Source organism: Lepisosteus oculatus, chromosome 4 (genome assembly GCF_040954835.1).
Source record: "Lepisosteus oculatus isolate fLepOcu1 chromosome 4, fLepOcu1.hap2, whole genome shotgun sequence".
Classification (NCBI taxonomy): Eukaryota; Metazoa; Chordata; class Actinopteri; order Semionotiformes; family Lepisosteidae; genus Lepisosteus; species Lepisosteus oculatus.
The window spans coordinates 12,274,902-12,335,849 of NC_090699.1; the positions used below are offsets into that span (position 1 = coordinate 12,274,902).

General features: G+C 53.4%; 3 protein-coding genes and 1 non-coding gene across 5 annotated transcripts; 2 read left to right on the top strand and 2 right to left on the bottom strand.

Moving 5' to 3' along the window:
• Positions 1 to 5,829: 5,829 nt before the first annotated feature.
• Positions 5,830 to 22,813, top strand: LOC138238342 (leukotriene B4 receptor 1-like). The gene is made up of 4 exons (XM_069188656.1): positions 5,830 to 5,996; positions 18,269 to 18,945; positions 20,856 to 21,132; positions 21,885 to 22,813. The coding sequence occupies exons 2-4, from the start codon at positions 18,362 to 18,364 to the stop codon at positions 22,302 to 22,304; spliced, it is 1,281 nt and encodes a 426-aa protein (XP_069044757.1). The 5' UTR covers positions 5,830 to 5,996; positions 18,269 to 18,361; the 3' UTR covers positions 22,305 to 22,813.
• Positions 22,814 to 24,978: 2,165 nt separating this feature from the next.
• Positions 24,979 to 35,012, bottom strand: LOC138238343 (E3 ubiquitin-protein ligase TRIM47-like). 2 transcript variants are annotated; one of them, XM_069188657.1, is made up of 4 exons: positions 34,013 to 35,012; positions 30,442 to 30,464; positions 28,421 to 28,482; positions 24,979 to 26,775 (listed from the first exon to the last, which is right to left on the bottom strand). In XM_069188657.1, the coding sequence occupies exons 1-4, from the start codon at positions 34,583 to 34,585 to the stop codon at positions 25,874 to 25,876; spliced, it is 1,560 nt and encodes a 519-aa protein (XP_069044758.1). In that variant the 5' UTR covers positions 34,586 to 35,012; the 3' UTR covers positions 24,979 to 25,873. The 2 variants fall into 2 exon arrangements, with proteins under 2 accessions (XP_069044758.1, XP_069044759.1); XM_069188658.1 differs by having other exon boundaries at positions 24,979 to 26,772; positions 34,013 to 35,010.
• A 9,238-nt stretch (positions 35,013 to 44,250) lies between these two features.
• On the top strand, positions 44,251 to 54,160 carry LOC138238344 (cerebellin-1-like). The gene is made up of 4 exons (XM_069188659.1): positions 44,251 to 46,308; positions 46,422 to 47,029; positions 51,507 to 51,626; positions 51,748 to 54,160. Exons 2-4 carry the CDS (start codon positions 46,763 to 46,765, stop codon positions 51,943 to 51,945), a joined length of 585 nt encoding a protein of 194 aa, XP_069044760.1. The 5' UTR covers positions 44,251 to 46,308; positions 46,422 to 46,762; the 3' UTR covers positions 51,946 to 54,160.
• Positions 54,161 to 59,719: 5,559 nt separating this feature from the next.
• trnag-ucc (transfer RNA glycine (anticodon UCC)) lies at positions 59,720 to 59,791 on the bottom strand. The gene has a single exon. It is a non-coding gene; the product is annotated as a tRNA-Gly (tRNA).
• Positions 59,792 to 60,948: the final 1,157 nt, after the last annotated feature.

The following is a 60,948-nucleotide window of genomic DNA, read 5'->3' on the forward strand; positions in this document are numbered from 1 at the left end:
GGAGCTCAGTCCTCTAAAACGGGGAACTGCCGTTGTCGTTCATCTGCCTTCCTCATCATCTTTATCATTATCATCCTCATCACTAATCCACCAGAGGTGACACTACTCTCACACTCACCCTGAACACACCAGCACACACACAGTCACACCTGACTGTACTGTAGACACTACTAGTGTCACTGCTGTCCCTCTCCTCTCACACTCACCCTGAACTCACACACACACTGTCACACCTGACTGTACTGTAGACACTACTAGTGTCACTGCTGTCCCTCTCCTCTCACACTGACCCTGAACTCACCAGCACACACACACACTGTCACACCTGAGTGTACTGTAGACACTGCTAGTGTCACTGCTGTCCCTCTCCTCTCACACTCACCCTGGACTCACCAGCACACACACACTGTCACACCTGACTGTACTGTAGACACTACTAGTGTCACTGCTGTCCCTCTCCTCTCACACTCACCCTGAACTCCCCAACACACACACACTGTCACACCTGACTGTACTGTAGACACTACTAGTGTCACTGCTGTCCCTCTTCTCTCACACGCACCCTGGACTCACTAGCACACGCACACACTGTCACACCTGACTGTACTGTAGACACTACTAGTGTCACTGCTGTCCCTCTCCTCTCACACTCACCCTGAACACACCAGCACACACACTGTCACACCTGGCTGTACTGTAGACACTACTAGTGTCACTGCTGTCCCTCTCCTCTCACACTCACCCTGAACTCCCCAACACACACACACTGTCACACCTGAGTGTACTGTAGACACTGCTAGTGTCACTGCTGTCCCTCTCCTCTCACACTCACCCTGGACTCACCAGCACACACACACTGTCACACCTGACTGTACTGTAGACACTACTAGTGTCACTGCTGTCCCTCTTCTCTCACACGCACCCTGGACTCACTAGCACACGCACACACTGTCACACCTGACTGTACTGTAGACACTACTAGTGTCACTGCTGTCCCTCTCCTCTCACACTCACCCTGAACTCACCAGCACACACATACTGTCACACCTGACTGTACAGTAGACACTACGAGTGTCACTGCTGTCCCTCTCCTCTCACGCTCACCCTGGACTCACCAGCACACACACTTTAACACCTGAGTGTGCTGTAGACACTACTAGTGTCACTGCTGTCCCTCTCCTCTCACACTCACCCTGAACTCACCAGCACACACATACTGTCACACCTGACTGTACAGTAGACACTACGAGTGTCACTGCTGTCCCTCTCCTCTCACACTCACCCTGAGCTCACCAGCACACACACACTGTCACACCTGACTGTACAGTAGACACTACGAGTGTCACTGCTGTCCCTCTCCTCTCACGCTCACCCTGGACTCACTAGCACAACGTTCAGAGAATCACAATTACCGTTTCTCTCTGTTGCTCGAGCACAATGGTGGAAACAGTATTTGCATAATCAGAATGGTCACACAGCTCCCAGAACTGAAACGTGTTGGCCAAATGACAAAAAAAAAATCACAAAAAAATCACACAAAACTTTAGATAAGTTGCACAAAAGCAAACAACGCAATCGAACCAGTGATGAATACAGTAGCTCTTTGCAGCAGTCTCTTCAGACACCATCTTCAGAAAGACGTACAGCCGGGGCAGCATGTTATGTTACTGCGATAATCCCGTCACTGATAGTGTAACCATATGAAAGTGGGAATATTTCAGTCGCGCTCAGCAGGCGTAAACGGATGTATTCACATTCTCAGAACTGAGACTGGAGAGGAAGAATCGGAGGTGGAAGGGTTTGATGTCCCGGTGATAACGTGTGGAAAAAAGTGACTGTAATTCTACTGTACAGTATGCACCGCACAGCCTGTAGTGAGCAGACACGCGACGTTGCTGTAAAAAGAAAACCCCACGGCCAGCGCTGCTGGACGTCAGGCCTTGTGCGCTCACCGGTACCACACGGGACGGCGCCCCCAGCAGTGCGTCATGGGAAATCCCCCCCGGCAGGCCCAAGCCGCCCCTGGCGATCCGTGTCTTCCCAGCATGCAGGAGCCTTTGGTCACGGGGAGGTTTATCGCCGACCTGCGCTCGCCGGGACAAGGAGACGTCCTCGACAGGGCGAAGGGACGGAGAGCGAGGGAGGACGGAACACCGCAGACGTGCGTGGGCGGACTTCAGTCCACTCTCCCACTTCCCAGGAGGGGACATTGTCCCCTGTAGCCCCCACGTTCGGACTGTGGGCCCCCCAGCCTCCTGACGCTCTGCAGGCGAGACACGTTTTTCAATAGAGAAAAGAGGAGGGGTGTGACCCCAGTGTCCTGGACAGACTCCCCCTGGTCTTTACCAGTCATGGCCTCCTGATCACCCCCCTCTCTGAACTGGCCTCATCACTCTGCTCTCCTCCCCACTGAGAGCTGGAGTGTGTGAGCGGACTGGAGCATCATCACACTGGGGGGGTGGAGGGGATCCCCAGTACTGGACAGCGCTGGGAGAGGAGGGTCCAGGACAGAGCTGTAGAAGTGTGAGGAACTATCATGAATGATATAGTGACGTTACTAGAACAGCAGGGTGCACGATCAGGCCGTGGGGTATGGTCAGGTCCAGCTGTACTGATGTGGCCAGGAACGCCACCTCTGGAGACCAGCGCGCAGGCAGTCACAGTCGCAGCTCTTGCTTCACTGTGCCGAACAGCCACAACCGCCCACACACACACACCTGCGGCACCCCACTTCCTTCTCCTCTTCTCAGGGGGCGGCAAGCAGAGCTGGCCCTCTCTCGGGGGGTGGGGGGGGGGCGGGACAAGGCGTCCGCTGCTGGGAGGGGAGGCTGCGGTCTCTGACGAGGGGGCCCCCGACCCCCACCCGTCGCGGCGTCTGCCCTGGGATGGCGGACCAGGAGTCGAAACCTCAGCGCCTCGGGGTGACGCGGGTGAGGTGTCGCGTCACGCTGCGGCTCTGTCGTTCTGCCCCGTTCGGCGTCGCTCTGGGGGGGTTGGGGCGGGAGGGGGGAGGGCGTTATTCATTATTCGCTGGAGATGCGGCGGGAGGACAGCGGCACAGCTGTGCCTCATCATCACCGTCACCATCACCCCCGAACCAGCCGCGGAAACGGAACTCGAATGCCCCCCTAAGGGTCCCCACCTCCCCTCCTCAGCCCGTCTCCACCTGCCTGCCCCGCGGGGTCCCCTCGGGGTCCCCTCGGTCTGACTCAGGTCCGAGTCGCTCCGTCCTGCCGGGATCAGACAGACCTCCTCTCCCCGACTGCCCCCGACACTCCCAGTCTCAGCAGGTCCGGGATGTCGCTGTCCCGAGTGGAGAGGGACTGTGATCCCAGGGATGATCTGACACTGAGGGGAAGAGGGTTTGCACAGTATCCCAGACTCCGCAGGTCCTGGATGTCGCTGTCCCGAGAGGAGGGGGACTGTGATCCGGGCGATGACCTGGCCCTGGGGGGAAGAGGGTTTGGGCATGTGTTATGGAGGGTCGCCCACAGGGGAGGAACTGTTATCCAAATGACGAGATATTTCAAATGGGGTTTTTTGTGCCATCGGCAGGGCTGTGTCTTTCCCGCCGTCTCGCTCGCGGCAGAGGTATTTGACATTTGCATTTTGTGCGAAAGCAACGATAAGGGACGCACAGTCGCGCCGAAATTGTTTCTGTTTTGCACTTTCGGCTTCCAGCTATGACATGAGTCACTGTTGCAGAGTCGAATCGTCTCGGCAATCGAGAGAAAACAGCAATTAACACGGCCACCCACCACCTCACCCAGCCCCCACCGTTCCAGTGTCTTAGCGCGTGTTGAGATCCGGGGCCACAGAATCTTGCCTGGAGTTTTTTCACTTTCTTGAAGGTGTTCTTACAGTTTTAGAGATATAGATCTTCTGGAGTGCCTTGAAACAGAAGAGCTCATATCAGCGGTCGGCGGTGAGCAGAGATCATGTCCCTGATGAAGGGCCTTGTTTCTGTTTGCTTGTCTTCCCACAATTCTTGGGTGCAAGAGGTTCCCTCACGCACACACACTGACAACAGGGCTGAGGGTGTGCTCTGCCTTAACACACGTCGGTCACTGGTGGAGCAACACGGCAGACCGATCGGCCATCTGAGTGTGTGTGAGTGTGTGTGTCGGTGTAAGGTTAGCATGTAGAATTGTGTCAGTGTGTATCAGTATCAGTGTACATTGTGTGTGTGTGTATATGTAAATTTAGAAGAATTTTGTCATAGTGTGTTGTGTGTCCATTGTGTGCATTGAGTCAGTGTGTGTAAAGTTAGGGGACGTGTTTCAGGTGTCAGAGTGTGTTGTGTGTGTCAGTGTGTGTTAAGGTTAGGGGCGTGTTTCAGGTGTCAGAGTGTGTTGAGTGTGTGTAAAGTTAGGAACATGTTTGTCAGGCTGTGTGTGTGTAATGCTGCAAGCATTCAGCTCATAGTGCTCCAGTATGTGTCAGTGTGTGCGCGCTCAGCTCCACAGTGTGTCCCAGTGTGTGTCGGTGTGTCATGATGCAGGCATTCAGCTCCTCGGAGTATCAGTGTGTGTGTGAGTGTGTCTATCAGTGTCAGTGTGTGTGTGTCAGTGTCAGTGTGTGTGTGTGGCAGTGGCAGTGTCAGTGTGTGTCAGTGTGTCAGTGTGTCAGTCTCAGTGTCAGTGTGTGTGTGTCTGTGTGTCAGTGTGTGTGTTTGGCAGTGGCAGTGGCAGTGTGTGTGTCAGTGTGTCAGTGTGTGTGTGTGTCAGTGTGTGTGTGTGGCAGTGTGTCTGTGTGTCAGTGTCAGTGTGTGTGTCAGTGGCAGTGTCAGTGTGTGTGTCAGTGTGTGTCAGTGTCAGTGTATGTATGGCAGTGTCAGTGTGTGTGTCAGTGTCAGTGTGTGTGTGTCAGTGGCAGTGTGTGTGTCAGTGTGTGTGTCAGTGTGTGTGTGTCAGTGTCAGTGTGTGTGTGTCAGTGGCAGTGTCAGTGTGTGTGTCAGTGTGTGTGTATGGCAGTGTCAGTGTGTGTGTCAGTGTGTGTGTGTCAGTGTCAGTATGTGTGTCAGTATCAGTGTGTGTGTCAGTATCAGTGTGTGTGTCAGTGGCAGTGTGTGTGTCAGTGGCAGTGTGTGTGTCAGTGTGTGTGTCAGTGTGTGTGTGTCAGTGTGTGTGTGTGTGGCAGTGTGTCTGTGTGTCAGTGTGTGTGTGTGGCAGTGTGTGTGTGTGTGTCAGTGTCAGTGTGTGTGTCAGTGTGTGTGTCAGTGTGTGTGTCAGTATCAGTGTGTGTGTCAGTGGCAGTGTGTGTGTCAGTGTGTGTGTCAGTGGCAGTGTGTCAGTGTGTGTGTGTGTGGCAGTGTGTCTGTGTGTCAGTGTCAGTGTGTGTGTATGTCAGTGTCAGTGTGTGTGTCAGTGTGTGTGTCAGTGTGTGTGTATGGCAGTGTCAGTGTGTGTGTCAGTGTCAGTGTGTGTGTCAGTGGCAGTGTGTGTGTCAGTATCAGTGTGTGTGTCAGTGTGTGTGTCAGTGGCAGTGTGTGTGTCAGTGTGTGTGTGTCAGTGTGTGTGTGTGTGGCAGTGTGTCTGTGTGTCAGTGTCAGTGTGTGTGTATGTCAGTGTCAGTGTGTGTGTCAGTGTGTGTGTCAGTGTGTGTGTATGGCAGTGTCAGTGTGTGTGTCAGTGTGTGTGTCAGTGTGTGTGGCAGTGGCAGTGTGTGTGTGTCAGTGTCAGTGTGTGTGTCAGTGTGTGTGTATGGCAGTGTCAGTGTGTGTGGCAGTGTGTGTGGCAGTGGCAGTGTGTGTGTGTGTGTCAGTGTGTGTGTGTCAGTGGCAGTGTGTGTGTGTCAGTGGCAGTGTGGGCCTGTGGTCTGGAGGCGGGGCCTGACTGCCTGATTGCCTGTCTGCCTGAGACGCAGCAATCGGTTCAGTTTCCTGACCGCGGCCAGGCTGATCTCCTCTCCTGCAGCGGCTCCAGACAGACGCGCGCCCGCGCCCACCGGCGGCCTGCCAGCCCGACAGCTCCCACCTCCCTGCCCACCTGGCACAGGTAAGGAGACGAGGTCCGGCTCGGACCCCGGCCCACCTGAGCGCTCGCCCGCGGTCTCTGCCCCCGGGGCTGTAGACCCCGCTGCTTCCAGAGCGCCTCCACCTGCCGGGGCAAACGCTTACTGTGGAGGATTAGGAGGAGGAGGAGGAGGGTGGGGGGGAGGTGACGAAGAGGCTGTCCAAACCCTTCCTCTTCCTCTGCCGCGCTGGCTGGCTGGCTGAGGTCAGAGCTGGGCGCCTCCAGTCTTTGTGACTTTCGTTGCATCAGAGGTGTGTTTGCGTGTTTTTTGAGTCGTGGGGTACAGCCCTGGGGCGGGGGGGGCAGCTGGCCACACCAGGCGCTGTGAAATTCTTCGACTGTGCGTGAAGGCAGCGGAGGGCGGCTCGCTCCTGCTCCAGCTGTCCAAGGCAGTGGGGTACAGCCAGACTGAGCCCCGAGACAAGGAGAGGGGGGCGCCTCGCTGGGCGTGTGCACCGGGTGGCCTCTCACAGCTAGACTGGGGCAGTTCAGCCCCCCTGAAGGGGCTTGTGTCGGGGGTGGGGGGCTTTCGTTTGATGATCTCCGCCTCCTGGCGGCTCTGAGATCGGGCCGCGCGAGACGCGATTGGGCAGGAGGTGCAGGCGCGGGGCTCCTGGGCGCAGGGGCAGGGCGCAGGGGCAGGGCGCAGGGGCAGGGGCAGGGGCAGGTGGGGAGGTACAGCTCCCCTGAGGCTTGCCGAGCGGCGTCGGTCGCCGGAGCAGGCAGCTCAGTCTCGCGCGGCCCTGGCCGGGGCAGATACAGGCTGGGCCGACGCCGAGCTGGGAGTTGTCCGCTCTGCGTTGAGAAGATAAGGTCGCGTCTCGGAGTCGTGGCACGGGGCAAACTCCCCAGGGGCTCTGGCAGCACCTCAGTCCTCAGCAGCTCAGCAGCAGCAGTCCCAGAGGGCTCATACCCAATGCAAAGAAGCCTGCACAGAGCCTACAACCATAATCCTGCACAGAGCCGACAACCATAATCCTGCACAGAGCCGACAACCATAATCCTGCACAGAGCCGACAACCATAATCCTGCACAGAGACTCATAATCCTGCACAGAGCCGACAACCATAATCCTGCACAGAGCCTACAACCATAATCCTGCACAGAGACTCATGATCCTACACAGAGCCTACAACCTTAATCCTGCACAGAGACTCATAATCCTGCACAGAGCCTACAACCTTAATCCTGCACAGAGACTCATAATCCTGCACAGAGCCTACAACCTTAATCCTGCACAGAGACTCATAATCCTACACTGAGCCTACGACCATAATCCGGCACAGAGACTCATAATCCTATACAGAGAACTATCACTTTATACAGAGTTCCATGTACAAATAACCATAACCATATACCAAGAGCCATTACAATATACAGATGAATATATACAGGTAACCATACCATAACCATATACAGATGAGAACGATAACCGTAGACAGGTAACCACATACAGATGACCGTAGACAGGTAACCACAAACTGGTAACCGTAGACCAGTGACTGTACCTAATGACTGACAGAGGAGTGAGGTGTGCGAATGTGTGAGGGTTACATGGCTTGACTCTCCTAGCTGAGGGAAGGACAGTCTATCTGAGAGGATCAGGCCACGCAAACCCCCTCAGTGCTCACTACAGGGAGAGAGGAGGAGAATCGCTCCGGCCTTTGGATGAGACACAAGACTGAGGTCCTGCCTCTCTGTGGTCAGTCAAGACCCCAGGGTGTCTCTCAGAAAGAGGAGGGGTGTGACCCCAGTGTCCTGGACAGACTCCCCCTGGTCTTTACCAGTCATGGCCTCCTGATCACCCCCCTCTCTGAACTGGCCTCATCGCTCTGCTCTCCTCCCCACTGAGAGCTGGAGCATCATCACACTGGGGGGGTGGAGGGGGTCCCCAGTACTGGACAGCGCTGGGAGAGGAGGGTCCAGAAAGGCGCTGTAGAGGTGTGAGGGAATAGTTATTATTTATTATTATTATCGTTGTGAGGAATGAGCCAGGGAGCAGCTGCAGGGGTTTGAGAGTGATGCCCCGCAGGAAGTCCCAGGTGCGACTCTGACAGGCGTGGGCGAAAGGAAGCGTTCACGAGATTAGGATCAACCCCCCCCCCCCCATCTCCTGTTATAATCTGCATTCGGCAAAACTGCACATCCGAGAAAAAGACCGAGCAGGGCTCCGCACGTCCCCCGCGCGCTCGGCTCCCCTGCTCCCTCTTTCTCACGCCGGACACCCGTGGGCGACGGGCGCCTCAGATCCCGGGGAAGAGCCGGCCGGGCCGGGGCAGGAGGGGAGGGGAGCGGGTGCGAGGTCCGCGGGCCGCGGAGGGGTTCTCAGAAGCACTATTTTTACACCTCCTTTCTGCTGGAACGAATGTGGGTTGGTTTCGCAGGAACCACATGGTCCCTGTGTGGTTTACACCGCGCACAGACACCTCCTGCTGAGCAGAGGCTGCTCTACAGAGGGGGGTGGGGGTGGGGAACAAGCCGCCCAGCCCTGTTGTTGGAGCCGATACCCTGGCTTCTCTCCAGACACAGCTGGGTGAGATCCTCCAGTCAGGACAGGAGGCTCTTCTGTACACAGAGGGTGGTGGGGGTGGGGAACAAGCTGCCCAGCCAATACCCTGGCTTCTCTCCAGACACAGCTGGGTGAGCCCCTCCAGTCAGGACAGGAGGCTCTTCTTTACACAGAGGGTGGTGGGGGTGTGGAACAAGCAGACCAGCCATACTGTCCAAGCCGATACCCTGGTTTCTTAAAATAATAAGTTGGATGAGATCCTTAAATCAATAAACTACTAAGGACCATGCAGTGCAGATGGGCAGAACAGATCCTCCTGCCTGTGACTTTTCTTATGTTCTTAGGAACATATTTCAGCAGTGAAGGATGACCTCTGCGTTTAGGTTGTTCGAAGCTTTCGCGGTCCTGTAACGGCTCGTTGGGTCGCTGGGAGAGCTGAGGCTGTCCTGTCCCTGACCCCAGCAGGTATTACTGCATCACTGAGCATCCAGTGCTGTCAGAGAGCACAGGGTCTGAACTACCACACAGAGACTGGACTACCACACAGGGTCTGGACTACCACACAGGGTCTGAACTACCACACAGAGACTGGACTGTCACACAGGGTCTGGACTACCACACAGAGACTGGACTACCACACAGGGTCTGAACTACCACACAGAGACTGGACTACCACACAGAGACTGGACTGTCACACAGGGTCTGGACTACCACACAGAGACTGGACTACCACACTGGGTCTGAACTACCACACTGGGTCTGGACTACCACACAGAGACTGGACTACCACTCAGAGAGTGAACTATCACACAGGGTCTGGACTATCACACAGAGACTGGACTGTCACATAGGGTCTGGACTATCACACAGACTGGACTACCACACAGGGTCTGGACTACCACACAGACTGGACTACCACACAGGGTCTGGACTACCACACAGGGTCTGAACTTCCACACACAGACTGGACTACCACACAGGGTCTGGACTACCACACAGAGACTGGACTGTCACACAGACTGGACTACCACACAGACTGGACTACCACACAGAGACTGGACTATCACTCAGAGAGTGAACTATCACACAGGGTCTGGACTGTCACACAGAGACTGGACTACCACACAGAGACTGGACTATCACACAGAGACTGGACTACCACACAGGGTCTGGACTACCACACAGGGTCTGAACTTCCACACAGAGACTGGACTACCACACAGAGACTGGACTATCACACAGAGACTGGACTACCACACAGGGTCTGAACTACCACACAGACTGGACTATCACACAGAGACTGGACTACCACTCAGAGAGTGAACTATCACACAGGGTCTGGACTATCACACACAGACTGGACTACCACACAGGGTCTGAACTACCACACAGAGACTGGACTACCACACAGACTGGACTACCACACAGACTGGACTATCACACAGGATCTGAACTATCACACAGGGTCTGGACTACCACACAGACTAGACTACCACACAGAGACTGGACTACCACTCAGAGAGTGAACTATCACACAGGGTCTGGACTATCACACACAGACTGGACTATCACACAGGGTCTGAACTATCACACAGGGTCTGAACTTCCACACAGGATCTAGACCAACGCAAACCCCATCCGACAAGCTCTCAGCATCTGAAATTGTGTAAAGATAAAAGAATTAAACCATTTCAACAAGCTTCCTAAACATGTATCTCAAATATTTTCTCGGAGGGCGAGTGAGTGTGTGAGTCCTGTCCAGGGTGGACCCTCGCCTCTTGCTCGCTAGGAGGGGCTCCCCTGCGACCCTCAACTGGGTGAAGGGGCTGGGAGATGGATGGATGGGTTTCAGCCTGGGCCTGGGCCTGGGCTCTGGATGTGATCTCCGGAACTGAAGCCGAATACGACTGCGGCTGCCATCTGCCCCCCGGAAGGAGGACTGGAGGGAAATCCGATCCGATCCGATCACACGTGACGTGCCGGCGTGTCAGCGGCGCCCACACCTGACCCGGGCTCGCTCACGGGCCCGCGTGGCTCAAGATCAGACCCGGGCCAGGCCGGTTCTGGGGGTCGTGGCACGGGTCGGCGGGGGGGGGGCAGGGGTGGGAGGGGCCAGGCTTGAGTGGCGTGGCGGGGGCGTGGCTGGCCAGGTGCCACAGAGGTGTGGACTGACCGTGGGGGCGTGGCACGGGACAGGCCGGTGGGGCGGGGCAGGGATGGGAGGGGCCGTGGGGGGGGCGGGGCTGACGTGGCAAAGCCAGAGCAGAGTGGCACCTGTGCCTTCTCGAGCGCAAACGCAGGAAGCCGACAGGGGGTGTGTGTGGGCGCACCAGGGCCACCAGGGAGTCCCAGTCTTCAAACCACCTGGTGTTTCAGTTCCGCGCGGGTTCGGCGGCACTGGCGCAGAAAATATCAGGCTCCAGGAAAGAAGCTCTGTGCTGAAACGCTTCCTGCGTCACCTGACACTCCTGCTATTAGATATAGCTATAAAAAAGGCATGTACAGCACCCGGAGACTATAAGTAGGTTACTGACTAGAGGAGCTCATCCCACTGTCTGGAGAGAAGCCAGGGTATCGACTTCATCCAACTTATTCTTTTAAGAAGCCAGGGTATCGGCTTGCACAGTATGGCTGGTCTGATTGCTCCCCACCCCTACCACCCTCTGTGTAAAGAAGGGCCTCCTGTCCTGACTGGAGGAGATCACCCAGCTGTGTCTGGAGAGAAGCCAGGGTATCGGCTTCAACCACATGACTTGGCAGCTTGTTCCCCACCTCCACCACCCTCTGTGTATTGAAGAGCCTCCTGTCCTGACTGGAGGAGCTCACCCAGCTGTGTCTGGAGAGGAGCCAGGGTATCGGCTTCAACAACAGGGCTGGGCAGCTTGTTCCCCACCCCCACCCCTCTCTGTGTAAAGAAGAGCCTCCTGTCCTGACTGGAGGGTCTCACCCAGCTGTGTCTGGAGAGGAGCCAGGGTATCGGCATCAACAACATGGCTGGGCAGCTTGTTCCCCACCTCCACCACTCTCTGTGTAAAGAAGAGCCTCCTGTCCTGACTGCGACAGGGGAACGAGATGTGTGGAGGGCGTCTGGCGTGGCTCTCCTAGCTGCAGGGAGGGCAGTCTAGCTGTGAGGATCAGCCTGCCTCACCGCTGGCAGGAATGGGCCAGGGAGCTGCTGCAGGGGTGCGGGTGGGGAGGCGGGGGGAGTGCGCGAGTCCTGCGCCCCAGGAAGTCCCGGGACGTGATGACACTCGCTTAGGATCTGTCCTTCCTCCCGAACTCCTGTCGCAAACTCCGTCAAACCTCCTCTCCCTCGACCCCGGCCCGACGGCAGCTCTCGGGGACACGAGGCAGCAGGGCGTTGCGACACCGCGAAACCAAACCCGCCGCACGGACCTCACGCCCACCCCACCCCCCCCCCCCCAGGTGCTCGCGTGCCGGACAGCGGAAGCTGTGACCCAGGACGCCGGGTGAAGCAGTGGACAGGGCGGGGACAGGACGGGGACAGGATGGGGACAGGACGGGGACAGGGCAGGGACAGGATGGGGACAGGGCAGGGACAGGGCAGGGACAGGGCAGGGACAGGACGGGGACAGGGCAGGGACAGGATGGGGACAGGGCAGGGACAGGGCGGGGACAGGATGGGGACAGGACGGGGACAGGGCAGGGACAGGATGGGGACAGGGCAGGGACAGGGCGGGGACAGGATGGGGACAGGACGGGGACAGGGCAGGGACAGGGCGGGGACAGGACGGGGACAGGGTGGGGACAGGATGGGGACAGGAGGGGGACAGGGCAGGGACAGAGCGGGGACAGGACGGGGACAGGGCAGGGACAGGACGGGGACAGGGTGGGGACAGGATGGGGACAGGACAGGGACAGGGTTGGGACAGGGCAGGGACAGAGCGGGGACAGGGCAGGGACAGAGCGGGGACAGGACGGGGACAGGGCAGGGACAGGATGGGGACAGGACAGGGACAGAGCGGGGACAGGACAGGGACAGGCCAGAGACAGGGTTGGGACAGGATGGGGACAGGAGGGGGACAGGGCAGGGACAGAGCGGGGACAGGACGGGGACAGGGCAGGGACAGGACGGGGACAGGGCAGGGACAGGATGGGGACAGGGCAGGGACAGGGCAGGGACAGGGCGGGGACAGGACGGGGACAGGGTGGGGACAGGATGGGGACAGGAGGGGGACAGGGCAGGGACAGAGCGGGGACAGGACGGGGACAGGGCAGGGACAGGACGGGGACAGGCCAGAGACAGGGTTGGGACAGGATGGGGACAGGAGGGGGACAGGGCAGGGACAGAGCGGGGACAGGACAGGGACAGGGCGGGGACAGGATGGGGACAGGACGCGGAAGGAGACACGCTGTTCCGCAGGGGCGGGGGTGGCAGGGACAGGGTTGCGGGTGTCGTCAGGGGCTCTGGGCGAAGAGAGATTGCTGCGAGCAGGAAGGGTTGCAGCATCGCCTCCGCCGCCGCAGGGGTGCGTGCGTCTGTGCGGGGGGGCGCCGTCGTCAGGCCGACCTGGGACTCTCCCTCGAGCGCCAGTCTGAGCCGCGCGCTGAGGCCGGCTCCCCCCGCACAGCGGCGAGCGGACTGCGTGTGTCCACGAGGCCCCGAGTGTGTGGGCTTGCAGGTGGTGTGTGTGTGCTTCTAGGTTGTGTGTGTGCTTGTAGGTGGTGTATGTTTATGCTTGTAAATTGTGTGTGCTTGTTGGCGGTGTGTGTGCTTGTTGGTTGTGTGTGCAGACTGCATGCAAGCGTGAAAACCGGGTGTGTATGTAGGTTGTGTTGCTTGGGTCTGTGTCTAGATTGTGTGCATGCACAAAGGTTTTATTGGTGCATGGAGCTTGTGTTGCCTGCATGTGTTGTCTGCATGCATGAAGATTGTAGGTGTGTATGTAGCACTTGTGTGTGTAGGGTGCGTGATGCCTTTCTTTTGCAATGCCCTGCAGGGAAGGGGAAGTGATTTTTTCGGTACATGGTTGCGAAAACGTTCACAACGAGGACAACAGGACAGCTCTCTGAGGCAAAGTGGTGTCCTCTTGCATCAGCTGCACGAGAAGGAAGGAAGTGTGTCAAATCGCAAGAACTGCTTTCTTCAAATCGAAAAGGGAAAAAACACACAGCACGGCAGACAGAGTTGAGGTAGTTTGTTCCAGAATGCTCACAGACGCTCGTGTAAAGATATAACTCCTGTCTTCACAGCCAGACAGCTCTGACTTTCAGACCTTGTTTTCATTCAGATCCTGTTAAGTCAAGCTGCTAGTACAGAGCTTGGACAGCTTTTCCCAGCCCCTGATGTGCTACTGATCCGGCTACAAATCCTACTGCACTGTGACCCTCCTGACCTGTAGAACCTGCTGCCCTGTGACCCTCCTGACCTGCTGCCCTGTGACCCTCCTCACCTGTAGGACCTGCTGCCCTGTGACCCTCCTGACCTGTAGGACCTGCTGCCCTGTGACCCTCCTGACCTGCTGCCCTGTGACCCTCCTGACCTGTAGGACCTGCTGCCCTGTGACACTCCTCACCTGTAGGACCTGCTGCCCTGTGACCTTCCTGACCTGCTGCCCTGTGACCCTCCTGACCTGTAGGACCTGCTGCCCTGTGACCCTCCTGACCTGTAGGACCTGCTGCCCTGTGACCCTCCTGACCTGCTGCCCTGTGACCCTCCTGACCTGTAGGACCTGCTGCCCTGTGACACTCCTCACCTGTAGGACCTGCTGCCCTGTGACCTTCCTGACCTGCTGCCCTGTGACCCTCTTACCTGTAGGACCTGCTGCCCTCACACCCGCCTGACCCTCATGACCTGCTGCCCTGTGACCCTCATGACCTGCTGCCCTGTGACCCTCCTGACCTGTAGGACCTGCTGCCCTGTGACCCTCATGACCTGCTGCCCTGTGACCCTCCTGACCTGTAGGACCTGCTGCCCTGTGACCCTCCTGACCTGCTGCCCTGTGACCCTCCTGACCTGCTGCCCTGTGACCCTCCCGCACTGCAGCACTTTCACACTTCAGCTTTATTTCTTTTATCGAGACCCGTCGTGAGAGACGGAGGAAGAGAAGAGCAGAGGAAGTGCAGTTTAAGTGTTTCCGATGTGCGTGTTTCACACATCGTCGAAGTTTACGGGCGAAGGGTTATCTGTCTCCCTCTGTCCCCTCGGGGGGCCAAGGTCGCTTCTGCTTTTCCTGGCCGATAGACGCAAGGCTGAAACAAGGGCAGGGGTTCAGCTCCGAGCTCGTCTAGAGCAGCTGGCACTAGAACAACACCTGGCTGAACGTCCCCTGGGCTGTTCCCCTTAATGTTACGAACAAGAGCAAGCCACACGTCTGACCCTTCTGGTCGTTAGTTGCTAATTGTTCCAGGAAAGAGCTGTTCATGGTCCAGCTGTTTCACGAAAGAAGCCAGGGTATCGGCTTCAACAACATGGCTGGGCAGCTTGTTCCCCTCCCCCACCACCCTCTGTGTAAAGAAGAGCCTCCTGTCCTGACTGGAGGAGCTCACCCAGCTGTGTCTGGAGAGAAGTCTGAGTACCTGCTTCAACAAAGAGGGCTGGGCAGCTTGTTCCCCACCCCCACCACCCTCTGTGTGTAAGGAAGAATTTAAGGATGCTGATCCATGCATCTGAAACATCTCCATATTCAATACATCAGGAGCCTGATATTCAGAAATGTAGTTTAACAGATTATGATAACAGACATAGACCTGCCTACCTAAATTTGTTCATCAGTCAATGATTAGTGATAATTATAGTACTGTGAAATCTGATCAATGACTTCAGGCGTCTTAATCAATTGATTTGTTTCCAATAAGTACAAACTTAATTGAGGACTAGTTTCTCCTGTCAGATAATAATCATGATCCATATCCTAATGGGCTAGAAATGTTAACATGTCAGAATTAACACCAACTGTGATCTGACTGAATTATAACGAGGCCTGCTATGTGTCGTCCACAACATCCCCCATCATTCGTGGATAAAGACTGGTAGAATATTACACTGCTGTGACAGAACACCATATGGTTAACATCACAAATTATTTTATATAACATTTAAAACTCTTACTGGACACACTGTATACACACACACCTGTACAGACTCTTACTGGACACACACACACACCCCTGTACAGATTCTTACTGGACACACACACACCCCTGTACAGACTCTTACTGGACACACTGTATACACACACTCACACACACACACCCCTGTACAGACTCTTACTGGACACACTGTATACACACACACACACCCCTGTACAGACTCTTACTGGACACACTGTATACACACACACACACACCCCTGTACAGACTCTTACTGGACACACTGTATACACACCTGGAGTACAGATGTGCTTTGATGTACAGTTCTGCACTGTCATGTGCTGCAAGGGTATGCTTCCACCCGGTGGTGAGGGATATTGTTGCAGCAATCCCACTTTCTATCTCCAATAACAATCCCTAATGGGTTCCTCCACCAATTTCAAATTAAAACTACTGCTGTCACACAGTTTAGCGCATCTAAGTTAAACTGTTCAGCCAAATCAAAGCTGCTTAAACACACACTGTTGCAGCATTTAGAACTCTCCTCCTTTGCTGAGAATCACACCAACCAGCATCAGAAATCAGAGCTCATTTCTCTTGAAAGCATTGCTGACAACACAACTACTCTCTCTCTCTCTCTCTCTCTCTCAATTCAGTTTAATTCAAGGTGCTTTATTAGCATGACCGATGGGTACAATCTTGAACTTGAACTTGAACTTGAACTTTATTGCCATATGTAACCGGTACTGGTACAATGGAATTCTTACTTACAGAAAGTCTCTCGATTGTAAAACAAGTGTAAAAAACAAAACAAAGTGCAAACAGTGTTGTCAAAGCACATAAAATAATTAAATTAACATGGAACAAAACATAAAATAAAAGTAAAATAAAATCTACAGACATATTACAGACATTTACAACAGAGACGTCATAAAATATTGACATCTACTATAGACAGAAGGACCATTATAGGGAGACAGACTCACTGTTCCTCAGGCTGTGACAGGAGATCACATACTGGGCTGCCAGTTCAACTGAGTTCCCTTCTCCCTCTCCCAGTAGGATTGGGACCCGTTGTGATTCTGGCAGGTGTGGGAACTCTGGGACTAGATTTCTGAGTTTAGGGAAGAATGTTTCTCTAATCCCAGAGTATCAGTCACAGTGCAGTAGGAAGTGCACCTCTGTCTCTATTTCTCCCTGCTGGCAGTGGGATCACAGCCTGTCCTCTCTGGACAGCCAGGTCTGCCTGTGTCGCCCAGTTTCTGTGGCCAGACTGTGGTCACTGAGCCTCTCCTCTCTGGACAGCCAGGTCTGCCTGTGTCCAGTGTCTGTGACCAGGCTGTGGTCACTGAGCCTGTACTTTGTCAGGGTCTGTTTCTGTTTGTTATTTTTTATTTTGGTCAAATATTCAGCTAGTGTGTATTGTCTGTTTAATGTTCTGTAGCATTCCAGTTTATGTTGTGTTTGTGTGTGTGTGTCCCAGTGTGTGAGATATTGCTGTGTGATCTGTGATGTGCTTGATTCTAGCAGTGCTGTCCTGAGGCTGGCTGGTGTCAGTGTGGCTCAGGTCAGTGAGCCTCAGGACCAGCTGGCTCAGGGGGCTCTGTTTTGGGCTCAGCTCTTGGCTCAGCAGGGCTTTGTGGTGATAGGAATTTTGGTCGCTGTTTTTTAGGTGTAGCCAATACTTTAATATTCTTTTCTGTATGTTTATCAATAGTGGGTACTGGCCTAATTCGGCCCTGCACCCGTTGTTAGGAGTTTTTCTCTGCACACGGAGGATGTTTCTACAGATCTCCATGTGCAGAGTTTCTGTGGGGTGTTTGTCCCATTGAGTGTAATCCTGGTCTGTGAGGGGACCCCACACTTCACTGCCGTATAGGGCAATGGGTTGGATTACACTTTCAAATATTTGGAGCCAGATTCTTGTTGGTGGGTTGATGTTGAAGAGCCTCCTTCTTATTGCGTAGAAAGCCCTGAGTGCCTTCTCCCTCAGTGCCTTCACTGCCAGGTCAAAACTCCCAGAAGAGCTGATGGTGAGACCGAGATATGTGTAGCTGGATGTGTGCTCCAATGTGTTGTTGTTCAGTGTGAATTTGTACCTGTTTCCCTGAGGTCTGGCTTTCTTCTGGAAAACCATAACTCTGGTCTTGTCCAGATTGACTGTCAGTGCCCAGGTCTGACAGTACTGCTCCAGCAGTGCCAGGTTCTGCTGCAGCCCCTGTTCTGTGGGCGACAGCAGGACCAGGTCATCTGCGTAGAGCAGGAACTTGATTTCTGTGTCGTGTAGTGTGAGACCAGGAGCTGCAGACTGCTCCAACATTCCTGCTAATTCGTTGATATAGATATTGAATAGTGTTGGGCTCAGGCTGCAGCCCTGTCTCCTGTCTGCCGGCCTTGGGTGAAGAATTTAGTCCTTTTGTTTCCAATTTTCACTGCACATTTGCTCTCTGAATACATTGTTTTAATGATGTCGTACACTTTGCCCCCTATGCCACTTTGGAGTAGTTTGTAAAACAAACATTCATGCCAAATCGAGTCAAATGCTTTTTTGAAATCGACAAAGCAGGCAAAAGTTCTTTCTGTTTTTGGTGGACATGTTTGTCTATCAGTGTGTATAGGGTGTAAATGTGATCAGATGTTTGGTGATCTGGCAAGAAGCCCATTTGACTTTTACTCTCTCTCTCTCTCACAGACTCGACTGAAGGTCGAGGAAGGAATTCACCTTTTAGCCCGCCCCCCTAGCTCCTCCCCGAACCCCACCCCTCGGCCCAAACTCCACCCCCAAATGGACAACTACAGCACAGGCCCCGCCCCGGTGGGCGTCACCCTCATCGGCCCCTCCCACTTCCCTCTGTCCCTCCCAGCCTTCCACGCCAGCGCCGCCTCCCTGCCGTCCAATCGCAGCGCGAACTCCACCAGCCCCGCCTCCCCCGCCGGCCTCCCTGTCTCCCACCAGGTGGGCATCGCCATCCTCTCCCTGTCCTTCCTCCTCGGCTTCCCGGGCAACGCCTTCGTGGTGTGGACGATCGTGTGCCGGGTGACCCGCCGCTCCGTCACCTGCCTGCTGGTGCTCAACCTCGCCCTGGCGGACGCCCTGGTGCTCCTCAGCGCCCCCCTCTTCATCCGCTTCCTGGCCAGGCGGAACTGGGAGTTCGGGACGGCGGTGTGCAAGCTGGTCCACTACCTGTGCTGCGTCAACATGTACGCCTCCATCTACCTCATCTGCCTGATGAGCCTGGACCGCTGGCTGGCCGTGGCCCGGCCCTTCCTCTCCCAGCGGCTGCGCACCAAGCGCTCCCTCCTCCTCTCCCTCCTGGCGCTCTGGACCCTGGCCTTCGTCTTCTCCGTGCCCATGCCCTTCTACCGCAGGTGAGAGTGGCGCCCCCCCGTCGCTGTCTGTCTCCCTCCCCTCCCTTGCGTGAGCCCCCCTTGCGCCCCCTCTTCAAGGCTCTCCGACATGCCCGGAGGAGGGGGGGGGGTTCCCCAGGACCTGGACCCGTAAGTGCCGAGAAGGTCGCGTCCGGGTTCGGGTCCCTCACAGCTGGGCTCTCAGCGGCCCGAACCAGGTGGTTACCGGGCCCGACCGGCCCTGTGAGACAGCTCCTCCCAGCTGTCCCAGGGACAGACACAGCGCCCCCTACAGCACCCTAACCCTCCCCTTCGGCCCCTGAGGGTCTCAGTAGCAGGACCCTGTTTACTAGACAACACACACTGTTACACACTGTATACTGGACAACACTCCCTCTACAACACACACTGTTACACACTGTATACTGGACAACACTCCCTCTACAACACACACTGTATACTGGACAGTTAATGTACTGTAGTGTACAGTCAGTGTGTCTGTATGAACCCCTCTCTCTCAGTGCAGTGTTAATGTACTGGAGTGTCCAGTCAGTCAGTGTGTCTGTATGAACCCCTCTCTCTCAGTGCAGTGTTCATGTACTGGAGTGTCCAGTCAGTCAGTGTGTCTGTATGAACCCCTCTCTCTCAGTGCAGTGTTAATGTACTGGAGTGTCCAGTCAGTCAGTGTGTCTGTATGAACCCCTCTCTCTCAGTGCAGTGTTAATGTACTGGAGTGTCCAGTCAGTCAGTGTGTCTGTATGAACCCCTCTCTCTCAGTGCAGTGTTAATGTACTGGAGTGTCCAGTCAGTGTGTCTGTATGAACCCCTCTCTCTCAGTGCAGTGTTAATGTACTGGAGTGTCCAGTCAGTCAGTGTGTCTGTATGAACCCCTCTCTCTCAGTGCAGTGTTAATGTACTGGAGTGTCCAGTCAGTCAGTGTGTCTGTATGAACCCCTCTCTCTCAGTGCAGTGTTAATGTACTGGAGTGTCCAGTCAGTCAGTGTGTCTGTATGAACCCCTCTCTCTCAGTGCAGTGTTAATGTACTGGAGTGTCCAGTCAGTGTGTCTGTATGAACCCCTCTCTCTCAGTGCAGTGTTAATGTACTGGAGTGTCCAGTCAGTCAGTGTGTCTGTATGAACCCCTCTCTCTCAGTGCAGTGTTAATGTACTGGAGTGTCCAGTCAGTCAGTGTGTCTGTATGAACCCCTCTCTCTCAGTGCAGTGTTAATGTACTGGAGTGTCCAGTCAGTCAGTGTGTCTGTATGAACCCCTCTCTCTCAGTGCAGTGTTCATGTACTGGAGTGTCCAGTCAGTCAGTGTGTCTGTATGAACCCCTCTCTCTCAGTGCAGTGTTAATGTACTGGAGTGTCCAGTCAGTCAGTGTGTCTGTATGAACCCCTCTCTCTCAGTGCAGTGTTAATGTACTGGAGTGTCCAGTCAGTCAGTGTGTCTGTATGAACCCCTCTCTCTCAGTGCAGTGTTAATGTACTGGAGTGTCCAGTCAGTCAGTGTGTCTGTATGAACCCCTCTCTCTCAGTGCAGTGTTAATGTACTGGAGTGTCCAGTCAGTCAGTGTGTCTGTATGAACCCCTCTCTCTCAGGGCAGTGTTAATGTACTGGAGTGTCCAGTCAGTCAGTGTGTCTGTATGAACCCCTCTCTCTCAGGGCAGTGTTAATGTACTGGAGTGTCCAGTCAGTCAGTGTGTCTGTATGAACCCCTCTCTCTCAGCGCAGTGTTAATGTACTGGAGTGTCCAGTCAGTCAGTGTGTCTGTATGAACCCCTCTCTCTCAGTGCAGTGTTAATGTACTGGAGTGTCCAGTCAGTCAGTGTGTCTGTATGAACCCCTCTCTCTCAGTGCAGTGTTAATGTACTGGAGTGTCCAGTCAGTCAGTGTGTCTGTATTAACCCCCCTCTCTCTCTCTCCTTCAGTAATCTTCAGCCGTTTCTGATGAAAGGCTCCAGTGTGCACATCTGCATGCCGTATCACTACGGGAGCTGGAGCCACGAGGTGTTCCAGTACCTGTGGGAGACCATGCTGGCCTTCCTCTTTCCCTTCTCCATGATCCTGATGTGCTACACAGGCGTGGCCTTGCGCCTGCGCAGCGCCATGTTCCAGCGCCGTGGCCGGGGAAACCGTCTCATCCTGCTCATCGTGATGGCCTTCGCCGCCTTCTGGGCACCCTACCACATCACCAACATCCTCCAGGTATCTCCGAGTCACACCCCGTGTTGTCAACCTCTCTAACCCCGCCCCTCCTGGCCCCGCCCCCTGGATCAACAGTGCTAACCCCGCCCCTCCTGGCCCCGCCCCCTGGTATCAACAGTGCTAACTCCGCCTCTCCTGGCCCCGCCCCCTGGATCAACAGTGCTAACCCCGCCTCTTCTGGCCCCGCCCCCTGGATCAACAGTGCTAACCCCGCCCCTCCTAGCTCCACCCCCTGGTATCAACAGTGCTAACCCCGCCCCTCCTAGCTCCACCCCCTGGTATCAACAGTGCTAGCCCCGCCCCCTGGGTATCAACTGCCCTGCCCTCGCCCCTCCTAGCCCCGCCCCCTGGGTATCAGCCTCACAAACCCCGCCCCTCCCCACCACCTAGCCTCGCCCTTCAGTATAAACGTGGCCAACCCCGCCTCACCCAGCCCCCCACTCGCTCTGCGACGACCACCGACGGTCCATCGCGCGCACGCGGCCCTGCAGCAGGCCTGTGTGAACGCTGGAGTGAGAGCGCGGGCGAACGCCGCTCCCGTCCCGCGGCAGGCGATCCTGGAGGGAGGGAGCCAGGGGACTGCGGCGGGGGGGGGGCGTGGCGAGTCCGCACTCCCGCCGTCCAGCCCCGCGACCTTCCCCTTCTCTCCCCTTCGTCCCGCCACCGCCGCCGAGCGGGGCCCGTGGGGGCAGCTCTCTTTTCAGTGACACCCCCCCCCCTCAAGCCCGGCTCGGTGCTCTGTGCCCCCGCAGGTGGTGGGGATCCTGGGCTCCCACGAGGCGGCGCAGGCGGCGGCCCGGGCGGCGCGGCCCAACGTGACGGCCTTCGCCTTCTTCAGCAGCAGCGTCAACCCCATCCTGTACGTGTTCGCCGGCAGCGCCCACATCCGCAGCGCCGGCCTCGGCTTCATGGCCCGGCTCTTCGACGGCACCCACTCCGACGGCCCGTCCTCCTCCGCCGGCAGCCGGCTCTCCCGCAGCACGCGGACCAGCCGCAGCGGCTCCTCGGCCGAGCTGTCGGCCCTGCGCAAGTTCTCCGTCAACTTCCCCGCCGCCGGCTCCTGCAAGGACCGGGCGGGCCGCGGCGGCCCCGCGGGGGGCCCGGGGCCGGGCGGGCCGGCCGAGGCGAAGACCCTGATGACGGCCGCCTCGGAGGACGGGCTCCAGGTCTGAGTCGCTCCCCGGGGGGGGGGGCTCTGACACCCCAAGTTGACAGTAAGAGCCCCGGACAGACTGCGCCCCCCGCCCTCCGCTCCTGCCTTGTTCAGGTGTGCCCCCCTGGGTGTGTGTGTGTGTGGGTGTGTGTGTGGGGGGTGCAATACCCCTCCTGTCCCGTAGGGGTCACCGCCAGCTCCCGCTAGACATCATGCCACGGGCTCCCCCCCATCTCAGACTCTCGCCTCTCCCCTGGCGCCCTCTCCTGGGCCTGAGCGGAACAGCAGGAGGACAGACTCGCGGTCTCTCCCAGGACTCGCTCGGCTGTGGCCAGCCTTCCTGCCCTGTGATCTATAACCACCAGGCGTGAGGAAGAGCACATTTATATGTGTCATCTGAATGGGTTGTTTTGTTGGGGTTTTTTTTTTTGCACTGTTATAGTCCACAAGTATTACCTGTTTTTTTTGGAGAAACAAAAGGTTTGATTAAAACCGGGTACGCCAATAAACAATGAAATCGTGACCCTCGCTGGCTGTCCCAGACTCCCCTGCCGTACTCCTGCGTAACACAAGACAGGTCACAAAAGAGAGGAGGCCATTCGGCCCATTAGCACGCACTGACTAGGTCACTAATTCCTGGAAGAAGCCAGGGTATCAGTTTGTTAACAAGCTGCCCAGCCCTGTTGTTGAAGCCGATACCCTGGCTTCTCTCCAGACACAGCTGGGTGAGCTCCTCCAGTCAGGACAGGAGGCTCTTTACACAGAGAGTGGTGGGGGTGGGGAACAAGCTGCTCAGCCCTGTTGTTGAAGCCGATACCCTGGCTTCTCTCCAGACACAGCTGGGTGAGCTCCTCCAGTCAGGACAGGAGGCTCTTTACACAGAGAGTGGTGGAGGTGGGGAACAAGCTGCCCAGCCCTGTTGTTGAAGCCGATACCCTGGCTTCTCTCCAGACACAGCTGGGTGAGCTCCTCCAGTCAGGACAGGAGGCTCTTTACACAGAGGGCGGTGGAGGTGGGGAACAAGCTGCCCAGCCCTGTTGTTGAAGCCGATACCCTGGCTCCTCTCCAGACACAGCTGGGTGAGCTCCTCCAGTCAGGACAGGAGGCTCTTCTTTACACAGAGGGTGGTGAGGGTGGGGAACAAGCTGCCCAGCCCTGTTGTTGAAGCCAGTACTGTGGTTTCTCTCAAGAAACAGCTCAGTCATCAGCTAGCGGGCTCATTCTGTTTATGAACGCTGTTATGTTCTTAATAAGAACATGACCAACACTTTAAAAAAAGCGAATATTGACGTCTCAAGCAAATCACTCCTTCAGTTAGGTCACTCTGGCGTTGCGAGGACTGGAAGTGGGGTAACTGCTGCACCAGGACAGGGAAAGACCCCAAGAACGACTGGCCTGACTTCGCTTTATTGGACTGAAAGCAAAACTGTTTCAATCCGATTTCTTACAGTCTTGATACTGTATGATAAAAGCATCTCTATACTGACACAGAGAACCGTTCTATACACCCCTATGGGATCTGTACTGACCAGTCAGGAAACCCCTACTCTTACTGACAGTGTCCTGGGATCTGGACTGACCAGCAGTCAGGACACCCCTACTCTTACTGACAGTGTCCTGGGATCTGTACTGACCAGTCAGGACACCCCTACTCTTACTGACAGTGTCCTGGGATCTGGACTGACCAGTCAGGACACCCCTACTCTTACTGTCAGTGTCCTGGGATCTGTACTGACCAGTCAGGACACCCCTACTCTTACTGACAGTGTATTGGGATCTGGACTGACCAGCAGTCAGGACACCCCTACTCTTACTGACAGTGTCCTGAGATCTGTACTGACCAGCAGTCAGGACACCCCTACTCTTACCAACAGTGTCCTGGGATCTGTACTGACCAGTCAGGACACCCCTACTCTTACTGACAGTGTCCTGGGATCTGTACTGACCAGTCAGGACACCCCTACTCTTACTGACAGTGTCCTGGGATCTGGACTGACCAGCAGTCAGGACACCCCTACTCTTACTGACAGTGTCCTGGGATCTGGACTGACCAGCAGTCAGGACACCCCTACTCTTACCAACAGTGTCCTGGGATCTGTACTGACCAGTCAGGACACCCCTACTCTTACTGACAGTGTCCTGGGATCTGTACTGACCAGTCAGGACACCCCTACTCTTACTGACAGTGTCCTGGGATCTGTACTGACCAGTCAGGACACCCCTACTCTTACCGACAGTGTCCTGGGATCTGGACGGACTAGCAGGTTCCCAGGTGTACTACAGGTGTTCACACACACAAGGAAGGGAACCTGCTGGCCTGAGTGAAGAAACAGCAGGCAGCAGCAGCACCTGGCTTCCTGGGAAAATCATCTCACACTCACACAACAACATCTCACAGGTGAACGCTGTCCAGAGGGGAGCTGGACACAGACCGCCTGCTGTCCCTGCATGCAGCTGGTTATGTTACCTTCGATCATCTGTAGTCCAGAGGCACTTCCTGTCCATGCAGGAAGTGGTGCCCGGACCTCTCTCTGCCTGCTGGCCTGATCGGTGAAGAAGCTCAGTGTTTGTCTCAGTGTCTTCCTGTGCCGTTAACCTCACTTCCATTGCGCGCATCCCAGAAGGCCCTACAGCTAGCAGTAGCAATCGAAGTGCTAAAAAGCGGTCAGCCCTCTCCAGACAACAACACACAGTACTGAAAGACACGTTTTATTAACAGCTCAATTCAACAGCTTCTTTGACAACAAAAGGCAGTAAAGTCTGTCCGAGTCCTTATAGGTTCAGTTTCCAGAGAAAATAAAAATGGCAGCCCCGAACCCGAAACACCTGGAGTGGGAATACTGACAGTGTATCAGACACGCCCACAGCGGGAATATTGACACTGGATCAGACACGCCCACAGCGGGAATATTGACACTATCAGACGCACACACAGTGGGAATACTGACACTGGATCAGACACGCCCACAGTGGGAATACTGACACTATCAGACACACCCACAGTGGGAATACTGACACTGGATCAGACACACACACAGTGGGAATAATGACATTATCAGACACGCCCACAGTGGGAATACTGACACTGTCAGACACACCCACAGTGGGAATATTGACACTGTCAGACACGCCCACAGTGGGAATACTGACACTATCAGACACACCCACAGTGGGAATACTGACACTGGATCAGACACACACACAGTGGGAATAATGACATTATCAGACACGCCCACAGTGGGAATACTGACACTGTCAGACACACCCACAGTGGGAATAATGACATTATCAGACACGCCCACAGTGGGAATACTGACACTGTCAGACACACCCACAGTGGGAATATTGACACTGTCAGACACACCCACAGTGGGAATATTGACACTGGATCAGAGACGCCCACAGTGGGAATACTGACACTGGATCAGACACACACAGTGGGAATACTGACACTATCAGACACACCCACAGTTAAGCTCGAGATCAGAAAGGAGGTAGTTGAGAAAAGCACACCAGACACACCTGCAGAGGGCGCCAAGGAGCCTTCAGGGGGCGTCTGGGTCACCTGGCACCTCCTCTTCCTCCTCCTCAGCTGGAAGAGGAGTATTCCTCCTCCCCCCCATAATCTGCATCTAAGTACGCATGGCTGCCTTCATCTTCGGATGTGCTGATCTCCTCTTCCTCGTCTTCATCACGGACTCCAGAGTACTCCTCAACGGCAGGGGTGCCAACCTCCCCCACTTCTACATGTTCATCACGGTCTCCTAAGAACTCCTCTTCCTCGTCTTCATCACAGACTCCAGAGTACTCCTCAGTGGCAGGGGTGCCAATCTCCTCTTCTTCCTCGTCTTCAGTGAAGAGTTCCTCAAAGGCAGAAGTGGCAGTATCTTCCTCTTCCTCGCTCTCTCCATCATACTCCTCAAGCGCATGAAAGTCATTCTCCTCTTGGTCTTCATCACGGCCTTGGAAGTGCTCCTCATCCTCACTCTCTCCAGAGCTGTCCTCCTCTTCCTCCTCCTCGTCCTCCTCCTCTTCCTCCCCGCTCCCTTCCGTCTGCTCCTCCTCCTCTTCCACCACATAGTCCCCAGCCCCACAGCTCTCCTCTTCCTCATCGTGGCTGGAGCTGTCCTCAGAGGCATACAAATAGCTCAATACCTCTTCCTCTTCCTCCTCCTCTTCCTCCCCGCTCCCTTCTGCCAGCTCCTCCTCCTCTTCCACCACATAGTCACCACCCCCGCAGATCTCCTCTTCCTCGTCGTGGTTGGAGTGGTCCTCAGGAGAATTCTCTTGGTCTGACTCCTCCTCCTCTTCCTCCTCCTCGTCCTCCTCCTCTTCCTCCCCGCTCCCTTCCACCAGCTCCTCCTCCTCTTCCACCACATAGTCCCCACCCCCGCGGCTCTCCTCTTCCTCATCGTGGCTGGAGGGGTCCTCAGAGGCATACAAAGAGCTCCATACCTCTTCCTCCTCGGCCGGCCTCGGTCGCAAGCCTGCTGACAGGAGCAGAGTGTGAGTCTGTGTGTGTGTCCGTGTGTGTGTCTGTGTGAGCGTACCACTGTGTGTCTGTGAGCGTACCACTGTATGTGTGTCTGTGTGTGTGTACCACTGTGTGTGTGTCTGTGTACCACTGTGTGCGTCTGTGTGTGCGTACCACTGTAAGTGTGTGTGTATGCATGTGTGTCTGTGAGTGTACCACCGTGTCTGTGTCTGTGTGAGCGTACCACTGTATGTGTGTCTGTGTGTGTGTACCACTGTGTGTGTGTCTGTGTACCACTGTGTGCGTCTGTGTGTGCGTACCACTGTAAGTGTGTGTGTATGCATGTGTGTCTGTGAGTGTACCACCGTGTCTGTGTCTGTGTGAGCGTACCACTGTATGTGTGTCTGTGTGTGTGTACCACTGTGTGTGTGTCTGTGTACCACTGTGTGCGTCTGTGTGTGCGTACCACTGTAAGTGTGTGTGTATGCATGTGTGTCTGTGAGTGTACCACCGTGTCTGTGTCTGTGTGAGTGTACCACTGCGTGTGTGTTTCTGTGAGCGTACCACTGCATGTGTGTTTCTGTGAGCGTACCACTGCGTGTGTGTTTCTGTGAGTGTACCACTGTGTGGGTGTGTCTGTGTGAATGTACCACTGTCTGTGTGTCTGTGTGACTGTACCACTGCGTGTGTGTGTCTGTGAGCGTACCACTGTGTGTGTGTTTCTGTGAGCGTACCACTGCGTGTGTTTCTGTGAGTGTACCACTGTGTGGGTGTGTCTGTGTGAATGTACCACTGCGTGTGTGTCTGTGAGCATACCACTGCGTGTGTCTGTGAGCGTACCACTGCGTGTGTCTGTGAGCGTACCACTGCGTGTGTTTCTGTGAGTGTACCACTGCGTGTGTGCTTCTGTGACGTACCACTGCGTGTGCGTTTCTGTGTGAGTGTAATACTGTCTGTGTTGTTGTGTCAGTGTAATAGTGTCTGTGCTGTTGTGTCAGTGTAATATGAGCTGTTGTGTCAGTGCAATAGTGTCTGTGTGTATTGTGTGAGTGTAATACTGTCTGTGTTGTTGTGTCAGTGTAATAGTGTCTGTGCTGTTGTGTCAGTGTAATATGAGCTGTTGTGTCAGTGCAATAGTGTCTGTGTGTGTTGTGTCAGTGTAATACTGTCTGTGCTGTTGTGTCAGTGTAATAGTGTCTGTGTATGTTGTGTCAGTGTAATAAAGCTGTTGTGTCAGTGTAATAGTGTCTGTGTGTGCTGTGTCAGTTTAATATGAGCTGTTGTGTCAGTGTAATAGTGTCTGTGTGTGTTGTGTCAGTGTAATATGAGCTGTTGTGTGAGTGTAATAGTGTCACTGTGTGTTGTGTCAGTGTAATATGAGCTGTTGTGTCAGTGTAATAGTGTCTGTGTGTGTTGTCTCAGTGTAATATGAGCTGTTGTGTCAGTGTAATAGTGTCTGTGTGTGTTGTGTCAGTGTAATATGAGCTGTTGTGTGAGTGTAATAGTGTCTGTGTGTGTTGTGTCAGTGTGATGTGTGTTTCTAGGTGTGTTGTTTGTATCTGAGCTACACCAGAGCCCGCTCCAGTCAGACTTGTTGACACGGCAGTGAAGTCGGGCGCTGATGTGCTGGAGCATGGACATGTTTCACACAGGACACCAACCGGTCGGGCTCCTGTCCCGATGGGTCGCCAGAACCGCTGAGCCCCTCGGCTCCTCTCTCATGCTGCGGACAAAAGAAGACAACATGGTCCCAGTCAGCCGGTACCAGTACTGCCCGATCAAGACACGGTTCTGAATCAAGCCTGTTAGAACAGAAGACAGGAAGCAGGCGAGAGGGAGCCTCTCAGTCTGGCTGGCCCGTTTGGTCTCTGGATAATTGATCTGAGCCTCTCACCCAGCTGTGTCTGGAGAGAAGCCAGGCTTCAACAACAGGGCTGGGCAGCTTGTTCCCCACCCCCACCACCCTCTGTGTAAAGAAGAGCCTCCTGTCCTGACTGGAGGAGCTCACCCAGCTGTGTCTGGAGAGAAGCCAGGGTATCGGCTTCAACAACAGGGCTGGGCAGCTTGTTCCCCACCCCCACCACCCTCTGTGTAAAGAAGAGCCTCCTGTCCTGACTGGAGGAGCTCACCCAGCTGTGTCTGGAGAGAAGCCAGGGTATCGGCTCCAACAACAGGGCTGGGCAGCTTGTACCCCCCTCTGTGTAAAAACGTGTTCAATTCGCCCACAAAGCAGCACACTGTGACAAATACAGAGTTGTAATTTGGAAGCCGGTTTGTGAAACACAAATGAAAGGTGCTATCATATATCATATCCTTCTCATACTACGCTGTAAGTATATGTGGGGATGTATACGAGGGGGATGGCTAAAGTATATTTAGCCATCCCCCTCGGACCACACCTACACCATCACCATCTACCTCTTTGTAATTTATTTATTGTACGTCTCCAGTCATTGTTTACACGTCTGTATTGTTTACATTCAAACTGTCTGCATGTTTACTTGCACATTGTCTATTGTTTGTTTGTACATTGTCTTGATGCACTGTTTGCACTTTGTTTTGTTTTTTACACTTGTTTTACAATCGAGAGACTTTCTGTAAGTAAGAATTCCATTGTACCAGTACCGGTTACATATGGCAATAAAGTTCAAGTTCAAGTTCAAGTTCATGTAAGAGAATCCCCAGTCTGTCTACAATAGCGAGCTGAGCTACAGTCTCAAGGTTCACAGCTGAAAGTCACCCCATCCTTCAGGTTTGGCACTTTCCAGCAGCCCCGAATATCTCAATATTTACCCCTGATTTTTTTATGTTATCCCAACTTGAGACCATAACCCCTCCCCTAAACACAGGGTCCATCTGACCTGAAACATGAGCCAGGTCTGCTGTTGCTATGTGTCTGTGTCTTTGTGTGTCTCTGTCTGTCAGGGTGTGCGTCTGTGTCTTTGTGTGTGTGTCTGTCAGTGTTTGAGTCTGTGTGTGTGTCTGGCAGTTTGTGTGTGTATCTTTGTATGTGTCTGTGTGTTTGTGTGTCTGGCAGTGTGTGTGTCTGCGTGCGTGTCTGTGTGCGTGTGTCTGTCAGTGTGCGCGTCTGTGTGTTTGTGTGTGTCTGTCAGTGTTTGTGTCTGTGTGTTTGTTTGTGTGTGTGTGTCTGTGTGTTTGTGTGTGTATCTTTGTGTGTGTGTCTCTGTCAGTTTGTGTCTGTGTGTGTGTCTGTCAGTGTTTGTGTCTGTGTGTTTGTGTGTGTGTGTCTGGCAGTTTGTGTGTGTATCTTTGTGTGTGTCTGTCAGTTTGTGTCTGTGTGTGTGTCTGTCAGTGTTTGTGTCTGTGTGTTTGTGTGTGTATCTTTGTGTGTGTGTGTGCCTGTCAGTTTGTGTCTGTGTGTGTGTCTGTCAGTGTTTGTGTCTGTGTGTGTGTCTGTCAGTGTTTGTGTCTGTGTGTTTGTGTGTGTATCTTTGTGTGTGCCTGTCAGTTTGTGTCTGTGTGTGTGTCTGTCAGTGTTTGTGTCTATGTGCTTGAGTTAGAAACTCTCTACTATACGTGCACACTATCTCAGATGTACAGTGAACTCACAGCCGAAGTCATCTTGCGCAGACTGTGCCACACTGTCTCAGCAGCAGGCTGGGGGCTGGGGGCTGGGGGGGTGATATAATTTTGATATCATTACAGAAAAAGAGATACTTACTTTCTCGGGTTAGAACTGTCGTTCTGGAAAAAAAAGGGGAAAATTCTGGATGAGTTGTGAACACTTCCTCCCAACAACCAAGCAAGCCTGTCGTGTCTTCACCGAACTAATCAACCTGGCATGGAGAGGGGTCCATACTCCCGCCACTCTCTGTGTAAAACTGCACCTCCTTCTCATCCCATCAGTCTCCAGTCCTGTGGAGCCCCTCTCCTGTCAGTCCAGGGGTCTCCAGTCCTGTGGAGCCCCTCTCCAGCCCTGGCCCAGGGGAGCCCCGATATGAAGGCTGAAGGCCTGTCTCTCTCTCTCTGTCCTCACCTGCTCTGAGCGCAGTGACACCTGAAGGCCTGTCTCTCTCTCTCTGTCCTCACCTGCTCTGAGCGCAGTGACACCTGAAGGCCTGTCTCTCTCTCTCTGTCCTCACCTGCTCTGAGCGCAGTGACACCTGAAGGCCTGTCTATCTCTCTCTCTGTTCTCACCTGCTCTGAGCGCAGTGACACCTGAAGGCCTGTCTCTCTCTCTCTGTCCTCACCTGCTCTGAGCGCAGTGACACCTGAAGGCCTGTCTCTCTCTCTCTGTTCTCACCTGCTCTGAGCGCAGTGACACCTGAAGGCCTGTCTCTCTCTCTGTCCTCACCTGCTCTGAGCGCAGTGACACCTGAAGGCCTGTCTCTCTCTGTCCTCACCTGCTCTGAGCGCAGTGACACCTGAAGGCCTGTCTCTCTCTCTCTCTCTCTGTCTTCACCTGCTCTGAGCGCAGTGACACCTGAAGGCCTGTCTCTCTCTCTGCCCTCACCTGCTCTGAGCGCAGTGACACCTGAAGGCCTGTCTCTCTCTCTCTGCCCTCACCTGCTCTGAGCGCAGTGACACCTGAAGGCCTGTCTCCCTCTCTCTCTCTGTCCTCACCTGCTCTGAGCGCAGTGACACCTGAAGACCTGTCTCTCTCTCTCTGTCCTCACCTGCTCTGAGCACAGTGACACCTGAAGGCCTGTCTCTCTCTCTGTCTTCACCTGCTCTGAGCGCAGTGACACCTGAAGGCCTGTCTCTCTCTGTCCTCACCTGCTCTGAGCGCAGTGACACCTGAAGGCCTGTCTCTCTCTCTCTCTGTCTTCACCTGCTCTGAGCGCAGTGACACCTGAAGGCCTGTCTCTCTCTCTCTGTCCTCACCTGCTCTGAGCGCAGTGACACCTGAAGGCCTGTCTCTCTCTCTCTGTCCTCACCTGCTCTGAGCGCAGTGACACCTGAAGGCCTGTCTCTCTCTCTCTCTCTGTCCTCACCTGCTCTTAGCGCAGTGACACCTGAAGGCCTGTCTCTCTCTCTCTGTCCTCACCTGCTCTGAGCGCAGTGACACCTGAAGGCCCGCCTGTCTCTCTCTGCCCTCACCTGCTCTGAGCGCAGTGACACCTGAAGGCCTGTCTCTCTCTCTCTGCCCTCACCTGCTCTGAGCGCAGTGACACCTGAAGGCCTGTCTCTCTCTCTCTCTCTGTCCTCACCTGCTCTGAGCGCAGTGACACCTGAAGACCTGTCTCTCTCTCTCTGTCCTCACCTGCTCTGAGCACAGTGACACCTGAAGGCCTGTCTCTCTCTCTGTCTTCACCTGCTCTGAGCGCAGTGACACCTGAAGGCCTGTCTCTCTCTGTCCTCACCTGCTCTGAGCGCAGTGACACCTGAAGGCCTGTCTCTCTCTCTCTGTCTTCACCTGCTCTGAGCGCAGTGACACCTGAAGGCCTGTCTCTCTCTCTGTCCTCACCTGCTCTGAGCGCAGTGACACCTGAAGACCTGTCTCTCTCTCTCTGTCCTCACCTGCTCTGAGGGCAGTGACACCTGAAGGCCTGTCTCTCTCTCTCTGTCCTCACCTGCTCTGAGCGCAGTGACACCTGAAGGCCTGTCTCTCTCTCTCTGTCCTCACCTGCTCTGAGCGCAGTGACACCTGAAGGCCTGTCTCTCTCTCTCTGTCCTCACCTGCTCTGAGCGCAGTGACACCTGAAGGCCTGTCTCTCTCTCTCTCTCTGTCCTCACCTGCTCCGAGCGCAGTGACACCTGAAGGCCTGTCTCTCTCTGCCCTCACCTGCTCTGAGCGCAGTGACACCTGAAGGCCAGTCTCTCTCTCTCTGTCCTCACCTGCTCTGAGCGCAGTGACACCTGAAGGCCTGTCTCTCTCTCTCTCTCTGTCCTCACCTGCTCTGAGCGCAGTGACACCTGAAGGCCTGTCTCTCTCTCTCTCTCCTCACCTGCTCTGAGCGCAGTGACACCTGAAGGCCTGCCTGTCTCTCTCTCTCTATCCTCACCTGCTCTGAGCGCAGTGACACCTGAAGGCCTGCCTGTCTCTCTCTCTCTGTCCTCACCTGCTCTGAGCGCAGTGACACCTGAAGGCCTGTCTCTCTCTCTCTCTCTGTCCTCACCTGCTCTTAGCGCAGTGACACCTGAAGGCCTGTCTCTCTCTCTCTGTCCTCACCTGCTCTGAGCGCAGTGACACCTGAAGGCCCGCCTGTCTCTCTCTCTCTGCCCTCACCTGCTCTGAGCGCAGTGACACCTGAAGGCCTGTCTCTCTCTCTCTCTCTCTCTCTGCCCTCACCTGCTCTGAGCGCAGTGACACCTGAAGGCCTGCCTGTCTCTCTCTCTCTGTCCTCACCTGCTCTGAGCGCAGTGACACCTGAAGGCCTGTCTCTCTCTCTCTCTCTCTCTCTCTCTCTCTCTGTCCTCACCTGCTCTGAGCGCAGTGACACCTGAAGGCCTGTCTCTCTCTCTCTGTCCTCACCTGCTCTGAGCGCAGTGACACCTGAAGGCCTGTCTCTCGCTCTCTCTCTCTCTCTGCCCTCACCTGCTCTGAGCGCAGTGACACCTGAAGGCCTGTCTCTCTCTCTCTCTCTGCCCTCACCTGCTCTGAGCGCAGTGACACCTGAAGGCCTGTCTCTCTCTCTCTCTCTGTCCTCACCTGCTCTGAGTGCAGTGACTCCTGAAGGCCTGTCTCTCTCTCTCTCTCTGTCCTCACCTGCTCTGAGAGCAGTGACACCTGAAGGCCTGTCTCTCTCTCTCTCTGTCCTCACCTGCTCTGAGCGCAGTGACACCTGAAGGCCTGTCTCTCTCTCTCTCTGTCCTCACCTGCTCTGAGCGCAGTGACACCTGAAGGCCTGTCTCTCTCTCTGTCCTCACCTGCTCTGAGCGCAGTGACACCTGAAGGCCTGTCTCTCTCTCTGTCCTCACCTGCTCTGAGCGCAGTGACACCTGAAGGCCTGTCTCTCTCTCTCTCTCTCCTCACCTGCTCTGAGCGCAGTGACACCTGAAGGCCTGTCTCTCTCTCTCTCTGTCCACCTGCTCTGAGCGCAGTGACACCTGAAGGCCTGTCTCTCTCTCTCTCTGTCCTCACCTGCTCCGAGCGCAGTGACACCTGAAGGCCTGTCTCTCTCTCTCTCTCTCCTCACCTGCTCTGAGCGCAGTGACACCTGAAGGCCTGTCTCTCTCTCTCTCCTCACCTGCTCTGAGCGCAGTGACACCTGAAGGCCTGTCTCTCTCTCTCTCCTCACCTGCTCTGAGCGCAGTGACACCTGAAGGCCTGTCTCTCTCTCTCTCCTCACCTGTTCCTCCTCCAGCACGCAGGCGGGACAGAGGTGCTGCTTCCTGTGGGTGCAGTAGAGCCGGGCCGCCTGGCCGTGCCGCGGGCAGCGCTGGGCCCGGGGGTCCGACAGGGGCTGGACCAGGGGGTGGCGGGTGTAGGCGGGGCGCTCCAGGTGTGGCCGCAGGTGGTCCAGGCAGAGGGACACCTGGCACTGCAGGCAGGTCCTGGCGGCCGGCGCGCCCCCCCGGGGGCAGGTGTCGCAGGGCACCGGCGCCGCCCCCTCCACGGCCCGGTCCCGCCGCAGGAAGTCCAGGGCGATGTTGGCCAGCCGGTAGTTCTGCCGCGGCTCCTCGGGGCGGCACTCCCGCCGGCACTCGGGGCAGCGGATCGGCCCCCCCGGGGCCCCCGGGGCCCCCAGGGCCCGCACGCAGCGCAGGCACAGGTTGTGGCCACAGGGCAGCAGGCGGGGGTCCTGGAAGATGTCCAGGCACACGGGGCAGGTCAGCTCCCCCTCCAGGGTGGAGTCTCCCTGCGTGGAGGAGAAGGAGGAGGAGGAGGAGAAGGAGAAGGAGGAGGAGGGGGCGGCCGCCATCTTCCCGGCGGGTCTGAACGCCAGCCGCTGCCCCCGCCGACCGGAAAGACACGACAGCCGCAAGCCACACTCCACGACACGGCCGCACGCCGCTCCCTCGCGTCTCGACGAGGAATTATGATTCCTCAGGAGCTTTTTTTAAAATATATATATATAAACACGGAGCTTCGCCGAGCGGGGTGTGTTCGGGTCTCTCACACCGCCCGGAAACGGGCTGCTCCGGAGAGACACCGCTCGGCTCCCGACCTCACTCCGGGCGAAAACGAAAGTATCGGCTGCGTGACTTCGCGCCCACGTCCCCCCTCCCACGAAAACAGCAGCCGGCGCTTTCGCTTTCGCTTTCCGAACGCCGTGACGTGACGTGACGTGACGGGACGGTCGCGGGAAGTGGGAAGCGAAGTTGAGCGTGGTGGAGAGGGGGAGTGGGATTAGGGTCCCGTTTATAAAATGCTTGAAACACTGCTTCCAGGAAAGCGAGCCGAGCCCGTCCTGCGGGTCTGCACACCCCACTGGGAACCCGCCCGCCGGCTGGGGGGAACCGGAAGCGAGCGCGGGGGGGGGGAGGAAGTGCGAGAAGGGGGGTGGTTACCCAGGGTGCACCGGGAATGTAGTTTTTCTTCACCGCTGCGGGCACAGGCAAGCAGGTGACAGTCCTGTCAAATCCTTTCCTCGCCGGGCGGGTGGAGCTGTACGGAGGCGCGCAGCTGTCACCAAGGGAAAGAGTATTTCATGTGGCATCTCGCCACGACTTTCCCCTGGGGTTCATTCAGAACGAAACGTTATAACACAATTATAACCACGAGGGCGCTCACACATAAGATCACTTTCCTGTCCAGTCTCTTTCATCAGGAATGTGTCTTTTCTCAGACCCCAGCTTGCTCTCCAGGAGACACACAGACAGGGAGAGAAGCTGGGGGTCAGAGCGCAGGGTCAGACATTTATACAGCACCCCTGGAGCAGCTGGGGTTCAGGGCCTCGCTCAGGGGCCCAGCGGAGTAGGATTCCTCTGCCGGCCGCGGGATTCGAACCGGCAACCTCCCAGCCACAGGCGCAGATCCTGAGCCACAGAGCCACCAGCTGGCCTTAAACCCAGACCGCGCGATTGATTCCACTGCTTCAGACTGGAAGTCGGCGCATGACGATGGAGGTGCTGTACGACAGCTGAGCCATCGCCGGATGATCGCATGAAGTGCGCGACCGTCCTCTCTACGGACGGAGCTCGTTCTGGAAGGTCGCGGAGGAGACGACAGCGGCCAGGCTCAACCAGACCCGGCTGTCCGTCAGAAGCGATCTCTGCTGACGTCGTTCCTCTCCTCAACGCCGAGGATTACCGGACGCGATCGCCGCCTGCCGGGGACGGCGCTAGGAGCGCCCGGTCGGACCCTACGCGGCGCCGAGTCTGCGCGGTGGTGTCCTGAAGGCGAAAGTCGTACCCGTGGCAGGAGAGCTGGGTCGGGTCTCACAGGAGTCAGGACCAGGGCATCCAGGTCCCAAACGAGAGGCGAGGAAAGACGAGGCGGGGCAGCCAGGCATCAGGGCGAGGAGTGAGCCTGGCCAGTACCTGGATGGGAGACTCCTGGGAAAGCTGAGGCTGCTGCTGGAAGAGGTGTGAGTGGACCAGTAGGGGGCGCTCACCCTGCGGTCTGTGGGGGTCCTAACGCCCCAGGACAGTGACGGGGACACTAGACTGTAAACAAGGCGCCGTCCTTCAGATGAGACGTGAAACTGAGGTCCTGCCTCTCTGTGGTCAGTCAAGACCCCAGGGTGTCTCTCAGAAAGAGTAGGGGTGTGACCCCAGTGTCCTGGACAGACTCCCCCTGGTCTTTACCAGTCATGGCCTCCTGATCACCCCCCTCTCTGAACTGGCCTCATCACTCTGCTCTCCTCCCCACTGAGAGCTGCTGTGTGGGGAGCGTTCTGGCGCACTATGGCTGCCGTCGCATCATCCAGGTGGGGCTGCACACTGGGGGGGTGGAGGGGATCCCCATTACCTGTAAAGCGCTTTGAGTGGAGTGTCCAGAAAAGCGCTATGTAAGTGTAAACAATTATTATTATTATTATTATTATTATTATTATTATTATTGGCTGTACGTGTTTGACACGCGTTCTCACGCTCGCTCTGTTTCGGAAAACGTCCATAGATGTATTTTTTTTTTCGAAGAAAAAACAAAGAGTCAAGGACTGATCTGCGGTGACCAGCTTTATTTTTATTTATTTTTCCCCCCGATCAGTGTTCCGCGTCGGTGTCCGTAGCCGCGCGATTGCGAGCACAAACCAGATTGATCTCCCGCGTGGGAAGAAAAGTTGGGATTCGTGCTTCACTCGAGAGCGGGGCGTCGGTCGTGATCCACTACTTTCCCACCGGCAGATCGGGACCGAAATCCCTTTTCCTCTCTCTAAAACACAAAAGGTGCCCCGAGGTCCGAGGAGCTCACTCCTGTTAGACCGGCGAGCTCGGATTTCCGCCCGAGCCAGCGGGACAGCACCGACCGCAGTACCGCATGCGGGCGGCAGAGGGCGCCGTGTCCTCGACTCTCCTTTCCGAGCAGGTGTGAGCGTGTGTGTGTGAGAGAGAGAGACCGGGAGAGGGAGGCAGCCTGGAGGCGCTGAAGGGAGAGAGAGGGGGACACAGGCGCACAGAGGGATTGGAAAACGGGGAGATGAGGAGGGAGAGAGAAAGTAAGAGGAGTGTGTGTTCAGTGTGAGAGAAGAGTCCAGATGCCCCAACACCTCAGATCTGACACGGCGATCTGCTGCAGAACAGAGACGGCAAAGACAAGGACACAGGTCTTCATCACAGCAGGTAAGAACTGCATTTATATCATTTCAATGAGAGAGGTCTGTAGTCTCACATTGACTGTGTACAGTTATAATCCACTCTCTCACTGACTCTGTGTACAGTTATAATCTAGTGTCTCTCACTGACTCTGTGTACAGTTATAATCCACTCTCTCACACTGACACTGTGTACAGTTATATTCTAGTGTCTCTCACACTGACTCTGTGTACAGTTATAATCTAGTGTCTCACACTGACTCTGTGTACAGTTATAATCTAGTGTCTCACTGACTCTGTGTACAGTTATAATCTAGTGTCTCTCACACTGACACTGTGTACAGTTATAATCTAGTCTCTCACACTGACTCTGTGTACAGTTATAATCTAGTGTCTCTCACTGACTCTGTGTACAGTTATAATCTAGTGTCTCACTGACTCTGTGTACAGTTATAATCCAGTGTCTCACACTGACTCTGTGTACAGTTATAATACAGTGTCTCACTGACTCTGTGTACAGTTATAATCTAGTGTCTCTCTCACTGACTCTGTGTACAGTTATAATCTAGTCTCTCACACTGACTCTGTGTACAGTTATAATCTAGTGTCTCTCACACTGACACTGTGTACAGTTATAATCTAGTCTCTCACACTGACTCTGTGTACAGTTATAATCTAGTGTCTCTCACACTGACTCTGTGTACAGTTATAATCTAGTGTCTCACTGACTCTGTGTACAGTTATAATCTAGTGTCTCTCACTGACTCTGTGTACAGTTATAGTCTCGTCTCACATACTGACTCTGTGTACAGTTATAATCTAGTGTCTCTCACACTGACTCTGTGTACAGTTATAATCTAGTGTCTTACACTGACTCTGTGTACAGTTATAGTCTCGTCTCACATACTGACTCTGTGTACAGTTATAATCTAGTGTCTCTCACACTGACTCTGTGTACAGTTATAATCTAGTGTCTCACACTGACTCTGTGTACAGTTATAATCTAGTGTCTCACTGACTCTGTGTACAGTTATAATCTAGTGTCTCTCACTGACTCTGTGTACAGTTATAGTCTCGTCTCACATACTGACTCTGTGTACAGTTATAATCTAGTGTCTCTCACACTGAGTCTGTGTACAGTTATAATCTAGTGTCTTACACTGACTCTGTGTACAGTTATAGTCTCGTCTCACATACTGACTCTGTGTACAGTTATAATCTAGTGTCTCTCACACTGACTCTGTGTACAGTTATAATCTAGTGTCTCACACTGACTCTGTGTACAGTTATAATCTAGTGTCTCACTGACTCTGTGTACAGTTATAATCTAGTGTCTCTCACTGACTCTGTGTACAGTTATAGTCTCGTCTCACATACTGACTCTGTGTACAGTTATAATCTAGTGTCTCACACTGACTCTGTGTACAGTTATAATCTAGTGTCTCACTAACTCTGTGTACAGTTATAATCTAGTGTCTCTCTCACTGACTCTGTGTACAGTTATAATCTAGTGTCTCACACACTGACTCTGTGTACAGTTATAATCTAGTGTCTCTCACACTGACTCTGTGTACAGTTATAATCTAGTGTCTCACACTGACTCTGTGTACAGTTATAATCTAGTGTCTCTCACACTGACTCTGTGTACAGTTATAATCCAGTGTCTCACACTGACTCTGTGTACAGTTATAATCTAGTGTCTCTCACACTGACACTGTGTACAGTTATAATCTAGTGTCTCTCACTGACTCTGTGTACAGTTATAATCTAGTGTCTCACACTGACTCTGTGTACAGTTATAATCTAGTGTCTCACACTGACTCTGTGTACAGTTATAATCTAGTGTCTCACTGACTCTGTGTACAGTTATAATCTAGTGTCTCACTGACTCTGTGTACAGTTATAGTCTCGTCTCACATACTGACTCTGTGTACAGTTATAGTCTCGTCTCACATACTGACTCTGTGTGTAGCTGTAATGCTGGCATTGCCTATGTGCCTGACAGTCGGAGTGCTTGTTTAGTTAATGACACCGTTCTGCAGTCCTTTGATCGTCCCAGTTGTGTCTAATTTCCTCACGGCACCATTCTCTGACAAGACCTCACAGAGCCGTGTAATCCGCGCCCCGTGCGTGAGTCTAATCTGCTCTCGCTGCGGCCTGTGTGTGGACATCTGTCCCTCATCACTGTTAGAGACTCAACACCTGCACCGGTACAGGGCCTGAATGCAGAGGCCTCGGACCCTGCTCCCAGAGAGGCCGTCACGGGCAAGAGGGCAGAAGTGGAAACTCCAGGGGACATGCCTGTAAAAACCGAGAGCTTGAAGCACTTCTGTACACAGAGGGTGGTGGGGGTGGGGAACAAGCTGCCCAGCCATGTTGTTGAAGCCGATACCCTGGCTTCTCTCCAGACACAGCTGGGTGAGCTCCTCCAGTCAGGACAGGAGGCTCTTCTTTACACAGAGGGTGGTGGGGGTGGGGAACAAGCTGCTCAGCCACGTTGTTGAAGCCGATACCCTGGCTTCTCTCAAGACATGGTTGGAGATCTTTGGATCAATGAGCAACCAGCATCCTGATGGGCCACGTAGCCACCCCTCATTTGTGTTTGTGTCTGTCTGTGTGTGATTGCAATGCCTGTCTAATGCCTGTCTGTCCTGGTCCCTCTGTCTGTCTGTGTGTGATTGCGAATGCCTGTCTGTCCTGGTCCCTCTGTCTGTCTGTGTGTGATTGCGAATGCCTGTCTGTCCTGGTCCCTCTGTCTGTCTGTGTGTGATTGCGAATGCCTGTCTGTCCTGGTCCCTCTGTCTGTCTGTGTGTGATTGTAAATGTCTGTCTGTCCTGGTCCCTCTGTCTGTGTGTGATTGTGAATGCCTGTCTGTCTTGCTCCCTCTGTCTGTCTGTGTGTGATTGTGAATGTCTGTCTGTCCTGGTCCCTCTGTCCGTGTGTGATTGTGAATGTCTGTCTGTCCTGGTCCTTCTGTCTGTGTGTGATTGTAATACTTCTGTGTCTGTCCTTGTCTTTATGGTCTGCCCTGTGGGTCCAAAAATTGTGCGTGTCTCAGGCAGCGCCTGTGGGAGAATTCCTCTGCTTGCTGTGGAGGAATGACAGGAGAGAGAGAAAGAGTGATGGAGAGGAAGAGAGAGCGTGCGAAGGACAGATGGCCTCTCTGTGGGACAAGCGCAGTGGAAAAGCCAATTCCTGCCGCGCGCACACTCCTCATCCAGCTGGCGCGGCGCATGTGGCCCTGGCACTGTCACACCCACGGATACTCATGCATTCATTACATCATGGTCTTCCGCATGCCATTACATCATGCCCCCCTCTGTGAGGCATTACATCATGGTCTTTCGCATGCCATTACATCATGCCCCCCTCTGTGAGGCATTACATCATGGTCTTCCGCATGCCATTACATCATGCCCCTCTCTGTGAGCCATTACATGATGCTCCTGCATCCAGCATCATTATCCTTCACTCTGTCTCTGTCTTTGCACATGAAGAACACAAAGTCTTATGTGCTTGTTTTTTGGGGGGTTTTCATGTTCACTTGTCCATCCATCCGTTTTCCAGCCTCTTCTTGAATACATGGTCGCAGGGAAGCTAGAGTTTATCCCAGCAAGCAACTGGTGGAAGGCAGGGTACACCCTGGACAGGACACCAGCCCATCACAGGACACACGCATACACACCCTGGAAAGGACACCAGCCCATCACTGGACACACACACACACCCTGGACAGGACACCAGCCCATCACTGGACACACACACACACCCTGGACAGGACACCAGCCTATCACAGGACACACACACACACGCACACGCCCTGGACAGGACACCAGCCCATCACAGGACACACACATACACACCCTGGACAGGACACCAGCCTGCATATTAGTGAGCAGTAGTGTGTCAATGGGTATATTAGTGAAAGGGAGTGTGTCAGTGCTTATATTAGTAAGTAGTAACATGTCGGTGTGTATGAGAGGTAGTGTGTCAGTGTGTGTATTAGTGAGAGGGAGTGAGCCAGTGTGTATATTAGTGAGCAGCAATGTGTCAGGGAATGTATGTGAGTGAGAGGTAGTGTGTCAGGGTGTGTATTAGTGAGATGGAGTGTGTCAGGGTGTGTATTAGTGAGCAGTAGTGTGCCAGAGTGTGTATTAGTGAGCATTAGTATGTCAGGGTGTTTATATTAGTGAGCAGTAATGTGTCAGGGAATGTATGTGAGTGAGAGGTAGTGTGTCAGGGTGTGTATTAGTGAGATGGAGTGTGTCAGGGTGTGTATTAGTGAGCAGTAGTATGTCAGGGTGTTTATATTAGTGAGCAGTAATGTGTCAGGGAATGTATGTGAGTGAGAGGTAGTGTGTCAGGGTATTTACAGTATTAATGAGCAGTAGTGTGTCACTATGTATATTAGTAAGCAGTAGTGTGTCAGGTTATATATTAGTGAGAGGGAGTGTGTCAGTGTGGATATTACCGAGCAGTATTGTGTCAGGGTGTGTGTTAGTGATCAGTAGTGTGTCAGTGTGTATATTAATGAGAGGTAGTGTGTCAAGGTGTATATTAGCGAGCAGTAGTGTGTCAGGGTGTATATTAGTGAGAGGGAGTGTGTGCGTGTATTACCGAGCAATAGTGTGTCAGGGTGTGTATTAGTGGGAGGGAGTGTGTCAGGGTGTGTATTAGTGAGCAGTAGTATGTCAGGGTGTTTATATTAGTGAGCAGTAATGTGTCAGGGAATGTATGTGAGTGAGAGGTAGTGTGTCAGGGTATTTACAGTATTAATGAGCAGTAGTGTGTCACTATGTATATTAGTAAGCAGTAGTGTGTCAGGTTATATATTAGTGAGAGGGAGTGTGTCAGTGTGGATATTACCGAGCAGTATTGTGTCAGGGTGTGTGTTAGTGATCAGTAGTGTGTCAGTGTGTATATTAATGAGAGGTAGTGTGTCAAGGTGTATATTAGCGAGCAGTAGTGTGTCAGGGTGTATATTAGTGAGAGGGAGTGTGTGCGTGTATTACCGAGCAATAGTGTGTCAGGGTGTGTATTAGTGGGAGGGAGTGTGTCAGGGTGTGTATAAGTGAGCAGTAGTGTGCCAGAGTGTGTATTAGTGAGCAGTAGTATGTCAGGGTGTTTATATTAGTGAGCAGTAATGTGTCAGGGTGTGTATTAGCGAGCAGTAGTGTGTCAGGGTGTGTATTAGCGAGCAGTAGTGTGTCCGGGTGTGTATTAGTGAGCAGTAGTCTGTATTAGTGAGAGGGAGTGTGTCAGGGTGTGTTATGAACTCTATCCTCTCCTCCTCCACAGGATCTGGTGACCTGGTATGATCAACACCCCCATCCTCTCAACTCCACTGAGGATCTGCAGGTCACAGACTGCTCTGTCTCAGGCCACGGCTCTGTAACCTAAAATAAGACCGTTAGTCCTGGGACGTCCTGCTCTGATGCAGCTCTTGTCCAAGCTGCTCCTGCCCAGGGTCTCTATAGAGGAACACCCAGCTCGTCCAGGGTCCCTGTAGAGGAGCTGGACCAGGGTCCCTGTAGAAGAAAACTCATCTGGACTGGGGTCCCTATAGAGGAACATTCATCTGGACCAGGGTCCCTACAGAGGAACACTCATCTGCCCCAGGGTCCCTATAGAGGAACACTCAGCTGTCCCAGGGTCCCTATAGAGGAACACTCATCTGCCCCAGGGTCCCTATAGAGGAACACTCAGCTGTCCCAGGGTCCCTATAGAGGAACACTCAGCTGTCCCAGGGTCCCTATAGAGGAACACTCATCTGTCCCAGGGTCCCTATAGAGGAACACTCAGCTGGCCCAGGGTCCCTATAGAGGAACACTCATCTGTCCCAGGGTCCCTATAGAGGAACACTCAGCTGTCCCAGGGTCCCTATAGAGGAACACTCATCTGTCCCAGGGTCCCTATAGAGGAACACTCAGCTGGCCCAGGGTCCCTATAGAGGAACACTCAGCTGTCCCAGGGTCCCTATAGAGGAACACTCAGCTGTCCCAGGGTCCCTATAGAGGAACACTCAGCTGGCTCAGGGTCCCTATAGAGGAACACTCATCTGTCTCAGGGTCCCTATAGAGGAACACTCAGCTAGCTCAGGGTCCCTATAGAGGAACACTCAGCTGTCCCAGGGTCCCTATAGAGGAACACTCAGCTGTCCCAGGGTCCCTATAGAGGAACACTCATCTGTCCCAGGGTCCCTATAGAGGAACACTCAGCTGGACCAGGGTCCCTATAGAGGAACACTCATCTGGACCAGGGTCCCTATAGAGGAGCACTCAGCTGTCCCAGGGTCCCTATAGAGGAGCACTCAGCTGGCCCAGGGTCCCTATAGAGGAGCACTCAGCTGTCCCAGGGTCCCTATAGAGGAGCACTCAGCTGGCCCAGGGTCCCTATAGAGGAACACTCAGCTGTCCCAGGGTCCCTATAGAGGAACACTCAGCTGGCTCAGGGTCCCTATAGAGGAACACTCAGCTGGCTCAGGGTCCCTATAGAGGAACACTCATCTGTCTCAGGGTCCCTATAGAGGAACACTCAGCTAGCTCAGGGTCCCTATAGAGGAACACTCAGCTGTCCCAGGGTCCCTATAGAGGAACACTCAGCTGGCTCAGGGTCCCTATAGAGGAACACTCATCTGTCCCAGGGTCCCTATAGAGGAACACTCAGCTGGCCCAGGGTCCCTATAGAGGAACACTCATCTGGACCAGGGTCCCTATAGAGGAGCACTCAGCTGTCCCAGGGTCCCTATAGAGGAGCACTCAGCTGGCCCAGGGTCCCTATAGAGGAGCACTCAGCTGTCCCAGGGTCCCTATAGAGGAGCACTCAGCTGGCCCAGGGTCCCTATAGAGGAACACTCAGCTAGCTCAGGGTCCCTATAGAGGAACACTCAGCTGTCCCAGGGTCCCTACAGAGGAACACTCATCTGTCTCAGGGTCCCTATAGAGGAACACTCAGCTAGCTCAGGGTCCCTACAGAGGAGCACTCAGCTGGCCCACTGCAGGAGCAGTGTGTGTGCCGGGCCTGGCCTGGACTTGTGGCTTTCGTCGGCTCCAGACGTCGGGACCTCGAGCTCAAAGGCCCAGTTGGAGGACTAGAGAAAACTCCAGGTGATCAACAGGAGTCCCACAAGATCAGTTTTGTGATGACATAGTCTGTGAGCCTCCCTGCTACAACACACGGTCTAAACGGACAGCTCTGCTGGCACCTCCACAGACCAGAACAGCACAGGATCCGGAACAGTCTGGAATCTGCTCCAGCAAGGGAGGCACTAGAACTGACCAGAACCTGTTCAGGAACAACATAGGCGCGGACATTGTCTTGAAACTGTTCCAGAACGAGAGACACTGGACTTCACTGGGTGTTGTTCCAGAACGACAGGGGCTCGGACATTGTCCTGAAACTGTTCCAGAACGAGAGACACTGGACTTCACTGGGTGTTGTTCCAGAAGGACACCAGCACTGGAAGGGTCAAGAAGCTACTCCATAGAGAGAGAGACACTAGGATTGACTGGATGTTGTTCTAGAACAACAGAGGCTCCGGAATGGTCTAGAACCTCCCTCAGAACGACAGATCTAGAACGTGTCCCACAAGGACACCAGCACTGGAAGGGTCTAGAAGCTGGTCCAGAAGACCAGAGGATCGGCAGATGTTCATGATTCGTGCTCTGCCTGTGTGTTCAGTCCATTCCTCACTGTGTACAGTACAGCTCGTACAGCTCACTGTGCCCTGTGCTTAGATACAGTGTGGCCCCTTTAAACACTCTCTTCATACTGTAGTTAGGCAGCGTATGGATACTGTCCACCAGGACACACGGTGTGGCCGCTGTCCTCACTGTAACCAGTGAGCAGTATAATTCAGTCAGTGTCACCAGAGACGCCAGTGAAATCTGAATATTTTGTAGAGACAGTGTATTTATAGTCCAGCCTTTGTATGTGAAGTGGATTCTGTGTAGCCAGTGTATTTAATGTGTAACCAGTGTGTTGAGTGTCAGCCCAGTGTATTTGCAGTGTGACCACTGTATCGGCTGTACAACCAGTGCCTGTCTAGCATATTTACCAGTGTAGCCAGTGTATTCAGTGTCTCTCCAGTATAGTACATTTACTGTACTTTAGTATAGACAGTGTATTTACAGTGTAACCAGTGTATTTACAGTGAAATCAGTGTCTATCAAGTGTATTTACAGCGCAGCCAGTCTGTGCAGTCTGTTTACAGTGCAATCAGTGTATTTAGTGTATTCTGTCTCTCCAGTTTATTTACAGTGAAGTCAACACATTTCCAATTCAATTACAATGCAGCACGCGTATTTACACTGAAGACAGTGTCTGTCCAGTGTATTTAAAGTAAAGTCAGTGTACTGTATGTACAATGATGTTAGTGTCTTCCCATTGTATGTACAGTGAAATCAGTATATTCACAGCAAAGACAGTGTCTGTTCAGTGTATTTACAGTGAAATTGGTGTCATTCCAAAAGTATTTACATTGAAGGCAGTGTATTGACAGTAGAGACAGTGCTTGTTCAGTGTGTTTACAGGACAGTCAGTATATTTACATTAATGTCAGAGTACTTACAGTGAAGTCAATGTTTGTCCAGTGTATCTACAATGAAATCAGTATAAAGTATCCAGAGAATTCACTGTTAACTCAGTGTATTTACAGTGAAGACAGTATATTTGCAGTTAAGTCAGTGTCTCTCCAGAGTATAAACTGTAAGGTCAGTGTATTTACAGTGAAGTCTGTGTCTCTCCAGAGTATTTAGTGTAAAGTCAGTGTATTTACAGTGAAGTCCGTGTCTCTCCAGAGTATTTAGTGTAAAGTCAGTGTATTTACAGTGAAGTCTGTGTCTGTCCAGAGTATTTACAGTGTAGTCAGTAAATGTGCAGTAAAGTCAGAGTGTATTTGCAGTGAAATCAGTGTCTGCCTAGAGTATTAACAGTGTAGTCAGTAAATGTGCAGTAAAGTCAGTGTATTTACAGTGAAGTCCGTGTCTCTCCAGAGTATTTAGTGTAAGGTCAGTGTATTTACAGTTAAGTCCGTGTCTCTCCAGAGTATTTAGTGTAAAGTCAGTGTATTTACAGTTAAGTCCGTGTCTCTCCAGAGTATTTAGTGTAAAGTCAGTGTTTTTACAGTGAAGTCTGTGTCTGTCCAGAGTATTTACAGTGTAGACAGTAAATTTACAGTAAAGTCAGCGTACTTGCAGTGATATCAGTGTCTATCCAGAGTACTTAGTGTGTAGTCAGTAAATCTACAGTAAAGTCTGTGTATTTGCAGTGAAGTCTGCCTAGTGTTTCCACAGTGAAGTCAGTATAGAGTGTCCAGTCTGACCCGTGTATTCGTAGCACTAGAGTGGACATCGTGTTGAGAATTCCCTCGATAATCAGGGTGTCCAGGGTGTCCAGTGGTCATGCCAGCTCCAGTGGGACCCCTGCTCCTCCTGCTGCTGGGCCTGTGGGCCCCCCTGGCGCCGGCCCAGAACGACACGGAGCCCATCGTGCTGGAGGGGAAGTGCCTGGTGGTGTGCGACTCGGTGCCGTCCACCGAGCCGGCGGGCACGGCGCTGGGCATGTCGGTCCGCTCGGGCGCGGGCCGCGTGGCCTTCTCCGCCGTCCGCAACACCAACCACGAGCCCTCGGAGATGAGCAACCGCACCATGACCATCTACTTCGACCAGGTGACCTGCCTCTCTCTCAGTGCAGTGTTAATGTACTGGAGTGTCCAGTCAGTCAGTGTGTCTGTATGAACCCCTCTCTCTCAGTGCAGTGTTAATGTACTGGAGTGTCCAGTCAGTCAGTGTGTCTGTATGAACCCCTCTCTCTCAGTGCAGTGTTAATGTACTGGAGTGTCCAGTCAGTCAGTGTGTCTGTATGAACCCCTCTCTCTCAGTGCAGTGTTAATGTACTGGAGTGTCCAGTCAGTCAGTGTGTCTGTATGAACCCCTCTCTCTCAGTGCAGTGTTAATGTACTGGAGTGTCCAGTCAGTCAGTGTGTCTGTATGAACCCCTCTCTCTCAGTGCAGTGTTAATGTACTGGAGTGTCCAGTCAGTCAGTGTGTCTGTATGAACCCCTCTCTCTCAGTACAGTGTTCATGTACTGGAGTGTCCAGTCAGTCAGTGTGTCTGTATGAACCCCTCTCTCTCAGTGCAGTGTTAATGTACTGGAGTGTCCAGTCAGTCAGTGTGTCTGTATGAACCCCTCTCTCTCAGTGCAGTGTTAATGTACTGGAGTGTCCAGTCAGTCAGTGTGTCTGTATGAACCCCTCTCTCTCAGTGCAGTGTTAATGTACTGGAGTGTCCAGTCAGTCAGTGTGTCTGTATGAACCCCTCTCTCTCAGTGCAGTGTTAATGTACTGGAGTGTCCAGTCTGTCAGTGTGTCTGTATGAACCCCTCTCTCTCAGTGCAGTGTTAATGTACTGGAGTGTCCAGTCAGTCAGTGTGTCTGTATGAACCCCTCTCTCTCAGTGCAGTGTTAATGTACTGGAGTGTCCAGTCAGTGTGTCTGTATGAACCCCTCTCTCTCAGTGCAGTGTTAATGGACTGGAGTGTCCAGTCAGTGTGTCTGTATGAACCCCTCTCTCTCAGTGCAGTGTTAATGTACTGGAGTGTCCAGTCAGTCAGTGTGTCTGTATGAACCCCTCTCTCTCAGTGCAGTGTTAATGGACTGGAGTGTCCAGTCAGTCAGTGTGTCTGTATGAACCCCTCTCTCTCAGTGCAGTGTTAATGTACTGGAGTGTCCAGTCAGTCAGTGTGTCTGTATGAACCCCTCTCTCTCAGTGCAGTGTTAATGTACTGGAGTGTCCAGTCAGTCAGTGTGTCTGTATGAACCCCTCTCTCTCAGTGCAGTGTTAATGTACTGGAGTGTCCAGTCAGTCAGTGTGTCTGTATGAACCCCTCACTCTCAGTGCAGTGTTAATGTACTGGAGTGTCCAGTCAGTCAGTGTGTCTGTATGAACCCCTCTCTATCAGTGCAGTGTTAATGTACTGGAGTGTCCAGTCAGTGTGTCTGTATGAACCCCTCTCTCTCAGTGCAGTGTTAATGGACTGGAGTGTCCAGTCAGTCAGTGTGTCTGTATGAACCCCTCTCTCTCAGTGCAGTGTTAATGGACTGGAGTGTCCAGTCAGTCAGTGTGTCTGTATGAACCCCTCTCTATCAGTGCAGTGTTAATGTACTGGAGTGTCCAGTCAGTGTGTCTGTATGAACCCCTCTCTATCAGTGCAGTGTTAATGTACTGGAGTGTCCAGTCAGTCAGTGTGTCTGTATGAACCCCTCTCTCTCAGTGCAGTGTTAATGTACTGGAGTGTCCAGTCAGTCAGTGTGTCTGTATGAACCCCTCTCTCTCAGTGCAGTGTTCATGTACTGGAGTGTCCAGTCAGTCAGTGTGTCTGTATGAACCCCTCTCTCTCAGTGCAGTGTTCATGTACTGGAGTGTCCAGTCAGTCAGTGTGTCTGTATGAACCCCTCTCTCTCAGTGCAGTGTTAATGTACTGGAGTGTCCAGTCGGTCAGTGTGTCTGTATGAACCCCTCTCTCTCTGTGCAGTGTTAATGTACTGGAGTGTCCAGTCAGTGTGTCTGTATGAACCCCTCTCTCTCAGTGCAGTGTTAATGTACTGGAGTGTCCAGTCAGTCAGTGTGTCTGTATGAACCCCTCTCTCTCTGTGCAGTGTTAATGTACTGGAGTGTCCAGTCAGTCAGTGTGTCTGTATGAACCCCTCTCTCTCAGGGCAGTGTTAATGTACTGGAGTGTCCAGTCAGTCAGTGTGTCTGTATGAACCCCTCTCTCTCAGTGCAGTGTTCATGTACTGGAGTGTCCAGTCAGTCAGTGTGTCTGTATGAACCCCTCTCTCTCAGTGCAGTGTTAATGTACTGGAGTGTCCAGTCAGTCAGGGTGTCTGTATGAACCCCTCTCTCTCAGTGCAGTGTTAATGTACTGGAGTGTCCAGTCAGTCAGTGTGTCTGTATGAACCCCTCTCTCTCAGTGCAGTGTTAATGTACTGGAGTGTCCAGTCTGTCAGTGTGTCTGTATGAACCCCTCTCTCTCAGTGCAGTGTTAATGTACTGGAGTGTCCAGTCAGTCAGTGTGTCTGTATGAACCCCTCTCTCTCAGTGCAGTGTTAATGTACTGGAGTGTCCAGTCAGTGTGTCTGTATGAACCCCTCTCTCTCAGTGCAGTGTTAATGGACTGGAGTGTCCAGTCAGTGTGTCTGTATGAACCCCTCTCTCTCAGTGCAGTGTTAATGTACTGGAGTGTCCAGTCAGTCAGTGTGTCTGTATGAACCCCTCTCTCTCAGTGCAGTGTTAATGGACTGGAGTGTCCAGTCAGTCAGTGTGTCTGTATGAACCCCTCTCTCTCAGTGCAGTGTTAATGTACTGGAGTGTCCAGTCAGTCAGTGTGTCTGTATGAACCCCTCTCTCTCAGTGCAGTGTTAATGTACTGGAGTGTCCAGTCAGTCAGTGTGTCTGTATGAACCCCTCTCTCTCAGTGCAGTGTTAATGTACTGGAGTGTCCAGTCAGTCAGTGTGTCTGTATGAACCCCTCACTCTCAGTGCAGTGTTAATGTACTGGAGTGTCCAGTCAGTCAGTGTGTCTGTATGAACCCCTCTCTATCAGTGCAGTGTTAATGTACTGGAGTGTCCAGTCAGTGTGTCTGTATGAACCCCTCTCTCTCAGTGCAGTGTTAATGGACTGGAGTGTCCAGTCAGTCAGTGTGTCTGTATGAACCCCTCTCTCTCAGTGCAGTGTTAATGTACTGGAGTGTCCAGTCAGTCAGTGTGTCTGTATGAACCCCTCTCTATCAGTGCAGTGTTAATGTACTGGAGTGTCCAGTCAGTGTGTCTGTATGAACCCCTCTCTCTCAGTGCAGTGTTAATGTACTGGAGTGTCCAGTCAGTCAGTGTGTCTGTATGAACCCCTCTCTCTCAGTGCAGTGTTAATGTACTGGAGTGTCCAGTCAGTCAGTGTGTCTGTATGAACCCCTCTCTCTCAGTGCAGTGTTCATGTACTGGAGTGTCCAGTCAGTCAGTGTGTCTGTATGAACCCCTCTCTCTCAGTGCAGTGTTCATGTACTGGAGTGTCCAGTCAGTCAGTGTGTCTGTATGAACCCCTCTCTCTCAGTGCAGTGTTCATGTACTGGAGTGTCCAGTCAGTCAGTGTGTCTGTATGAACCCCTCTCTCTCAGTGCAGTGTTAATGTACTGGAGTGTCCAGTCAGTGTGTCTGTATGAACCCCTCTCTCTCAGTGCAGTGTTAATGTACTGGAGTGTCCAGTCAGTGTGTCTGTATGAACCCCTCTCTCTCAGTGCAGTGTTAATGTACTGGAGTGTCCAGTCAGTCAGTGTGTCTGTATGAACCCCTCACTCTCAGTGCAGTGTTAATGTACTGGAGTGTCCAGTCAGTCAGTGTGTCTGTATGAACCCCTCTCTATCAGTGCAGTGTTAATGTACTGGAGTGTCCAGTCAGTGTGTCTGTATGAACCCCTCTCTCTCAGTGCAGTGTTAATGGACTGGAGTGTCCAGTCAGTCAGTGTGTCTGTATGAACCCCTCTCTCTCAGTGCAGTGTTAATGTACTGGAGTGTCCAGTCAGTCAGTGTGTCTGTATGAACCCCTCTCTATCAGTGCAGTGTTAATGTACTGGAGTGTCCAGTCAGTGTGTCTGTATGAACCCCTCTCTCTCAGTGCAGTGTTAATGTACTGGAGTGTCCAGTCAGTGTGTCTGTATGAACCCCTCTCTCTCAGTGCAGTGTTAATGTACTGGAGTGTCCAGTCAGTGTGTCTGTATGAACCCCTCTCTCTCAGTGCAGTGTTAATGTACTGGAGTGTCCAGTCAGTCAGTGTGTCTGTATGAACCCCTCTCTCTCAGTGCAGTGTTAATGTACTGGAGTGTCCAGTCAGTCAGTGTGTCTGTATGAACCCCTCTCTCTCAGTGCAGTGTTAATGTACTGGAGTGTCCAGTCAGTCAGTGTGTCTGTATGAACCCCTCTCTCTCAGTGCAGTGTTAATGTACTGGAGTGTCCAGTCAGTCAGTGTGTCTGTATGAACCCCTCTCTCTCAGTGCAGTGTTAATGTACTGGAGTGTCCAGTCAGTCAGTGTGTCTGTATGAACCCCTCTCTCTCAGTGCAGTGTTAATATTAAACTGTGTCTCTCTCTGTCAGATCCTGGTCAATGTGGGTGGTCACTTTGACTCAGCCCGCAGTATCTTCATCGCTCCCAGGAAGGGTGTGTACAGCTTCACCTACCACGTGGTCAAGGTGTACAACAGGCAGACCATACAGGTCAGCTCCCCGGCCCGACACCCCGACACCCCGACACCCCGACACCACGACACCCCGGGCCGGACAGCCGCCCCGCCGCGGCCCACCGCTCTCTCACTCTGCCCCTCACTCTCCCTCCCAGGTCAGCCTGGTGCTGAACGGCTGGCCGGTCATCACGGCGTTCGCAGGCGACCAGGACGTGACCCGCGAGGCAGCCACCAATGCCGGGCTGGTCACCATGGAGCGGGGCGACAAGGCCTACCTCAAGCTGGAGAGGGGGAACCTCATGGGCGGCTGGAAGTACTCCACCTTCTCGGGGTTCCTGGTCTTCCCCCTGTAGAGAGAGAGACAGGAGAGAGACACAGGAGAGAGAGACAGGAGAGAGAGACAGGAGAGAGACACAGGAGAGAGAGACAGGAGAGAGACAGAGGAGAGAGAGGAAGTACTCCACCTTCTCGGGGTTCCTGGTCTTCCCCCTGTAGAGAGAGAGACAGGAGAGAGACACAGGAGGGACACAGGACAGAAAGACAGGAGAGAGACACAGGAGAGACACAGGAGAGAGACACAGGAGAGACACAGGAGAGACACAGGAGAGACACAGGAGAGGGAGACAGGAGAGAGACACAGGAGAGACACAGGAGAGGGAGACAGGAGAGAGACACAGGAGAGAGAGACAGGAGAGAGACACAGGAGAGAGAGGAAGTACTCCACCTTCTCGGGCTTCCTGGTCTTCCCCCTGTAGAGAGACGGGAGAGAGACGGGAGGGAGACAGGAGAGAGACACAGGAGAGAGAGACAGGAGAGAGACACAGGAGAGAGAGACAGGAGAGAGACACAGGAGAGAGAGGAAGTACTCCACCTTCTCGGGCTTCCTGGTCTTCCCCCTGTAGAGAGAGACAGGAGAGAGAGAGACAGGAGAGAGAGACAGGAGAGAGACACAGGAGAAAGAGAGACACAGGAGAAAGAGAGACAGGAGAGAGAGAGAGACAGGAGAGAGACAGGAGAGAGAGGAAGTACTCCACCTTCTCGGGCTTCCTGGTCTTCCCCCTGTAGAGAGACGGGAGAGAGACAGGAGAGAGATGGGGGAGAGACGGGAGAGAGAGGAAATACTCCACCTTCTCTGGCTTACTGGTCTTCCCCCTGTAGAGAGACGGGAGAGAGACGGGAGGGAGACAGGAGAGAGACACAGGAGAGAGAGACAGGAGAGAGAGACAGGAGAGAGACACAAGAGAGAGAGGAAGTACTCCACCTTCTCGGGCTTCCTGGTCTTCCCCCTGTAGAGAGACGGGAGAGAGACGGGAGGGAGACAGGAGAGAGATGGGGGAGAGAGACGGGAGAGAGAGGAAATACTCCACCTTCTCTGGCTTACTGGTCTTCCCCCTGTAGAGAGACGGGAGAGAGAGAGATGGGAGAGAAAGACAGGAGAGAGACACAGGACAGAGAGAGACAGGGGAGAGAGACGAGAGACAGAGGAGAGAGACGAAGTACTCCACCTTCTCAGGCTTCCTGGTCAACTAATCAATCAATCAGAGTTTACTGATCAAAGGCACAACAACACAGCGTGTGGCAGTAGTTGCTGGCAATTAAATGTCTTTTCTACGAGCTCACCGGGGGGGGAGGGGGGTAAAAATCACAAAATTAAGGTTATATAATAATAGGTAATAATGTAATAGAAATTGAATAAAATAAACTCAGACAAAACAATATGAATAGAGCTGCTCTGTGTCCAGGCTGTGTGCACTAGTGTGTCCCAGTAGTGCAGTTGTGCTGAATACAGTGAAAACCGTGTCCATGTAGCCAGTACGGGTGACTTGCTGAAGGAGCTGCAGGCTGGGTGTTTAGCAGTCTTCCTGGAGGTGGAAGCTGTTCCGTAGTCTGTTGGACTTGGACCGAATGCTTCGGTACCGTTTACTGGACGGTAGGAGGGAAAACAGTTTGTGACGGGGATGACTGGAGTCCTTGAGAATGGACCTGGCCTTCTTCAGACATCTAGCTGAGTAGATCTCCCGGATGTTTGTCAGCTCACAGCCGGTGATGAGCTGCGCTGACTTCACCACCCTCTGCAGTACTTTGCCCTCCCGGGCGGAGCAGCTCCCACACCAGGCAGTGATGCAGCCAGTCAGGATGCTCTCAATACTGCACCTGTAGAAGTTGGCCTGGATATGTGATGGCATGCCAAACTTCTTTAGCCTGCGGAGAAAGAGCAGGCGCTGCCGATGCTGTCTTGACCACGGTGTTGGTGTGGTGGGTCCAGGTTAAGTCCTCTGTGATGTTAACTCCCAGGAACTTAAAACTGCTGCCCCTCGCCACTGCAGTCCCACTGATGTGGATAGACGTGTGATCTCCTCCCTGGTGTTTCCTATAGTCCACAATCATCTCCTTAGTCTTGCTGATGTTCAGAGAGCCTCTTACCTTTAAAGCAGCATTCAAGACTATTCTGTTCCATTAATGAAACCAACTCCTGCACAGTTATGTATTGAGTCTCACCAAGTCTGGGGTTAAAAGATCATTTTGCCACCTTTAAGCGTTATCGAACACGTGACGTCAGGGTGTGCCTGCTTGTTACACTGGCTGTCTCAGCAGGGTAACCATCGTCACAGATGATAAAGCCCTTTCAGGAAAACAGTTGACCAAAACCTTAAATTGAAACAAAGTGGGGTGATATTCGATTCTGGCTTAACATTCGACCCACATGTGCAGCATATTGACAAAACATCTTTTTTTTTCACCTCAGAAATATCGCTAGACTACGCCCTATGCTATCGCTAACTGTGGCTGAAAAGCTGATCAACACATTTGTGTTCTCTCGAATTGACTGCTGTAACCCTCTACTTGCTGGGGGTGTCTAAATCCACAGTGAACAAGCTCCAGTCTGTCCAAAATTCAGCAGCCAGAATCCTGACCAGGTCTAGTGCACGTGATGACATTACTCCTGTCCTGGAGTCCCTGCACTGGCTACCTGTCAAATTCTGTGTGGACATTAAAATCCTCCTGCTCACCTATGAGGCTCTGCATGGCTTGGCACCTCAGTACCTGTCTGAACTAATATTGCCCTACTCCCCATCTTGTAACCTTCGCTCCTCTAATTCTGGGCTCCTAACTGTCCCCCAAGCCCGTCTACACTCTGGGGGTGACAGTGCCTGCTCCTGTTGTGCCCCCGAGCTCTCTCCCCAAGGATATAAGAGAGTCACCCTCTTTAAAATCCTTCAAATCCAGACTTAAAACCGTCTTCTTTAGAAGACCCGGTTCTGCTCCTACAATACTTAGTACCACCATCCACGGTCTCCTCTGTATATTGTAATTGTGTTTTATCTTGTGTATTCTTCTTATTTATTGTTGTTGTCATCCTGTAAAGCGTTTTGAGAAGCCACCTTTAAAGGCGCTATATACAATAAAGTTTATTATTATCAGTAGTAGTATAATTATTACAACTTAACACTAGACACCACATAACCCGAACCTACAGGAGGACAGACACGTTGTTTTCTGAGGGGGGGGTGTGTGAAAATGACGACTACAAGGAAGCTCTGTGCGAAGAAAAAAAAAACCCGCTTAGAAAAGGTCGAGCTGAGGTGTGTCCATTCAGGAAGGAAAAAAAAAACCATAGCAAGATGACGTGGGGAAAAGCTTGGGATCCGGAATCCGTTTGCCGTTGGAATGATCAGGCGGCGCGTGGAAAGTGATTCTGGGGGGAAAAAAGGCACTGACTGACGACAAGAGGGTAGGAAAAGCAGGGCAGAGCTGGAAAGGGAGGAGTGAGACACACCTCCAGTGACTGCAGTAACTCTGGGCCGGGATGTTGATTTGCTGCATTCATCACGTCCTGTGGCGCGCGCGGATTCTACTGCAGAAAACCGCACCCCAAACGAGGGCAAGTCCACACGCCAACAGAGCCCTGCCCATGTCACTGCCCCTGCTCCGCGGCAGCGAGGTGGGATGCAGTGCAGGGCTCAGGGGTTCGAGCTCGGGGAGGCAGGACATCCTCCTATCCAGGCTCACAGTTACAGGCCGAAAAGGGATGAGCTGTCTAGTTGGTTTAGCAGTTTAAAATCAGATCACTTTCCTGTCCCTATACAGTCTCCTGCATCAGGAATGTGTCTCTTCACAGACCCCAGCTTGCTCTCCAGGAGACACACAGACAGGGAGAGAAGCTGGGGGTCAGAGCGCAGGGTCAGCCATTTATACAGCACCCCTGGATCAGCTGGGGTTCAGGGCCTCGCTCAGGGACCCACCGGAGGATTCCTCTGCCAGCCACGGGATTCGAACCGGCAACCTCCCAGCCACAAGCACAGATCCTGAGACACAGAGCCACCAGCTCCACACTTAACTTGACATTGCCTGAAACCAAGACATTCTTCAGCGTGACGAGTGCGATGGGTGTAGCTCTTCCCCCCTCTGCAGGGACAGGGCCGAAATCCGCAGGCGGATCAGAAAGAGCTCACGCACACACACACACACACACACACACACACACACACACACACACACCCCGACCTGACAGCAGCGCTTCCGGGACGGCTGTAAATTTAGCTCGTCTCCTGTCGGGAGGTGTGTGTGTGTGTGTGTGGTGCTCCCACAAGTCCCAGCCTGCTCGCTCGCCCACCCCTGCAATTCCGGAGCCAGATGGTCGCCGTGGCTCTGACTGCCAGGACCCCCGCGGGCCGAACCGCGGGCCCTGTCAGAACCCATCAGCTGCTCCGCTCCAGTGAGCGGCGTCCCCGCCCGCCCCGCCGCCTACAGCTCCGGGACTTAACCCTCTCGCGACAGGCGCGGCGAGTGCCCGCAGGATGCCCTGCAACCACAGTGTGGCTGTGCCACCGGCAGGAGAAGCGGCAATACTGTCCGCAGCTGTAGTGATATCTGGAGCTGTAGAAGTGTCAGCAGCTGTAGTGATATCTGGAGCTGTAGTACTGTCAGCAGCTGTAGTGATATCTGGAGCTGTAGACGTGTCAGCAGCTGTAGTGATATCGGGAGCTGTAGTAGTGTCAGCAGCTGTAGTGATATCTGGAGCTGTAGTACTGTCAGCAGCTGTAGTGATATCGGGAGCTGTAGAAGTGTCAGCAGCTGTAGTGATATCTGGAGCTGTAGTACTGTCAGCAGCTGTAGTGATATCTGGAGCTGTAGTAGTGTCAGCAGCTGTAGTGATATCTGGAGCTGTAGTAGTGTCAGCAGCTGTAGTGATATCTGGAGCTGTAGTAGTGTCAGCAGCTGTAGTGATATCTGGAGCTGTAGAAGTGTCAGCAGCTGTAGTGATATCTGGAGCTGTAGTACTGTCCGCAGCTGTAGTGATATCTGGAGCTGTAGTAGTGTCAGCAGCTGTAGTGATATCTGGAGCTGTAGACGTGTCAGCAGCTGTAGTGATATCTGGAGCTGTAGTAGTGTCAGCAGCTGTAGTGATATCTGGAGCTGTAGTACTGTCAGCAGCTGTAGTGATATCTGTAGCTGTAGTAGTGTCAGCAGCTGTAGTGATATCTGGAGCTGTAGTAGTGTCAGCAGCTGTAGTGATATCTGGAGCTGTAGACGTGTCAGCAGCTGTAGTGATATCTGGAGCTGTAGAAGTGTCAGTAGCTGTAGTGATATCTGGAGCTGTAGAAGTGTCAGCAGCTGTAGTGATATCTGGAGCTGTAGAAGTGTCAGTAGCTGTAGTGATATCTGGAGCTGTAGAAGTGTCAGCAGCTGTAGTGATATCTGGAGCTGTAGAAGTGTCAGTAGCTGTAGTGATATCTGGAGCTGTAGTAGTGTCAGCAGCTGTAGTGATATCTGGAGCTGTAGTACTGTCAGCAGCTGTAGTGATATCTGGAGCTGTAGAAGTGTCAGCAGCTGTAGTGATATCTGGAGCTGTAGAAGTGTCAGCAGCTGTAGTGATATCTGGAGCTGTAGTACTGTCCGCAGCTGTAGTGATATCTGGAGCTGTAGTAGTGTCAGCAGCTGTAGTGATATCTGGAGCTGTAGACGTGTCAGCAGCTGTAGTGATATCTGGAGCTGTAGTAGTGTCAGCAGCTGTAGTGATATCTGGAGCTGTAGTACTGTCAGCAGCTGTAGTGATATCTGGAGCTGTAGTAGTGTCAGCAGCTGTAGTGATATCTGGAGCTGTAGACGTGTCAGCAGCTGTAGTGATATCTGGAGCTGTAGTAGTGTCAGTAGCTGTAGTGATATCTGGAGCTGTAGAAGTGTCAGCAGCTGTAGTGATATCTGGAGCTGTAGAAGTGTCAGCAGCTGTAGTGATATCTGGAGCTGTAGAAGTGTCAGCAGCTGTAGTGATATCTGGAGCTGTAGTAGTGTCAGCAGCTGTAGTGATATCTGGAGCTGTAGTACTGTCAGCAGCTGTAGTGATATCTGGAGCTGTAGAAGTGTCAGCAGTTGTAGTGATGATATCTGGAGCTGTAGTAGTGTCAGTAGCTGTAGTGATATCTGGAGCTGTAGAAGTGTCAGCAGCTGTAGTGATATCTGGAGCTGTAGTAGTGTCAGCAGCTGTAGTGATATCTGGAGCTGTAGAAGTGTCAGCAGCTGTAGTGATATCTGGAGCTGTAGTAGTGTCAGCAGCTGTAGTGATATCTGGAGCTGTAGAAGTGTCAGCAGCTGTAGTGATATCTGGAGCTGTAGAAGTGTCAGTAGCTGTAGTGATATCTGGAGCTGTAGTAGTGTCAGTAGCTGTAGTGATATCTGGAGCTGTAGTAGTGTCAGTAGCTGTAGTGATATCTGGAGCTGTAGAAGTGTCAGCAGCTGTAGTGATATCTGGAGCTGTAGTAGTGTCAGCAGCTGTAGTGATATCTGGAGCTGTAGTACTGTCAGCAGCTGTAGTGATATCTGTAGCTGTAGTACTGTCCGCAGCTGTAGTGATATCTGGAGCTGTAGTAGTGTCAGCAGCTGTAGTGATATCTGGAGCTGTAGAAGTGTCAGCAGCTGTAGTGATATCTAGAGGTGTAGAAGTGTCAGCAGCTGTAGTGATATCTGGAGCTGTAGTAGTGTCAGTAGCTGTAGTGATATCTGGAGCTGTAGAAGTGTCAGCAGCTGTAGTGATATCTGGAGCTGTAGTAGTGTCAGCAGCTGTAGTGATATCTGGAGCTGTAGTAGTGTCCGCAGCTGTAGTGATGATATCTGTAGCTGTAGTATTGTCAGCAGCTGTAGTGATATCTGTAGCTGTAGTACTGTCCGCAGCTGTAGTGATATCTGGAGCTGTAGTAGTGTCAGCAGCTGTAGTGATATCTGGAGCTGTAGAAGTGTCAGCAGCTGTAGTGATATCTGGAGCTGTAGAAGTGTCAGCAGCTGTAGTGATATCTGGAGCTGTAGTACTGTCCGCAGCTGTAGTGATATCTGGAGCTGTAGTAGTGTCAGCAGCTGTAGTGATATCTGGAGCTGTAGACGTGTCAGCAGCTGTAGTGATATCTGGAGCTGTAGTAGTGTCAGCAGCTGTAGTGATATCTGGAGCTGTAGTAGTGTCAGCAGCTGTAGTGATATCGGGAGCTGTAGAAGTGTCAGCAGCTGTAGTGATATCTGGAGCTGTAGTACTGTCAGCAGCTGTAGTGATATCTGGAGCTGTAGTAGTGTCCGCAGCTGTAGTGATATCTGGAGCTGTAGTAGTGTCAGCAGCTGTAGTGATATCTGGAGCTGTAGTAGTGTCAGCAGCTGTAGTGATATCTGGAGCAGTATGTGTGTCTCAGTGGGTGAGGTAGTGTTTGTGTTCTGTGTGTGTCAGGCAGTGGTGTGGTCGTGTTGTTGCAGCTCTGGCGGGTGTCAGTGAGCCAGCTGGCTCAGGAGGCTCAGCAGGAGCCGGACTCTACCGTCCGCGGCCGGTTCTCCGTTTGAGCAGGAGACACGCGCCTGTTTGCTGCTGACGAGGCCCGTCGCCGGTGTCACAGCGAACCGGAGAGTCTGTGGTCTTGACTGACACCTAGCGGCCACACGGCACAGTCGCAGGAGCACCTCGACCGGAAACCCGACAGTTATCCCAGGCGCTCTTTCCCAGACCTCCGCTCTCGACTCCGCACAGATCAATCAACTTCACTTCGGGATCAATAAAGTCTTATCTATCAGATCTCCCTGGCTGTGATTTCACCGGCTCTCTCTGACGCGATACTGAGAGCTGCGCATATAAAGGTGACAAAAGCTTCACGCTGCGTTGGCCGGGAATCGAACCCGGGTCAACTGCTTGGAAGGCAGCTATGCTCATCACTATCCCACCAACGCGCCGCGTGCTCCCCGCTCGCTGTTCCTGCTGGACCCCGGAACCGGAACCGGTGTCGCATCCAGTTCAGATACAGATCTCCTCCCTCCCTCCCTCGCGCTCCGGTTCCGGGAGTGCAGATGTCTGCCAGCAGGCAAGCAGGAAAGGCAGCAGGCGAGGCAGAGCTGCTGTCTAACCCAGCTGCAGCCTGACTTGCGGAGAGATTCGACTCCCCACACAGGTGGGAAACGGGAGTCAGAGCTGCAACAACACGACAACACACACACAGCACTGCCTGACCCACTGAGACACACATACATACACAGCACTGCCTGACCCATTGAGACACACACACACAGCACTGCCTGACCCACTGAGACACACACACACACACACAGCACTGCCTGACCCACTGAGACACACATACACAGCACTGCCTGACCCATTGAGACACACACACACAGCACTGCCTGACCCACTGAGACACACATACATACACAGCACTGCCTGACCCATTGAGACACACACACACAGCACTGCCTGACCCACTGAGACACACACACACACACACAGCACTGCCTGACCCACTGAGACACACATACACAGCACTGCCTGACCCATTGAGACACACACACACAGCACTGCCTGACCCACTGAGACACACACACACAGCACTGCCTGACCCACTGAGACACACACATACACAGCACTCCCTGACCCATTGAGACACACACATACACTGCCTGACCCACTGAGCTGAGACACACACACACACAGCACTGCCTGACTCACTGACAGACACACACACACAGCACTGCCTGACCCACTGAGACACAAATACAACACACACAACACTGCCTGACCCACTAAGACACACAGAACACACTGCCTCACCCACTGGGGGACACACACAAACACAAACTGGAACTTACAGGACCCTAAACAGGCGATAGGCTGAGTATCTGACTGGGATAATAGATAGTAAGAGGACCAGACCCTGACAAAGCACAGACTCAGTGACCACAGCCTGGACACAGACAGTGGACACAGACTGTCCAGAGAGGACAGGCTCATTGACCACAGCCTGGACACAGACTGTCCAGAGAGGACAGGCTCATTGACCACAGCCTGGACACAGACACTGGACACAGACTGTCCAGAGAGGACAGGCTCAGTGACC

What these genes read in the sequence shown, in the direction of transcription:
- LOC138238342 (XM_069188656.1), top strand. Translation starts at nt 18,362, where the DNA reads ATGGACAACTACAGCACAGGCCCCGCCCCGGTGGGCGTCACCCTCATC. An exon ending in CCCATGCCCTTCTACCGCAG is followed by an intron (nt 18,946 to 20,855) that starts GTGAGAGTGGCG and finishes TCTCTCCTTCAG; the next exon opens with TAATCTTCAGCCGTTTCTGA. An exon ending in ACATCACCAACATCCTCCAG is followed by an intron (nt 21,133 to 21,884) that starts GTATCTCCGAGT and finishes GTGCCCCCGCAG; the next exon opens with GTGGTGGGGATCCTGGGCTC.
- LOC138238343 (XM_069188657.1), bottom strand. Translation starts at nt 34,585, where the DNA reads ATGGCGGCCGCCCCCTCCTCCTCCTTCTCCTTCTCCTCCTCCTCCTCC. An exon ending in GACAGTTCTAACCCGAGAAA is followed by an intron (nt 28,483 to 30,441) that starts GTAAGTATCTCT and finishes TTTTGTCCGCAG; the next exon opens with CATGAGAGAGGAGCCGAGGG. An exon ending in TCGGGACAGGAGCCCGACCG is followed by an intron (nt 26,776 to 28,420) that starts GTTGGTGTCCTG and finishes TGCTCCTGTCAG; the next exon opens with CAGGCTTGCGACCGAGGCCG.
- LOC138238344 (XM_069188659.1), top strand. Translation starts at nt 46,763, where the DNA reads ATGCCAGCTCCAGTGGGACCCCTGCTCCTCCTGCTGCTGGGCCTGTGG. An exon ending in TGACCATCTACTTCGACCAG is followed by an intron (nt 47,030 to 51,506) that starts GTGACCTGCCTC and finishes TCTCTCTGTCAG; the next exon opens with ATCCTGGTCAATGTGGGTGG. An exon ending in ACAACAGGCAGACCATACAG is followed by an intron (nt 51,627 to 51,747) that starts GTCAGCTCCCCG and finishes TCTCCCTCCCAG; the next exon opens with GTCAGCCTGGTGCTGAACGG.